General features: G+C 35.5%; 5 protein-coding genes and 2 long non-coding RNA genes across 8 annotated transcripts in view; 4 read left to right on the top strand and 3 right to left on the bottom strand.

Annotated features, from left to right (window-relative positions):
- Positions 1-2724, top strand: part of LOC145793900 (uncharacterized) — a 2726-nt gene extending 2 nt beyond the window's left edge. Inside the window, exons 1-5 of the mRNA XM_082876792.1 lie at positions 1-918; positions 1010-1282; positions 1368-1467; positions 1566-2436; positions 2562-2724. The exon at positions 1-918 is cut by the window's left edge and continues 2 nt beyond it. Of these exons, the coding sequence (XP_082732918.1) occupies positions 1-918; positions 1010-1282; positions 1368-1467; positions 1566-2390 (2116 nt within the window). The 3' untranslated portion in view covers positions 2391-2436; positions 2562-2724. The remainder of the gene's footprint in view (positions 919-1009; positions 1283-1367; positions 1468-1565; positions 2437-2561) is intronic.
- LOC114256261 (uncharacterized) lies at positions 2562-5745 on the top strand. Its single transcript, XM_082876791.1, has 10 exons — positions 2562-2723; positions 2839-2988; positions 3145-3367; positions 3498-3757; positions 3849-4052; positions 4378-4482; positions 4565-4918; positions 5015-5117; positions 5454-5605; positions 5713-5745. The coding sequence occupies exons 1-10, from the start codon at positions 2562-2564 to the stop codon at positions 5743-5745; spliced, it is 1746 nt and encodes a 581-aa protein (XP_082732917.1).
- Positions 5746-24396: 18651 nt separating this feature from the next.
- LOC114317935 (uncharacterized) lies at positions 24397-27882 on the top strand. The gene is made up of 2 exons (XR_003648818.2): positions 24397-25756; positions 26813-27882. It is a non-coding gene; the product is annotated as an uncharacterized LOC114317935 (long non-coding RNA).
- A 4361-nt stretch (positions 27883-32243) lies between these two features.
- Positions 32244-36395, top strand: LOC114317907 (uncharacterized). Of its 2 annotated transcripts, none has more exons than XM_028264727.2 (5): positions 32244-32541; positions 32682-32741; positions 32815-33012; positions 33170-33337; positions 34411-36395. In XM_028264727.2, exons 2-5 carry the CDS (start codon positions 32699-32701, stop codon positions 36078-36080), a joined length of 2079 nt encoding a protein of 692 aa, XP_028120528.2. In that variant the 5' UTR covers positions 32244-32541; positions 32682-32698; the 3' UTR covers positions 36081-36395. The 2 variants fall into 2 exon arrangements, with proteins under 2 accessions (XP_028120528.2, XP_028120518.2); XM_028264717.2 differs by having other exon boundaries at positions 32252-32541; positions 33128-33337.
- Positions 34007-35350, bottom strand: LOC114317929 (uncharacterized). Its single transcript, XR_003648816.2, has 3 exons — positions 35213-35350; positions 34378-35097; positions 34007-34270 (listed from the first exon to the last, which is right to left on the bottom strand). It is a non-coding gene; the product is annotated as an uncharacterized LOC114317929 (long non-coding RNA).
- Positions 36396-46009: 9614 nt separating the features above from the next.
- LOC145793899 (uncharacterized) lies at positions 46010-46962 on the bottom strand. The gene is made up of 2 exons (XM_082876790.1): positions 46547-46962; positions 46010-46367 (listed from the first exon to the last, which is right to left on the bottom strand). The coding sequence occupies exons 1-2, from the start codon at positions 46960-46962 to the stop codon at positions 46010-46012; spliced, it is 774 nt and encodes a 257-aa protein (XP_082732916.1).
- A 13507-nt stretch (positions 46963-60469) lies between these two features.
- LOC145793898 (uncharacterized) lies at positions 60470-61603 on the bottom strand. Its single transcript, XM_082876789.1, has one exon. The coding sequence runs from the start codon at positions 61601-61603 to the stop codon at positions 60470-60472; it is 1134 nt and encodes a 377-aa protein (XP_082732915.1).
- Positions 61604-72089: the final 10486 nt, after the last annotated feature.

The raw sequence follows: 72089 nt of genomic DNA, 5'->3' as shown, positions 1-72089 counted from the left end.
GGGCCATAGACGGTTCTTAGATGAAGGGCATAAGTTTCGGAAAGATGCAATAGGTTTTGATGGAAGTGTTGAAACAAAGAAAATGCCACCTCAATTATCCGGTGATGATATTTTCAAACAAATAGAATTCATTGAGAACAAATATGGGAAGGGTGATAGAAATGAAAAGACACATGTGTCTAAAAAAAGAAAAATTATTGAGGATGGGAGAGGCATTCATAAAACCTTGAGGGAAGAATATAATTGGAGAAAGAAAACTATTTTTTTCCAATTACCATATTGGAAGGACAATTTAATTCGACACAATCTTGATGTTATGCACATTGAGAAAAATGTGTGTGAAAATATACTTTGGACCCTATTGAATGTTGTGGGAAAAACAAAGGATAGTCTAAAAGCTCGTCGTGACCTTCAAGAGATGGGACTTCGTAAAGCTCTTCACCCTCAACAACGGCCAAATGGTAAAGTTTTTTTACCTGCAGCTTGTTTCACAATGAATAAAGAGCACAAAGAAATATTTTGCAAGGTGCTAAAAAATGTGAAAGTCCCGGATGGATACTCGTCAAGTATTTCACGCCGCGTACAACTCAAAGAGAGAACTATTTCAGGGCTTAAGAGCCATGATTGCCATATTCTAATGCAACAACTGTTGCCTCTAGCTGTGAGAAGGACACTGCCTAAGAATGTTTGTGAAACCTTGATTGAATTAGGTACTTTTTTTAGACAGTTATGTTCAAAAGCAATACATCCAAATGATTGTGGTCATCATGAAGAGAAAATTAGATTGACTCTTTGCCATCTTGAGAAAATTTTTCCACCTTCCTTCTTTGATATCATGGAGCATTTGCCTGTTCATTTAGCAGAAGAGGCAAGACTTGCTAGACCAGTGCGTTACCGATGGATGTATGCTATTGAGAGGTATGCATTAATTTTTCAATTTTAGGTACATATAAATGACATGCGCTAATCAAGCTTATCTTCTAACTAAATAAATTTTATTTTTTCATAGGTATTTGCTTACACTTAAAAAGTACGTGCGTAATCGAAGCCATCCAGAGGGTTCCATTGCAGAAGGGTATTTAGCAGAAGAGTGTTTGACATTTTGTAGTCGATATTTGCATGATGTTGAGACAAAATTAAATCGGCCGATACGAAATTATGAGGGTGAACAAAGGGGACGTTCTTTAGGGAAAGGGAAATTATTCCCACTTGATAAAACTGCATGGGAACAAGCACATAGATATGTGCTAGCCAACTCTAATGTAGTCACTCCATTCCGAGAGTAAGAAATCTACTAAATTAAATATTCAATTTCTAGTCAATTAAATAACATATATAATATCCTATACCTATTCTCAATCATGCAGGAAACACATTCAAGTGCTTAAAGCTGATAGACATCGTTTAAGTGAGCGTGATCTTATGAGAAAGCACAACGAACAATTTCCTCTTTGGTTTAGAGAGCACGTAAGTCATACATGCAAACATTGGATTAAAATAATGGTATATGTATATATAATGGTATCTTTGATATGTGATTTCTAATACATTGGATTAAAATGTAGGTTCAACACTTGAAACAAACTGAAAATGCAAACATCTCAGATGAAGTAAAAATTTTGTCCCTAGCACCAGACAATTGGGCAAGAAGATACAGTGGGTATATTATAAATGGGTTTAGGTTTCACACTAAACAACGTGAGGAGAGTAGAAAAACTCAAAATAGTGGAGTGTCATTGACTGCATATACACAAAGTTATGCAAGTTCAAGAGATAGACGACCAATTAGTGGAGAAGTTACTTTCTATGGGGTTTTGACTGATATAATTGAGTTGAGATATTCTAATGACTTCAAGTTTGTGTTATTCAAATGTAATTGGGTTGATAACAATGTGGGAAAGAGGCAAGATGAGTTCAAGTTCACACATGTGAATTTTAAGCATCTTTTGTATCAACAAAATCGAATGTCAGATGAACCATTCATCTTTGCATCCCAAGCACAACAAGTTTGGTATATACAAGACCCTATTGAGAAAGATTGGCATATAGTTGTGAAGATGACACCCAGGGATTTGTATGATATGCGCGGGAGGGAATCTTTTGAAGATGCAATAACATGTCCGCAAGTTGAGCCATATTCTAGTCAACATCTAGATGATTCAACATACATTCAGGAGGATGATGTTGATTGGGTTCGGTCAAATGTGAATGGAACAACTGTTGATGGTGGTGATGATGCCACTATAGATCATAGTGGTGAAGAGGAGGATTATGACGATGATAGTGATGAAAAAGAAGATGATTATGATGATGAAAGTGATGATGACAGTGATGATATTTATGTTGATGGTGGTGACAGTGATGATGACGACTATGATAATGATTATTAGTTCTTCTTTTGTGCATGATTCTATGTTATCCTAAAAGTTAGCACATGTAAGACAGTGAGACTTATTTAGTTTTTATTTAATTTGTGTTCATTAGTTAGTGTTCATATATTCATTAGTATCTAACTAATAAGTATTCAAATGTGTTTTTTTTTTTTTTTCTTTTTTTTTTAGATGACTACGAAACGAAAGCAGCCTTGTTGGACAGCTGGCTCCATGGCTAATGTTTCACAACCAGCACCTACTACTAATCAGTCACAACATCAACCACAGCCTCAGTCTCAGCCACAACCGGCGCAGCTGCAACCACAGCCACAATCACAGCCGCAACAGCAGGCACTACAACCTTGCATCCTTGCATTAAGTTTGCATATATAATTTCATAGTTATTTGCACATCCTTTCATCTAACTAATAAGCATTCAAATGTGTTTTTTTTTTTTTCTTTTTAGATGACTACAAAACGAAAGAAGCCATGTTGGACAGCTGGCTCCATGGCTAATGTTTCACAACCAGCACCTACTACTAATCAGTCACAACATCAGCCACTGCCTCAGTCGCAGCCACAACCGGCACAGCAGCAATCACAGCCACAACCGCAGGCACTACAACCTTGCATCCTTGCATAAGTTTGCATATATAATTTCATACTTAAGTTTGTAACACATAAGTTTGCATACATAATTTCATGCTTATTTGTACATCCTTGCATCCAAGTAACAAGTGTTCAAATACATTTTTGTTTTGTTTTTTTTCAGATGACTATGAAACCAAAGCAACCCCGTTGGACAGCTGGCTCCATGGCTGATGTTTCACAACCAGCATCTACTACTAATCAGTCACATCCTCAGCCCCAGCCTCTACCACAGCCGCAGTCAGAATCACAGTCGCAACCACCACAACCTCTTGGCAACAATATGACTCCAACTGTGAGCTCTTCCCAACAAAGTAATCATGAATTGCAGTCATCAAGTGGAGCAGGTAATTTAATTTGAATAGCCATCAAATATAGAGCAATTACCATTACATGCTACGCTATGAATTGGAACCTTGAGCTGAAATTCACATGTTTACTTAATTTTTGCTATCTTTTATGCCTATTTTATAAAAGTTTCAATAGCTACCAGCACGGGTCAATCAACAATTAGACAGACAAGAGGGCCTGGTCGTCCTTTTACCAGATGGGGCACGGGACAAAAGTTAAAGGTTACATTAAATGAAGAGAATCAACCTATTGGCGATGAAGCTGCAAAATTACAAAGTCAGTTAGGCATTCTAGCCCGGAATGGGAATTTTGCACCATTAACTTTCAATGATTGGAGAGCTCCACAGTTAAACCCCTATAAAGAAAGTATATGGCAGGAAGTTAAGGTATGAAAATGCAAGTACTATATAAATCTTATTCTCGTACTCATACTTTAATTAACAAATATATTTGTTTGATATCTCGTTATATATATAGGACAACACTGATGCACCAGATATTTTCAAACATTATTGCTTGATGTCAATTGGAAAGAAATGGAAAGACTGGAAAGACCAACTGAAAAGAAAGCACTTCAACAAGTACAAAACTAATGAAGAACGCTTAGCAAATTGTCCCGATAGGGTGGATCCTAGTCAGTGGAAGATTCTCGTTGAATTTTGGAATAGTCTAGAGGCACAGGTATTAATTGTTGCACTCTATAATTTTTTTACCTTAGAATTCTATTTTTTATGACCTGATAATGACTTATTGTGGTTGTTATTCCGGTTATGGTCAATAAAGTCTTTGGCTATGCTTGTACCAAATCTCGATATCTATTTATTGTGACAGGAACGCAGTACAATCAACAGTGACAATCGAAAAAAATTGACAATGTCCCATACATGTGGGAGAAAGGCCCATTGTCGGGTAAAGGATGAGGTAAATGATAGGTTAACAATTTTTTCTCAATATGCATTGTATTTGGTAAAGTTGTAATATGTATTTATTGTTCATAATAATGAAGATGTATAAAAGAGATAAGGTGCAACCCGATCGGATAATGGTCTACATAGAGACACACACAAAGAAGAATGGAGATCCAGTTGATGAGGCATCAGATGTAGCCATTGTATGTGTAATAATGTGATCAATGTTTACGATTAATTATTTACCTATTCATGTTCTAATAAATTTTTTTTCTTATATTTTAGTCTCGTTTGAAAGAGGGATTGTCTCAAGTGCCCGAGTCCTTACAAACTGAAAAATTTCGAGAGGAACTATTCACTGAGGTCTTCGGAGTAGATGGGCATGGTCGTGTACGTACCTATGGATTGGGACCTTGCCCATCTCAGGTGTTTGGGACAAGATATTCTGGACCTCGACAACGTATAAACATGGATAAATTGCGCACAGAGGTACGAGAAAAGGTGCGACAGGAATTATTAGCTGAGTGGGGTGAAAGGTTTACTCAGTTAGAGCGCAAGTGTGACAAAATGCAAGCTCATGTGGAAACTATGGGATATCCAATGCCTCAATCACCATCAATGCCTTCACATATTGGAGGGGTAATGTGTATTTAATCCTAGTTTAATTTAAGTATGTTTTACTATAATAAATTGGATATTGTAAAGTTAGATAATTATATGGTTATGTTTAAACAGAATGGTTCCAGACCATCATTCAATATGCAACAGGTTCCAGATGCCTCTAGTTCTCACCAGTTGAATGAAGAGCCAATGGTCCCATCAGATGAAGTAAGACAATGTATTTAAACATAGTTATTAAATTTTTTCATAAACATTATTATTAGTTCTATTTCTTCAAGGAATACTAGTTAAATTTTTGGGCTAGTTAAAAAACACATTATTACCTCCCTATAGTTTAAAAATATACACATCTCTGGTATGGAGTAAAATGCAAACGTTATTTTCTTTTGTTTTTGAGCTAAACTAGAAGGGGGTAAAGTGTATTTAATCCTAAATACTTTAATGTGATTGCTTTCATACACAACATTTACACATTAATTTTTTTTGAAGGTTGGACAAGAAGTAGAATTACTTACTTCTAAATTACCAAAACAAGTTGTGGCAATTGGCATAGTTATTTCTAAGGACCCATCCAAAGTAGTAGGTGGACAACGATTGGGGCCAGAATTTTGGGAAGTTCGTATTACGAAAGCGATAAAGCCTCGTCAAAATTTGGTGAAAGCTCTTGAAGGTGTCAAAACAATTGGAGATGCACTTCACAAATGTGTAGCTTGGCCTTCGGTTGATGCAATGCATATGCACTAATACTATATTTATTATATTTTTTTAAATCTTAGTGGTAGCTAAATTTATATCTTTTTATACATGTGCAGATTGAGGATCCATTTGCAGACTTTGCAAATTGAGGGAAATTAGATAGACCATGTAGATAAAGGACATACTTTTTGGAACTTTTATTTTGGCACTTGTGTTTTGAGACATATTTTGCAACTAAGTGCTACATTTGCAGGTTTGAAAGGAGCTAGATAGAACATGTAGATGATGTACATGCTTTTTGGGACTTTTTATTTTGGCACTTGTGTTTTGAGACAATATTTTGGAATTAGTTGCAGCATTTTGCAGATTAGGGGAGTTAGGTGGACCATGTAAATGCAAATGTCTTTTGGGACTTTTATTTTGACACTATATATTTTGAGACAAATATTTGGAAGTAATTGTTACAAGTGACATGTATTTTGGAACTAATTGCTACAAGTGACATGTATTTGGAACTTTGCTACATGTGACATGTATTTTGAAATAGATTTTGTTAATTGAATATGGTGTATGGATTTGTATGGTTATAAATTGTATTGTGGCAGCTTATATATTGTTATATTGAATGTATGGAAGCTTTATTAGGTTATATACTTCTATTGAATGATTTTCATTGAGTACACTAGCAGGTATTGAATATAAATGTATAAACAAAGTTAGCTTAACAAATGGTTTATAATTTTCGGCGGTTTAATTTTGTCGCTAAAAGAAAATCATATTTATTTTGAAATATATTTAACAGCGGTAAATAAATGCCGCTAATTATTGTAATCTTTTGCGGCAGTAAAAAACTGCCATTTTTTATTCTAAAAATACTGTCGTAACAAATGGTTCACAATTAACGGCGGTTTAATTTTGTCGCTAAAAGAAAATTATATTTAATTTTGAAAATTATTTAACGGCGGTAAATAACTGCCGTTAATGTTTGTAGTCTTTTGCAGCAGTAAATAACTGCCATTTTTTACTGTAAAATACCGTCGTTAAAGGCATGTCATTTACGACGGTTCTACAAACCGCCTCCAATTTTCAAAATCGTCGATTTTTTATGTGGCGGTTAACAACCGCCGTAAATACCGCCGTTATTAATAATGGCGGTAAAATAACCGCCGTTAAATTATTTCCGACACTTGTATAGACGACGGTTACACTTTTTGTCATCTTACCGCCGTTAAAAGTTTTTGTGACGGTTGCATGGTTATTAACGACGGTTACAAACCGCCGTTAAAGGCAAAATTTGGCGTAGTGTGACTAATCTCGAGATTCACTCAAAGCGTCCTGCCACATGAATCAAGTAAATCTCGAGCAAAACTCATTAACATAACCCCAAAGAGTTGATATATCTTCTTCAATGCCTCCACACTTGTGATTTAGATAGTCCGGATCTTTGTTTCTGAATGTGTACACTAGCAGATGTGGTTTGGCCGCCAGTGATTCAATATAACATATTGTATCAACAATAAACAACATGTTGCTAACACCAATGACAAGGGATTTCCGGGACCACATTGTTTTAAATCTTTTTCAGGGGGGTTTGTTGGGTTATTCTGTGTGCTATTACTTGGTGTAGACGGGAAATTAAATTAATTTTTTTAAGAAATATGAGCGAAGATGACAAAGTTTGATTATATAAAGAAATTTCCCCTTAAAAAAAAAAGAAAAAGAAATGGGTGAAAACAATCTTCGATTTCTCCGATGCTCGAATTTATTTTTTATTTTTTATTTTTGAAATCGTCATCAGTCCAAGGAAATGGATCATGATGATTTAAAAAATAAATAAATTATATTACAGACTGTGCCCTATTTTGACATTTGCTATTTTGACATTCCTAGTTCTAGAAGTGTTCGCGGTTCGGTTGTGTCTGAAGAATCTTTAATCCATCATCCGTTCGTCAGATTGGTGGATTGAAAAAAATCAATCCGTATTCGTCCGCTGGATTATCAGATGCGGATTGACAAATGGATTCGAATCGACTTGACAATTTAAACTTTTATCAATTTTGAACATAATACAACAATTTGTCAACATCTTTTTTGGATAACAATCAAACTCAACATAATCAAAAGATCATCAAGTAAATTGTCAAATACTAATAATAAATATATATTAAAAAATCATACATTATCAAAACTATTTCATTACTTTTTTTTATTAAAAAATTATTTAATTTGATTTTTTTTTAAATATCAAAAATTAAGCCTTATGTTTTCTACATAAAAATACCAAATATCTACACTTACCATTTGATAAAAGGATTTTCAAATTGAAAACAAATTAAAAACACAACAAAATATCTAAATTCTTTTTCAATTAAAAACACAAACAGAATATCTAAACAAATTGAAAACATAAAATCTTATAAATTACTAGGGGTGCTCGCAGTTTGGCTATTCGATTACGGTCAAAAGAACGTCAAATCCGCTATCTGTCCAAAACTAGGTAGATTGGAAAAAATCAATCCGCAACCGTCAATTCGTCATCACGCATCCGTCTAAAATGCAACGAATCGGTTCAATTCGATTGATTTAAATGGATCAAAATATCCGTTGAGCACCCCTACCTAGCCCACTCATTTCAAGCAACTCAAGTTCATATCACTACAAAAAATTAAGATTTTAGAGACTAAAATTTAGGGACAAAATTATTTTTTAGGAACTAAATATTTTTGTTGCGAAAAGTGTTATTATATTTTTAGCAACGAAAATTGAACATTGATGATGAATTATTATTCTTTTGGGATCAAATTTTTTGTCTTAAAAAATAAATTATTTTGAGATCAAATTATTTTGTCTCTAAAAGTCTATTTATTAGTAACATTTTCCAAATTTTGTCACTAAAAGTCTTATCTTTGACTTTTTGAGACAATCTTTTAGCGACTATCCTCACAACGATAAAAATTGATCCCTAAATGTCTTTTATAACAAAATTTTTATTTTTAAAAACTAAAAAAATTTAATTTCTAAGATTCTTATGTGTTGTAATGTATCAAATAACCCATAATCCATTTTCCCTTGTTGGGCAGGTTTGATAAGGAATACATTGGTCAACTCCGTTATTCAAATCTAATAAGCCCCACTTGTGAAAAATATGTATATGGACACTTAATTAAAATAAAAGGGTAAACTATACAAAAGAATCTTATTTACTCATCGAGCTGACAAATTTAATCCGAAATTGTGAATTCGTCCAATTACATCTATTTAAAACTTGTTTAAATGAGTCTAAATCTATAAGTAAAGTTAAATATATTAGATCCAATAAATTTATATTTAATTACAATTAAATTTAAAAAAAATAAATGTGAATTTACACAGGATACCACCTCCTCCCATCAAGATACCACCTCCTCCCATCACACCACTATCACCATCACTATTATCATCGTAACCACCGCAATTCAAACACCTCCACCTGACCACTCCTCCATCTTGTTTGTGTTTGTATGTTTGTGCGTGGTTGCATTGAGAGATTATAAAAATATTTTTTTATATATTTTTGTGGTTGTATTAATAGTGGTCAACGTCAACAACTTGCACATTTTGACCTCTGATTTGTTTTTGCAAGTCCAACTGTGGTTGAATCAACAACAATTTTTGTGCATGTGCCCTATTAAATTTGGAAAGTACTATGATCATATTTTGGGAAGAGTAGTATCATTTTGCATCCTTTTAAATTAACTTCAGTGGTAAATACAAACACAAAAATTAATTGGTTTTCCACGAAAATCACCTTAATTTTTGCATCCAATTTTACTCATTACTAATTATTATTATTATTATTATTAGGACAAATTACACAAAAGAGTCCTGCTGGGACCCTCAATGGGGGTGACCCCAGCACCCCATCTCCACGTGGGGGGCAACAAGTGAAAAAAAAAAAGTATGGACCAATGAAAAAATAGTGAGGGTGGTGAGGGTCACCCCCATTGGGGGTCTGAGGCAATTTTCAACACAAAATTGAGCCTCACTTTCACAATTCTTTGCCCTATATATAACACACAACATTTTCTAGAAGCTTTTCCCATATTAAGCCAATTTACTATCTTAATTCTCAAACTAGGCCTAGTTTGGACGAAATTCTCAAACTAGGCTAAAACGCTATAACAAATCACGCTTTCACTGTCTGGAGCAGAAAATTTGATAAATAGTGAAAGCGCTATTGCAAACCACGTTTTAATTAAGAAAGCGTGGTTACAAACCACGCTTTTAACATAAATTTGTTTTCTAAAGAAAACGTGGTTTCAAACCACGCTTTCACTGTGCATATTGTTTGAATTTTTTTTTCTGAAGAAAACGTGGTTCTAAACCACGCTTTCACTGTGCATATTCTTTTCTTAAGAAAACATAATTTGCAATCACGCTTTCACTGTTCACTACAATAAGCGTGGATTGAAACCACGCTTTCACTGTTCACTACAATAAGCGTGGATTGAAACCACGCTTTTACTGTTCATTTAAATTTTATTTTATTTTATTTTTTTATTTTTTTTTTCTATTGTCATTGTTTTGGTGATAATGTAATTCATAAATTTGTTTTGGCTTTTCTAAAGTCGTTCTCATGTTAATTTTTTTTTTTTTTTCTTTTGTCTTTGTTTTGGGTTAAAAGGTGTAGGTGATAATGTAATTCAGGAATTTTTTTTGGCTTTACTAAAGCTGTTTTCATGTAAATTTTTCTTTGTTTTCTTTTGTCTTTGTTTTGAGTTAAAAGGTGATAATGTAATTCAGAAATTTTTTTTGGTTTTACTAAAGCCGTTTTCATGTAAAATTTTCTTTTTTTTCTTTTGTCTTTGTTTTGGGTTAGAAGGTGTTATTCAGAAATTTATTTTGGCTTTACTAAAGTCGTTTTCTTTGAAATATATTTTTTTTTTCTTTTGTCTTTGTTTTGGGTTAAAAGGTGATAATGTAATTCAGAAAACCAGTTTAGTAAAACCGTTTTCTAGCCGTTTTCATTAAAAAAAAAAAAAAAAAAAAAAATTTCTTTCGTCTTTGTTTTAGGTTAGAAGGTGATATATATGTTCTACAGTCCGAAGCACACCCAAACACTGGGCAGTTCGACGAACAACGACGAAGGATGAGACGCGAAGAGCTCCGCGGAGTAGGCCAAGAAGACGAAGGCCACCGCGAGAGCTGCAACAAGAAGGAAGAAGAGAAAGACCTCAAATTTTGGTGATATATTTTTTACATACGAATGGTACTTTTTTCGTTTTTTGCTATGTAATGTAACTTCTATGTAATATGAATTCCGATTACGAAGAGGAACTTATGTAATATAAATATTGGGTTGGAGTTGATGTTATTGTGATTCAATTGGTTTCGCTTATTTCATAAGTCTGATGTTGTGCAATGAATGAATAAATGGAAAGATTATTTGTTTTATTCAATTGGTAGTGTATTTTTTGTAAGAATGAGAACGTTATTTGTTATATTCAATGAATAATGGTTACATTTTTGGGTTGTCACGATTGAGAAGATGAACAAGTTAAGAGAATGTGTATTTCTCCTAAAATAAATTTTGTCAACATTTTTGTAATAAAACTTAATACATAATATCCGAAGTCACTAATTTACTAAATACTCATACAGGTATGAAAACAACATAACTGAAGTTGCAAATGTAACAGTTTCCAGTTACATAGGTAGTACAGACATAAGTCTCCCAACAAAATACATTCTGGACACCATGAACTGAACACACAATACATACATCCTGAACACTCTGAACTGAACACACAATACATAAACATAACAGTTAGACAGACAACTATTAGGTAGACAATCTGACAAACTCATTGCGGAAGCACTTAGTCTAACACAGACATTACATATTAATGCATGACCTAATATTGCCGAAGTGTAGATATTAACACCTAATTCGCGCTTAAATCGGCAATCTCAGAGCCTGAATAATCCGAAAGCTCAGCGTCAGAGACAAGTTCAGGATCCTCCATGATACCCTTGATAGCCGCAACATTTAGTTATGTTCTATTCTTCTGGGCATCCTTCTTAACTATGTATAGTTGCATATCGCGGGCTAACCTATGGCGCATTTGAGAAATCTCACGTTGGAGTCTTTCACATAGTCGATCAATATTATCAGGATCTTCCTTTTGGATCTCAACAGAACGTGCTTTTGGCACCTTAAGTTGATTTTCCCGACTTAAAGTTTTCAGCTGTACCTGCTCTATAAATAGTGCGGGCACTTGAGACGAGTAGCTTCAGATAAACCATATCCTGTTTGATTGTCAGATGGGTCCATACATGAACCTCCTTGAACTCGATAATACTTGGGCATCAAAATGTCGCTACCCAAACCTATCACGATAACCACAAGCATAATCTAAAACAAGTATTGTTGTTTCGTCTTCAGCATCGCCACGTCCACTTCCCCCTCCTCGTCGTGAACTGTCACCCCTTTGCAAGTTCCTACCACCTCTGCGATTCCCACTCTCTCCCATGAATCGTGTAGCCATGCTAATTTTTTTAAACAAATAAATGATAATTTCATAGGGCGAAATGAGTTGTAAGGTTGTGTCTTCACCTTTAGTCATTTAAATAGTTGGTTATGAACGGCTTTAGAAAGATGCCTCTGCATCATAATCCCACATATACGAACAAGGTATGAGTTGTCACTAAAATGACAAAACAGAGAAAAGCAAATATTGTGTACCAAGTCACGTGACTTGACAATCCATCTGCATATACCGACAAAATAAGGGCATGTTCACTGTAAGGTAAATCAATGAATTCACTGCTGCCATGTGACTTTCTGAATTGACAATCCAACATACATCAATAAAAGGTGAGTTGTCACTGTAATCATAAAACAAAGAAAAGCAATGCATGTGCACCAAGTCACATGACTTGGCAATCTATCTGCATATACAGACAACGTAAGGGCATGCTCACTGTAAGCTAAATCAGTGAATTCACTGTTGCCATGTGACTTTCTGAATTGAGAATCCCACATATATCAATAAGAGATGAGTTGTCACTGTAATAAAAAAATCGAGAAAACCAAAGCCTGTGCGCCAAATCAAATAGTGATCCTCTATGTAAAGAATTTTTACAGTTGATTAATTACATATTCAACTGCATATCAGAATTTTCTCATAATTTTTGGGAGTCAAAATCTATATTAACTGGTGCATTCAAATATGTCCAGAAAATTGGTGTTAAACAGTAATTTCGGAAGTGTTGTTCTCTTTGGGTATAAATTCGAAAAATCTCAAATCAACAACATTAGAACTGCTTAGAAGTCTAGTTTCTTACATTTTTGGCCTTGCATTGATTGCTATTCTATTAAGAGAATCGTCAATTTCTTTAAAGAGGTGCATAACACAATCTGTTTCGATATAATTGATCGTAAATAGATATTTTGACAAGCAAATCAAGTAAAACCAATTGGGTTTTAAACTTAGTCCCCCAATTGGACCAACCACTTGGCTTTGACCTTGTTTGTCCAGCCCCCAAGTTTAGTTTTCTGTCAACCCCCTATTCCTTACTAGGGTCATCATGTTGACTGGACTTCCAGGAATTGGAAAACGATTCTTTCTTCTTTCCTGATGGAGATTGAAATTCTTTACCTAAAGGATCACTATTTGACAAGCCTCAGTTAGGGAAAGCTTTTCACCGAGCTACCTGTTCTGTTTTATGTGTTGTTGAAAGCGGTAGTTCGTTTGTCTGAACTTTATTAGTCCCCCAACTGGACCAACCACTTGGTTTTGAGCTTGTTTGTCCAGCCTCCAAGTTTAGTTTTCTGTCAACCCCCCATTCCTTACTAGAGTCATCATTTTGACTGGACTTCCAAGAATTGGAAGGTGACACTTTCTTCTTTCCTAATGGAGATTGAAATTCTTTACATAGAGGATCATTATTTGACGAGCCCCAGTTAAGGGAAGCTTTTCACCGAGTTACTCCCATTCTGTTTATGTGTTATTGAAGGCGGTAGTTCATTTGTCTGAACTTTATTAGTCCCCCAACTGGACCAACCACTTGGCTTTAAGCTTGTTTGTCTAGCCCCCAAGTTTAGTTTTCTGTCTACCCCACATTCCTTACCAGAGTCATCATTTTGACTGGACATCCAAGAATTGGAAGGCAACTCTTTCTTCTTTCCTGATGGAGATTGAAATTCTTTACCTAGAGGATCACTATTTGACGAGCCCCAGTAAAGGGAAGCTTTTCACCGAGCTACTCCCAATCTGTTTTATGTGTTATTGAAGGCGGTAGTTCGTTTGTCTGAACTTTATTAGTCCCCTAACTGGACCAACCACTTGTCTGTGAGCTTGTTTGTCCAGCCCCCAAGTTTAGTTTTCTGTCAACCCTACATTCCTTACCAGAGTCATCATTTTGACTGGACTTCCAAGAATTGGAAGGCGACTCTTTCTTCTTTCCTGATGGAGATTGAAATTCTTTACCTAGAGGATCACTATTTGACGAGCCCCAGTAAAGGGAAGCTTTTCACCGAGCTACTCCCAATCTGTTTTATGTGTAGTTGAAGGTAGTAGTTCGTTTGTCTGAATTTTATTAGTCCCCCAACTGGACCAACCACTTGTCTCTGAGCTTGTTTGTCCAGCCCCCAAGTTTAGTTTTCTATTAACCCCACATTCCTTACCATAGTCATCATTTTGACTGGACTTCCAAAAATTGGAAGGCGACTCTTTCTTCTTTCCTGATGGAGATTGAAATTCTTTACCTAGAGGATCACTATTTGACGAGCCCCAGTAAAAGGAAACTTTTCACCGAGTTACTCTCAACCTATTTTATGTGTTGTTGAAGGCGGTAGTTCATTTGTCTGAACTTTATTAGTCCCCCAACTGGACCAACCACTTGGCATTGAGCTTGTTTGTTCAACCCCCGAGTTTAGTTTTCTATCAACCCTTCATTCCTTACCAGAGTCATCATTTTGACTGGACTTCCAAGAATTGGAAGGCGACTATTTCTTCTTTCCTGATGGAGATTGAAATTCTTTACCTGGAGGATCACTATTTGACAAGCCCCAGTAAGGGGAAGCTTTTCTCCGAGCTACTCCCAATCTATTTTATGTGTTCTTAAAGGCGGTAGTTCGTTTGTCTGAACTTTATTAGTCCCCCAACTGGACCAACCACTTGGCTTTGAGCTTGTTTGTCCAGCCCCCAAGTTTAGTTTTCTGGCAACCCTCCATTCCTTTACCAGAGTCATCATTTTGACTGGACTTCCAAGAATTGGAAGGCGACTCTTTCTTCTTTCCTGATGGAGATTGAAATTCTTTACTTAGAGGATCACTATTTGACGGGCCCCAATTAAGGGAAGCTTTTGACTGAGCTACCTGTTTTGTTTTCTGTGCTGTTGAATGCTGCAGTTCGTCTGTCGTAACTTTATTAGTCCCCTAATTAGACCAACCACTTGGCTTTGAGACTGTTTCTCCAGCTAACAAATTCTGTCTCTCTCTCTCCCGAGTTGGGTTTCATAAAATACTCTCATAAAAATCATAAAAATAATTATTACCACAAATTTTTAAAATAAGTTTAAGTTTTTTTAAATGTCTTCATAAACATCTCACATGTAAATATTTGTTTAAAATACTTCAAAATTTTTTAAATATGTCAAGAAGATGATTGGTTGATAATTAAATATTATCTGATTATCAACCAATCATCTTTTTCACACATCACTGAATCTATAAAGTGGGTACAAAAAATGGAGTTGTATATCATGTTTGAAAAAAAATAAAATAAAAAAAATGACCTTAAGTATTCACATAATTCAACATACATTAATCCATTCATTAATCCAGCACATTCATTAACTCATTGCAATTCAATAAAAAAAGTCATGAACTAATAAAGAAAATACTTATAAATCTAGTTATTTCATAAACTTCAGGTTCATATAACAAATACTTGAAATACATCCGTAAGTTAGATGAACAACAATATTGTCTTACACTCCAGTAACGAAGATACGACACAACATACAAACATATATGAAAGATAAAAGTGTTTGATTTCTCATTCCTCATCTGACATGTAGTAGTTAGAGAGATATTTTTCATTGTTTAAGACATTATTTCGCTCAATCACTGTCAAATCTCTGTTGCTTACTTCTACCATTTCGGTGGCTAGCTGAAGCATGAAATGTTGACATCTCCACATCAACATCCTGTTGTTCTCCTTCTTAATTCTACTAACGGCTTTTTCATAGTCACTCAGATTTCGTCTAACCATGGTCAATGAACGATGATGAGGTACCGGTGCCCCAAAGTTACGTAGATTATTAAACAATCCTTCTTGCTCCGTTACCCTGAACGCCCATTCTGCTCGGATACCAGCATAATAATCCTTCGGACTCGAGTACTTTTCGCTCTTGTAGTCATAAGTAAATGGAGGTAACAGGCACACTTTCGGATTTCTTTGCTGACGTGAACTTCCTGCACCTCTTGAAGACATTGTTCATAAAATAAAAAAATTAATAACAATAGTAATTATAGATATATTACTATTGTTATGACTGGAACAAATATCGTACTGGGGGTAGCTCTATTTATAGACATCATACTGGGGGTTAACTACAGATGATCTGGTGACGATAATTGAGTTGGGACACTATGGAAGAAGTGATACCCGTGATATTATTTGATCTTATTCATTTCATGCAATCCTGAGTACCCGTGACTTTGTGTACCTAAATTGATGTTGTCACGAACGTGGTTGTCAGATAAAACCATAATTGTAGGCCGTCCTTTTCACAATGCAATCCTTTCATATTCGAGTAGTGAATTGTCAAATTAATCAGTAATGCAGTAAGTTGTCACATCGCCACATGAAACTATTTTTTCACGCTTATGTTTTTTAATACAGTAAGTAGTCATTTCGAATTGATGATTTCAGTACAAATTGGGGTTTTCAAAAATTTATAAATAAAATCATAAAATGAAACAACGGCTTTAATTTTCTTTGTTTTAAAGTAATATTGTTCATCAACAACTATGAAACAGAGTGCAAGTAAATACACAACCATCCAACTCACTTCGACCTACAAAACTATCGTTGATTTTTTCAGCAAAATAATAAAATGGTCACCTGATAAAAAGTAACAAGATTGGCACTGCAGCCTATATTTTATCTTATTTTCACTTAATGAACTTCACAGTCATCCCCTTTTCTTCTCTTTGCATTTTCTGCTTCTTTTTATATTCGGTAAATTACACTTAACTCCTTCAGTCCTTTACATAATTGTTTGTCAACATTATTGCCATGTGGTCGTATTAATGTGACTTACATGAATTCAGAAATGTGAGGAAAAAACAAAGCATCTAAGTTGCCCTGTACAAAGTCACATGCATCACGTAATGTGAGGAAAAAATTCACAAAGTATACGAGCATACCAAAGTCAGAAAGTCACATGCATCACTGCATAAAGTGACATGCATCACAGCATCACTGCACAAAGTCACATGCATCACTGTATCACTGCACAAAGTCACATGCATCACATGCATCACTGCACAAAGTCACATAGCATCTGAGGAAAAAACAAAGCATACAAATTATTACGTCTATTCAAGTCATTGGCGAGCATCACTGAGAAATGTTGGATGTATCACAGCGCCGAGCTACAATTTATTACCGTACCATACCTACTGTGCCCATGTGAATTATGCAATTCATAAAATTTTTGAGGGGGTGCCAAAACAAAATAACAAAACAATTAAACCCTTTGTGTTTAAAAAGTCACCCTATGCAGCCCCAAATAGATTCATAAACGTTGAAGATAAAATATTATACTGTTAGAATGTATTGAAGATTAATTTGTAGTAGAGTTAAAATGAATGGGTCTTTCGTCATTTCGTAACTTGAAAGTGTTACAGATAAAACCTAGCCTAGTATGTAGACAAGAACAACACCGACTTAAATCAACACATAATTAACGAAGTTTTAAATTGGTCCAATTTCTCCAACTAAATTAAATGAAATATGTAAGGTAAAAAATAAAATTAAATATGTTGTCAAGGCAACATAAATTGAATTATATTTGTAAGCGGAAAAATTAAATTAAATTTCCAAGCGGATTTGAACTTTGCTTAAAACCTTCGGATATGCACTGAGTAGTAAATAAAAGTCGAAGTGACAACTCCTATCAAGTTGATGCATAGTTGTTCAGGTCATAAAAGTTGACGTGACAACTCTGATGCATAGTTATTTACAATAATTTCATACATACAGCTACCATGTGTATATGTGGTATAAATATCGCATCATACCACAACAAAAGTTTTATAGCTATTTCAAGCAATATCATCATGAGATATACGATGGTTGATCTATATTCAGCAATGGGTCGCTATTGGGTTGCAGATGGAGATGAATTTCAATACCCATTAAATCCAAATTTGCGTTACTCACATGCCACCGTCAATACCATGAGAGCTGAGTGGAAATTTCTCATAACTCAAGCAAACGTTCTCATTGAGCTATGTCGTAAAGTTAATATTAAATTTCGTCGCCGGTTAGCCATGCGTATGCCAACTGACACTCCACAGTTGTTGCAAAGGGCATTGTATCGTATCCGCGACGAAGTTAATCGCATGACCCAACGTTTGCAAAGGTCCTCACTAATGAAGACCGCAAATGAGCGTGCCGAAGATGGGTTAATGGATGATGCACACCAGTACTTCGCCTAAAGCATGGATGTTATGTATGAATCTGATATTGAGATGTCAGATAATGATGATAATGAATGAAATTGTTTGGATGAATGACCAAACCATTTATCTTGTAATGGATTTGTATTGCTTATCCACGACTTATCAATGAAGGGAGATATTTCAATTGTTTTTGAAGAGTTTTTGTAATTCTACAAATAACAAATACCTTTGCTTTCTCTCCGTTATTGTTATTTTGAAGAACACTTTCAATACCATCCACTCCATGCACTCACTCTACGCACTCACTCTTCTCTTCTCTCTCTCTCTCTCTCTCTCTCTCTCTCTGTGACACACAAACACTCATCCCACACACACACACCAAACCAATATAATTTTAGGCCTGAACAAACATATTTTTTTTTTTTATGTTTTTAAAATTTTTTAAACATTTTGTTCAAACCAAACGCGTTTGTAATTTATGTTTTTCTAAAAATAAACAAAAATCAGTTTATAAAATTTTGGTAAACATAAACCAAAAACGTAAACGTTAACAAATGCTACCTTAGTATTTACGGATAAAATTTATTTTTTTTATTTTAGGGTTTAGGGTTTAATTTTTAAAATTTATTTATTTTTATTTTAGGGTTTAGGATTTATAGTTTAATTCTTAAAATTTATTTTAACTTCAATTTTATAAAAAAATAAATCCTAAACCCTAAAAAATAAATTTTATAAATTTTTTTTTTTCCAGAAAACGTGATTAGGAACCGCTTTTTTAATGAAATCATAAAAACGTGTTTTGAAAACACGTTTTCACTGTTGCACTCACTCTTCATTTTCATTGTCACACTGACACTCACACACACTCTCTCTCTCTCTCTCTCTCTCTCTGACACGTACACACACCCACCACACTCACATTTTTTTAATATATATAAATTTTATTTTATAAATTTGGGACCATTATTAAATATATATAATAATAATTTATAATAGCAAATAACAATCAACTATATAATTTTTATAATTTTTGTAAATAAAAATCATTTTTATATAATTTTTTTTTTCGAGTGGTTAGAAATATTTTTTTACAAATTAAATTGAAACAACCATACGTATATATATAACATGCCCAAAAGTTAAAATGATAATTATTTTTTACCCTTAAATTATAATGATTTTTTATTTTTTATTTCTTAACCAAATTAATTTTTAATTCTTTGAAAAAAATTCTAAAAATCAAACCATGTATAGTCTAAAAATCTTTTGATAAGTCATTTCTTACGTTGGTAACTTATTTAATTATTTGTTAATTTGAAGACATTTTTACCAAATTTTAAAAACTATCATGAAAACTTGTTTGATAATTTTTTTGGTTTATAAATGGTTGTCTCAATTTGTAAATTTGAGGCAAAAATGTAAATTACTATAAATAATGTAGAGACTACGGAGAATGAGAGAGAGATAGAGATGTGAAAGAGATTTGTGTAATTCATCAAAATAAGTAAGAATAAAAAATTGTGAAATTATATTTTCGAATAAATAAGTATGACACATTTACATCATCTGTACAAGTTTGATTTACAAAAACTATAACAATTACTACAAATAAAAAAAACTATACACTCCATATCACACCCACTAATGCCCTAACCTGCCCCCAGTCCCACAACCCCGACCGTGAACCTCCCTCCTCGGTCTCCTGCGGTAGACTCTCTGAATATCTGGCATTCCCTTCCTTGCATGTGGCCATCCATTGACTGCCTGTTGAGCCTGTGAGTGTGACCCCCCATCTCCTGCATGTGCTGCCCCTGATCCTGTCTCTGGCTGAAGATCGGATACTGCTGTGAGCTGTGAAACTCCCTCATTTGGTGCAACTGTATCACGATCTGCAGCTGAACCTCCACCTCTGCTTCTGCCCGCACCCCGACCTCGGCCGCGACGTTCGCCACGACCATAACCTTGGCCTCTCCCTCGTGCTCTGGAGGGGGGCTCAATATGGGCCTCATCCTCAACGTGGGAGATGTCAGTGAGAACTACATCATGTGTACTCATGGTCGCGGTCAAACTAGTCCCCAGAAAAGCATGTGGTAACTGGGTAGGTGGGGTAACAACGTCATGCATGTATCGGGGCGGTGTCCAATCAGGGTCAGCATGCTGGGTAGGATGTACGTGTGGGGAATCTGGAGAAATGTATGGGGTACCATGCGGTGGGGAATCTGGAATCTGGAATCTGGAGAAATGAATGGGGTACCAGAGTCATCATTTTCAAAATATTTATGATTGATGGGGAGGGTGGGGCTTACAATTTTGTATTAGGGTATAAGGTATAATGCTTAGTGATTAGTGGATAACATTGTCATGTGGTTTACTTATAACACCTAATAATTTTCTACTAACACTCAAGGAATTGACACAATTCCTCCCTCTTTTAATAAAGGTAAAACAGCTTTATATAAATAAATATTTTCAAAATAAGATTTTATGGGTTAACAAAAAAGAAAGAGAACTTAATGGAACATGAACATTACCAATAGGATTTTTAAGTAATTAACCCAATTATTAAGACTTCTTTCTTAAAATTTAAGAAAGACAAAAAAGAAAATTTGATATTTAAGATTAAATTTTTTTAAAAAAAATTAAGAGAGCAACGATATATACTGACAAAATTTGTATAAATTTTTTGCGTTTGATGCGGATCTTTCCCCTAAAAAAAATGTAGATGATTTTCATTTGTAATAAAAGGCAAATTGAATCCCTAGCCGTGCAATTTGATTCTTGAAGCTCTAATTGCATCAACTTTTATCCTTTAATTTTACACAATGCATGAATTAAATGCAACGGATAATATTTATTAAGAGATTAGAGTAAAATCAAATGCAAAATAATTCATTCAAAAGGGAATAGATACTCACACTAATCCCTTAATTACTTTGAGAATAATAAATTGAGTATTTTAGTCTTGATTTTAATCCAATTTCTAAACACTGAATAAAGGTGAAATACTGAATAAAGGTGCATATATATCTAGTACTATTATAAAGAGAAGTCTTCTCTGGGTGTTTATGTCTCATATTTTGGGTTTTTCAAAAATACCCCTATATCAGTTATATGGGCAGTTATGCACTAAATTCATTTTTTTTTTCAAATCTCTCAACTTTTGAATTTTTCAGATTCATTTCAATTTTCAGATTTTGAATTCAATCATACAGTTTACAGTCTTATTTTCTAAAACAAAATGATCATATATATGTAAGCATGTGGACCTCGAATTGAAATTGCCAGCCCACCTTAATTCTCAATTCATGAATTTCATAATATGAATTTCAATTCTCAATTCTCAATTATATGAATTTCATAATATGACATTAGCAATTGTCAATTATATGAATTTCAATTCGCATAATTTTATTCTTAATTAAAAAAAATTCATTTTATTAATTTGCATAATTTTATTCTTAATTAAAAAAAATTCATTTTTTTAACAAGCAAAAAATAAAATTTCCAATTCAACAAATATAGGTTGGTTTATTCACAATTCATAAATTCCAAACCCTAATTTCAAAATATATAGACAGGATTCACAATTCACAATGCAAAAAATATAGACACGATTCAAAATTCAAAACCCTAATTTCTGAAGCCACGAGCATAATTTCTAATTTCACAATTCAAAACCCTAACATTTTATGATTTCATAATTTCATAACCACACATTTAAAGCCCTAACACATTTAACCACACATTTAACCACATATTTCATAATTGAAAACCCTAACACATTTATTATTTATGATTTCATAATTCAAAACCCTAATTTCTAATTTCAAAACCCTAACACATTCTAATTCAAAACACATTCTATGATTTCATAATTGAAAACACATTCTATCCTAATTTCCAATTTCTAATTCAAAACACATTCTATGATTTCATAATTCAAAACCCTAACACATTTCATAATTCAAAACCCTAATTTCTAATTTCATAATTTATGATTTCACATTCAATTGAAAACCCTACAGAATTTTCACAATTCAAAACCACAGCATTTTTTACCAATTCAAAACCACACATTCACATTTTCACAAACACAATAAACACATAAAATTCAAATGAGACGGAGAGAGATAGATGCCATACCACGGACAGAGAGAGAGCAGAGACAGAGAGTGAAAGCAGAAAGAGAGTCTGAGAGCAGAGGGAGAGGGAGAGCGAGAGCAAGAGTCTGAGAGCAGAGCAGGGGAAGAGCGAGAGCGAGAGTCTAAGAGGGAGAGTCGAAAAAAACATAAGTGTAAAAACGTGATTGCAGATGAGGGGGCTTGGGTGTTTTATATAAGTTATAAAAGCGTGGTTTCAATCCGCGCTTTCATTTATCAACAGTGAAAGCGTGTTTGTGAATCACGTTTTCTTAACAAAACAAATATATGCACAGTGAAAGCGTTATTACGAATCACGTTTTCTCAAGAAAACAATATGAACAGTGAAAGCGTGGTTTGGAACCACGTTTTGATATATTGTGATATTAGTTATGATTCAAGAATTGTTTAGTTATACATTATGTGATATTTAAGCCAAGTTTGGCATATCGCAAAAAAAGTCAAAAAGTCAAAAAGTTACTCAAAAAATTAAAAAATTACTCAAAAAGTTAAAAAGTTAATACTATTCACCAAAAGTCAACAATTACGGCTGCACAACTCCCAATCCTATTTTTTTCCTACAAATCAATTTTTACAATTTTTTATTATACATTTTTCCATAAAAAGTCAAAAAATTAACCCAAACATCCATATTTTCTTCCTCAATTTTTTAGTCCAAAAAGATAAAAAGTGCACTTATTTAGGATACCCCAAACAACCCCTTAGCTATACTCAATTTTTTTTAATCATGACTCTCATAATATTAAATTATATCATTTATAATAATTAAATTCATAAATAATATAGCTTGCATAATACTTATCCTTTTGACGATTGTGTACATCAACCCTGCAGCCCTACTAGGGTTCCCTTCCCAGGAAAATAAAGAAACTTAGGCACACGTGTTTCACATGCCTAAAAAAAATGCAGTCTTACAATTGTTCATTACATGTACTTGGTCATAGGTCACGTTCTGGTGATCATTCAGTTCGTCACTACTTAGGACCACTTATTTCATTATTATTTAATTACTATGTGAAAAGAATCCATACCGTGTTTACTTTGCCTGCGAACTTAATCCTTATAATCAAACTACCCAACCCATAAAATTAGGCAGACTTAGTCTTTACCCACCTTTTTTTTTTGGTTTTTTTGAACAAAGTCATACCCACCCTTGAACTTATAAATTTAACTCGTCTTTTATTTTCAAATATAAAAATATTATTTATCACTATATTTATTTCAGTCACCTATTTCACATTTTATCTATAATCAATAGTAGAAACCACCATGTTATACAAAGTGAGAAATTTTAATAAAATTTAGGTGATATATAGTAAGGAATCATGATAAATATTTCATGAGAATGGTCCTGAAAGAATATCCATTCTTATATTACACATTATAATTTATAACATATGTAATTTAAGAGTAAAAAATATTTCATGAAATATTTTTCATGATAACTAACATTACTATAATGTTAAGTGAGACTCACACTAAGGCGTAGAATTCATGTGCAGGCATTGAGTCTTATTTGATATGTTTATTGTTGCATTCTTCGTATTATAAAATAGAAAAATGTTTGAAACATTTAATTTATCACCTTTAAAAATCATCTCTAATGATGTGTCTGACAAGTATTACATTTTGATTTGTCAAACATTCTATCATATGAGGTTTAATCTCAATGTCATATTATTATGGGTGATTTAGGGATGATAAATTAAGAGAATATAACATTATTGATAAAATAAACACTTGAAAAGTAACAGAACAAGCCATTATGAAATAAAATATGTATACCAAATTTATTTTGAATGTAATTTATATTATATTAAATTTAAATTTACTATATTTAAGCACTTTTATAAGTGGTTAAAAAGAATTTTATAAGTACTTTTTGTACCACTTTTTAATATTTTGCACTGCTAGGCGGCGAGGAATCAGCTATAAATGAACTCGCAAATGCCTTATGATCTATCTCAATTCAGTGTCGTAACATTGTAAAGTTACATTCGCTTCTGTACCATGTTATCTTGCTTTTTCACACCCACAGACGCATCTTCATTTTTTGTGCTTCTGAAAGCTTTGCTTATTACTTGGTAACCAGGACATGAGTACTAGTCTCTCTAGCAAAGTTTGGAGCTTGACTCATGCTCATTAATCTCGGGCTACAAACTCCTTATCATTATGTTATTGGTGTGATTCAAGCCCGTTTTGAGACAGCACCTGTTGGATTCCTCACGTGTAGTACCCTCACGTTCGGCTCTCCAGCGAGTAGAGGCTCTTTTGGTCACCTCCAAGAAGGGTTGCTACATGTTGTTCGCCCTCTCTTACCCTTTTTCTCAAGCGAAGTCTAACCAAGTTATCCAAAGTCTGCAACAACATCTGTGAGAAATGGCAGGGAAGAAATTTCACCTTTCGATTTTGTTGTGGGAGATGTTGTTTGCTTGAAGATTGGTGACCAAGTTCCAGCTGACGGATTGTTCATAGACGGGCACTCGCTACAAGTTGATGAATCAAGCATGACACGGAAAAGAGATCGTGTAGAAGTTAATCTAAGCCAAAATCCATTCTTGTTCTCTAGCGCCAAGGTGATTGATGGCTTTAATCGAATGCCTGTCACCTCTGTTGGCACGAATACAACAGGGGTGAGTTGATGAGCACAATCAATCACGACGCCTTTGCAAGCTCAGCTCAGCTCAACACGCTAATCTCATCAATTGGGAAGGTTGGTTTGACAGTTACCTTTCCTAGTCCATATGGTAGAAAAGGGAATTTTTTTGGGTTGTTCTGGAGCTAAACATTTCTGTGTCGAAGCCTTCAATTCAACAAAGAAAGGAGCTGAGAATATGATCAATGTGTATTGGAAAGGCGCTCCAGAGATGATACTAGCAATGTGCTCATATTAATATTATGTCTCTCTGGAAACGTTAAAGCCCTGGATGATGTTGAAAGGAAGAAATTTGATCAAATAATTCAAGGTATGGAAGCCAAAAATCTCCGATGCATCGCTTTTGCACACAAGCAACTTCCAGCAGAGGCGAACAAAGATGGAAAAACACACCAAAAGATAAAAGAAAACTGCTTGATCTTTTTGGGTATGACAGGCCTCAAGGATCTTTGTCGACCAGGTGTGAAGAAAGTTGTGAAAGCATGTCAGTATGCTGGAGTGAAACTCAAAATGATCACTGGCGACAATGTTTTCACTGCTAGAGAGCAATATCCACTGTTTGTGGCCTAACGAGGGCATGAATAGTGAAAAATGCAGCAACAACAAACAACAGCCAGACAAGAGGAATATGCAGAGAATGAGGACAAAAGAGGGGGCAAAAAAAGGTAAGATATGACACATTTTTAGGCTTTTATTTTTTCTTAATGGCAATGATGTTTTTTCTATCCATCTCTGATGAGGGCAAATTCGACTGCAGAGTCGTCTCCCCTATATAGTTTGCTTTTAATTTCTTCATGGAGTGGGGCTAATTAAAGTCGGTTCTTCTTTCTATTGATGAACTGGTTTGGGACCCATTATCCCGTTTGTCGGTTTTTTTTTTAGGGGGATTTACCCGCCCGTGATAGATAGAAAATTTATTTACAAAAAATAATAAATATTAATAATTATAATTATAATTATTTTCTTAATATGTAATAATTTTTTAGCACCTCCCTTCATTTTCCCTTTTGGTTATTGTATTTTTGTTCTTAATTTTTTAAAATACTTTTGTTTCTAGTAATTTTTTTTTAAAAAATCGAATATTTCATTTTTAGGTCTTTTAGACTAGTCTCTAAAAATTCTTAAGAATCAAATTTTGAATCAAATTTGAAAAAGTGGACCAAACAAAAATATCTATTTTATTGGCTAATTATTTAGTAATATTGGAATATAAATGCGTATTATTTTATAGTATTATAATTAATGAAAAAAGTGAATAGATGAGATATTATTATATTGAGTGGTTAAGGAATGTAAAAAATATAATTAATTATAATTAATTGAAAACACGAACATATGTTACTCCGACGATACTATATAATTTTCATATTGGAGTCTCGAATCCCATGACTTTTAAAGTCATAGGTTCATTTCCGACTGCTACAATTACGCAATTGGTGACGTGTGGAATTGTGTGCCTTGTCTTTATTAATTTTTTATTAGATAGGACCCTGTCTCTTTTAATTATTACAAGGAAGAAACTAATACCAAAAAAAGAAAAGAAAAAGTATTGTTCTTTATTTGTTATGCCAACACTTTCATATACAAGAATTGGATAAAAATTATGAGAAAACTAACCTATGATATGACATATCGCACATTCAATACCAAACTGATCACAATTACATGCATTTTCAATTTCTCCAATTCAGATGACTGAAAAATGATTTCTTTTGGAACAGAAATGAACTCAATAAGCCAACCAATTGGCCAAAGACATGGAGGCAATTCTGATACAGACCACTTGTTCCTGTGTATGCCACACCTTCTACCATAGCTCCACCATTCATGTCCTGGTTAAACCCAAATAACCCACATTAAGTGGCAATAGCTCTAGCAGTGAAAACATTGTCTCCAGTGATCATTTTGATGTTCACTCCAGCATACTGACAGGCTTCCACAACTTTCTTCACACCAGGTCGACATAGATCCTCAAGGCCTACCAACCCCAAAAGTATCAAACAGTTGTCTTTTACCTTTTGGTGTTGTTATTCCATCTTCATTCTCTTCTTCTCGAACTTGCTTGTGTGCAAAAGTGATGCATCGGAGGCCACTAGTTACCATACCTTGAATTATTTGATCAAATTTCTTCCTTTCAACGTCATCCAGGGTTTTGATGTTTCTAGAGATATCATAGTAATACGAGCACATTGCCAGTACCATCTATGCAGCCCATTTCCAATGTGCATTGATCTTATTGACAGCTTTCTTCCTATGTATCCATGTTTAGTTCCAAAATGGTCCAAGAAAGAAAGCTATGATGGGGTTAGATTGTTGAGTCCGACTTGCAAAGGCGTTTGCTCGTTGGGAACACAACTAATTGTGCTCATCAACTCGCCCTATGTTGTGTCCATGGTAACAGAGGTGACAAGCATTTGAGCAGAGACATGGACACCTTAGTGCCAGAGAACAAGAATGGATTTTGGGGGTAGATTAAATTGTACGTGATCACTTTCCCCTGTCATGCTTGATTCATCAACTTGTAGCAAGTGCCCGTCTATGAACAACCCGTTAGCTGGAACCTGGTCACCAATCTTCAAGCAAATGACATCTCCAACAACAATTTCGAAAATTGGGATTTGTTGGCTCCTACCATTTCATTTCATAAAGTCATAAACCATATCATTTTAAGTTGTAAAACGTAGTCTTCTTCTTTTTTTCTTTTTTTTTTTTGTATCTTTTACAATCGTTAGTTGTAAAATAGAAATTTTCATTCTATTCATGAAATGAAGAGTATGTAGATATGAGTTCGGATCCTCTTGAGTACAATAAGAAATAGAACCCACCTCAAAAAATCTAATGTTTAAAAGCCAATAAGAAACAGAACCCAATTGAAGTCTTGTGCAATAAAGCCTAAAAAACAAAAACATGAGCTCCAATAAGAAACAGATATAATCAAAGCAAAGTTTCCAGATACCCATTAATCCAAACAAAAAGAGTCTTTGAAACAGAACAAAATCCAAAGAAAAATCAGCATATAAATAAGAAAACAAACAGCAAGAGTCATCCACCAACATTGCCAAAAAGTAAAATAGGCACAATTAGAATTAGCAATCAAAAATACCCAAATCCCTCTTCTTCTTCTTTTTCAATTGAAATCCCCAAATCAAAACCTTTTGTCCTTCTCGCTGGCTTTTCTCGTTCATCTGGTCTTGTCCTTTTTCCTTTTTGTTTGTTTTTTTCAACTTACACAAATCGACGTCGTTTTATTCTAAGAGTATCAACAATCTATATCCAGATCCAGCATGCATCATCCATTTGAACAATCGTAACAGGGTTAACTAAATGGGGCCTAGCACAGGCGGGCTGCTGGTTGTTGGCAGGAGTGTAACTTGGACGGGTTTAACCCGAGTAATTTGAATTTAGTTTGAATTTTTTAAAATTTGGACAAAATTTTTCTAAATTCGGTACGAGTTTGAATAAAAATTCAGAAGTGTGAATTAAATTTAGGCAGCTTGGACAAATATATCAAATAACTTGAGCAACTCGAAACCAGAATTATACATATATATATATATATATAAATATTAAATATACATATAAATTATTAATCATTACATGATATTAAAGTAATTTAGATTATTAAATCATATTGAATATATATTATATATATAAATAACGTAAAATCTTTTTTTTTTTTTCACTCATAAATAGTGAAAACTACTATAGTGGCGTCTCTCTTACATTATATAAATTATTTGTTTTGATAGTATTAATGATTTTCTATAATTAAAAAAAATATAAATAGAGTTAAATTTTAATAATTTAATAATGTGGATGTAAAAAAAAAAAAAAAAAACTAAAATTCATTTAAAATTCGGACAATTTAGGTTTAACTCAAGTCGAGCTTGGGCAGGCAATCTCGGATTATAATTCTGGCCTGACCTGGACTTGGACATGGACAACTTCCAAACCCGACCAAATCCGCCCGAGTTCCACCCTAGTTGTTGGTAATTGATCTACATTGGGCCTAACCCATTCCTTTGTAGTTGGTACTTGAGCCCACTTGCATTTCACTGCCAAATTGCCCATGCAAATTCATAAATATGAGGGTGGCTTGACGAGTTCAGCCCCTCTCCCTGTCCATCCTCTGTTTCATGTTCTCTCCAGTCCCATGCTAAAAGAAATTTTAAAAAAATGTTTCAAAATTTCTAGATATATAATAATTTTATCAGATTTATTTTGAAAAAAATGAATCGCACAGTTTAAAATCATATAGTATAAAATTAAGTGGCACATAGTGATATGAGGTATAGATGAGGTTTAGATCTCAACATTTGATATTATTTGTACAAAATTAATTGTCCTCACAGTCAAATTCACATCTTCAAAACTGAGAGGTCGAGTTTTTTCCAATAACCTCGGAACCGTGACAACCTTATTTTGGGAACAAATGATGGTAAAAAAAATTTAGGTTGAATTACATTAACGGTGCTTATATAGTTTGAATATTGTGTCAATTTAGTTCATGACTTTTTAATTGTGACATATTTGATTGTAAATTTTTAATCTTATTTCAAATAAGGATAATTGAAGATACAATTACTCAATTTTAATGGCAAAGTCGTCAATTTAATAAAATATAAACTAATTTAACAAAAATAAATCTCAAAAAAATATTTTTGAATTTTTAAAAATTATTTATCCACTAAAGATAAAATTATGTAAAATTGACAATCTTTTAGGCATTTATTTATTTATTTTTACCAAATTAATTATTATTATGTATTTGGATAATGATCGTGTAATGGATGATTGCTTTTATTTTCATTAAATTAGTTTCTATTTTTTCAAAGTCAAATATAACGATAATTTTGATATCATTATTAAATCAATCCATTAAATCAAAAAATTTAAAACTAAAAACATTTCATATATTAAATATATCGATTATACATTAAAATCCCAACAACCACTCATTACATGATCATCATCCAAACACATAATAAAAATTAATTTGGTAAAATTAATAAATAAATAAATGTCTAAAAGATTTATCAATTTCACATAATTTTATCTTTGGTATGTATAAATAATTTTTAAAAATTTAAAATATTTTTTTGACATTTATTTTTGTCAAATTGGTTTATATTTTATCAAATTGACGACTTTGCCTTTGAAATTGAACAATGGTATCTTCAATTGTCTTTATTTGGAACAAGATTCAAGATTCAAAATTCAAGGTTAAATGTGTTATAATTGAAAAGTTATGAACCAAATAACACCAATCGCAAATTAAAAAAACTATTGGTATAATTCGTTCAAAAATTTACATGTGCAAAAGCACAACCTACCCCAACTTTCACAGTGATGCCCCCATTTTTTCAGATAGCTCCTCTGGTTTGTACTTCCTAACTACAACATAGCATACCATGAAGGCATTCAATTTCCATGGCCCATCAATTTTTTCTTCTTATACTTTACTAATCTGGACTTTGATTAGAAAGAATTGGCAAAGAAAATTCGCAGATGGATGCAATTTGATGTAATCATTTGAAGGGCTAAAAATTAAATTAAAAGTTGGGTATAGTGGAGTTCCACCAACTCTTCTTTGTTTTCCTTTTATTGATACAAAAAAGAAGTGGAAGAAGGGTCCTCTTATTAACAGGCCGAAAGGTGGAGAGTTCCAAAGAAAATGCAAATCTGTGATGATGTTATCACTAAAAAACATCTCTCTCTAAGCCACCTTTCATCCAGAATAAACTTTAACACCAAGTAATCTTAAAGAATAGACCCACCTGTTCACAAGATCTTATCAAAACCATTATTCAATGCCCATAAAATAAGTAAGGTTTTAAATAAATTGATATAGGTCATGTTGTAGCGATATCAGGAATATCAAGCAATACATATCGAGAATTGAGTGATGTTGATCACTTATTTTTTTAAATATATGCATTAGTTATGAATTAAGTCAAGAATCAACAATGAAACGATATGTATCATGAACCAGCCGATATACAAGTATGCAATTTTTATTATCACAATATATACTAAGGTGTATCAGTATCAAGAGGTCAAAAAATTGACACTCATTGACCAATATGGTATTAGCCCATTTTTAAAATCAAGGGCAAAACACAAAACATTAGGACCTACCACTCCAAAACAGCTGTTTGGTCACCTTAATTATACGGTGCAAATACATGCAATCTTATATTGTGTTTGTGTCTTGGATTCCTCCCCTAGCACATTAGCCCACAACTAATTAGGTGAGGTTTGGTCGCCATGTAGGTCCTTCCTACTTTTTCTCTTTCAAGTGGACCTTTGGATCCTATAATGGAGGGCATTTCTAATAGACGAACCTTTTATGTGATATTCACACAAAGCTCTCAAAGCCCTATAAGCTTTTATTATTGGAATTGAACTCATTTGAGCTATGCAAAAGATGAAACTGATCCAACATGTTTCATGTTCAAAAGAATTGTCATGAAAAAAAATAATAACAATTTACAAAGAAAGTTTTTATAGAAATTTTGTTTATATAGAATCTTCTATCTCATCTATCATGTCTGTCTCCAACGTCTATGATAAAGAGATGATTTGATACAAATACAGGAGAAATGGAACAAATATCCAATAATCTGATGAACAAATATTAACCCACTGTCCAAACGCAGCCTTATGTTCTGCGCCGCACATACAAAATAGCTGCCCTAGAAAGGGCATGTTTAATCTAAATATTATTCCTTAAAACAAATGTCTAGACTTCGGGATAACAGTGATTAAGAGTTCTGCAAAGCATAATCATACAAGCAGGTCACTGATAGGCTATGGGAGGTGTGTTGTGTCACCGACAGTGAGTTTAATTTACTTATAACAAAGTTGTCATCAAATGCTATAAAATTCATGATCACATAATGTCCATGTTAGAAAGAAAGACACAAAGGCAAAAACTTCCACTACATACCTTTATCAAAACTTTATTAAAAGTGCAAAATGGATTTCTGATCATATTTTTTTTAATAGGGGAAGTACAAAAAATGAAATAAAAAATTATTTATGTATAGCATTACTTTTAATAAAATACACATTGAACTCGTATTGTGATAAAAAAAAAAAAAATAGGTAAGAAATTTGTTTATGTATAACATTTTTCTAATTAAGAAAGGTGATTCCGTAAGCTCTCTCATTAAAGCGGAATTTGAAAGGGTAAGATATACGCAACCATGTCTCCGAATAAGTTATTTCTCTTACTCGAACTCATGCCACTAGAGACTCTAACTACTTGTAACCTTTATTGGTCCATCTATTTGGCTGACTTATGTCCCAGATGAGGCTTATGCTTAAAGCAACAACAGTGTAGTAGCTTTGTACTAATCAAGTACTATTAACACTCTGGCACAGTCAGAGTTCAAGCTGTCCTCTGAAGTTCATAGCTAATTGGCATGTGCACATCATTATCATCATGGTATGACGTTTTTTTTGACTTGTTGATTTTGAGTTTTGAGTGCCCTATAATTCATACTTACGGTACAAACATTTGCTGAAGAGCAGTGTAATTGAGAGTCTTTCAAGTGTCTGTTACGAACTTCTTGTTGATTATTGCAGGATTTGAGTAGCTGAACATGGGAAATGAGATGGGCAACAGCAACACTTCAGGGCAAAAAGGTATGCTTAGCAAAAGATATTCTTTGACCATGATTTGTACAGTTCTACATGTTGCTATATTGTGCTGATGCAGAAGAAGAGAACACAGCAGTTGAGTCTGCAGAAAACTCTGCCCAAGAAACGAATCCTGTAGACGATCTGAAAGGAGAGAATCAGATAGCTCCAGCAGGTGAAGGAAAAGATTTTCATGAAAAAGTTGAAGGTTTGTCATCTGATGACCCATTGGGAGCTGGAGATCCTCGTATAGACATGCAGACATCGGATGAAAATGGTTAGGCCCCGTCTGTAACATTTATGTTTACAATTTCCTATTTAGTAACTTTTTGATTTCAAAGATTTTCTTTTGATGTTATCGGTCATTAATTCACTAATTCAATCAATTACAGAGCAAGATGACACTGAGCTTAAATCTTCTTTCCAATCCACAGAAGTTCCTATAGAATCTGATGATGCAGCTAATCAAGACAGTGAAAGCCAAGCAGTGTCTTCACCCAAAGACATGAACCGTCTTGAAAAGGTAACAAAACCAAATTTGGAGGAGAATCTGTTGGCAGCAAGTGATCATCAAATCAAGAAACAGACATCCACCGGAAGAGGTTAGTTTGATATATATATATATATATATATTTTTTTTGGTTTCTAAAGTGCCTGTTCTAGCTTATCTTGGAACCAGTATGTAACATTGCTTTTAAAATATATGTTTTAAGACAACTACAAGCAATATAATTATGACCAGGAATCCTCTGTTCAAAAATTCTCTGTCCATCTGTTGCACGATGTGGCGAGAATCTTGAAATACACAAAATCTTGAGGCATGACCATGCGCCTGGGAGTGCATTGGGACATGGGTATAAAAAAATAATTCGGAACAGAAGATCCAGGGCCATATGATCACACTACATAATAATTAGGGCTACAAACGAGCCGAGCCGAGTCGAGTTATGCTGAACTCGAGTTCGGCTCGATAAAATTTGATCATGTTCAGGCTTGGCTCGAGCTTGAGTCGAGCTATAAAAGTTGAGCTCAAGCTCAACTCGACTTAGCTCGTTTACAAACGAACGAGCTCGAGCTTGATCTTGATCACACAAACAAATTAAGCTGTGAACGGAGCAAAAAAACAATCTGCCAATCTTGAAAATCAAATAAAACATCTTAATGCAACAACAAATCAATGACATAAACAATACAATTAATATCAACATATTATGAAGACCTGCAAATGGACCTATTCAAACTCTTTAGCTAAAATCCAATCATCAAGAACATAGGAAAATCAATTGCTATAACTATTCTAGCAGTCTGCAAACAGGACAACTTTAAAACTAATCTAATCAAAACATAAAACTCCCATATCCCAACTTCAAAATATAAAATTACTTCACTTAAAAAAAGAACAAAAGTCTTTTAAGTCTCTCTTAGTAAGCAAGAAGATCAATGAAACTCTCTGATAATGTCTTCACTTGATACAGCTCCAAAAGTTTCCTTCGATTTTGTTGGGTAATCTGTATTGCACTGCACTTCTCAAAAGTCTGTTTCATTTGATAAAGATTAGTGTTAGTGTAAAACCAAAAAATAATTACCATGAACAACTCTTTCATTTAATGAAAAAAATTAAAAACATTATACTTCACTTAACACATTCAATTTGATTTTCTGAAAACTGCAACAGAGGAGGTAGAGACAAGTTACTCAACTTGTGACACAAAATTTGTGTTACCCACCACAGAGCTTCTAGAATTTGTAGCATCACAGTCCAATCAACGAGAACTTGGTGAAGTTCATGCTGAGCCATTGGCCGAAGGACATAACGGGTCACCCTCATGTCAAGCCGAAGAGAAAGGGAAATTGTTAGAAACTGAAGCGACACAGAATCTGGCTGAAACTGTTGTTTCAGATGCTAAAATAGTTGAAGAAACAGCATTCCAAGAGAATGCATTTGACACGAGCATTCAAGATGATAAATGTGAAAATGGAACTAAAGAAGAATTGGAAAATGTTTTGAGCAACATGACATCAAGTTTTCAGAGTGGTGTTGACAAATTGAATGAAGTTGTTACCGAGATAAATTTAAGTAGGAATGGTTCATCAAAATCACCGAAAGAAGCCATTGCTCAGAGAAATTCATCAAACACCTATGAAGAAGTTCCCCAATCACCAGACAAATGCATGCTTCTCACTGAAGATATGAAAGTGATTGATGAGAGTGTAGCAGAAAATGAGAAGCCAATACAGTTTCATAAGGAAGCGGTGAATGAAATAAAGACTGATGAGGTCAACACTTCTGAGCCTGAATTGATGATGGTTGGTTCTGATACTGGTAATGAAAAGGAAAGCATAGTTGATGATTCTTGTGATTCTGCAATTGACGACAACAGTCAAAGCAAGGAAGTGAAGGTGATTGAGAATGGCTACCAACTTGATATTTCCAATGAAAATCCACTAGAAAAAATAAAGGATTCAGAAGAATTAACTGAAATGGCTTCTGCTATTGAAACAGTTCCAACAGAATTAACTGTCACAGAATACAACCGTGAAGAAGAACAACTGACAGAAAAGGTCATCGAAAATGCAGAAAATTTGAAGGGAGAGACAACAGAACAGACTATGCCTCAATCTGACAAGGTTGATTACGCAAGTAGTTTATTTTCAGCATGTTCTTCTCCTCTTGTAAATTTGCAGGATCAAAAACAGGACACTGTAATTGGATCAGAAACTGTCAAAAGCAATGCTGTGTTGTCAACAGAGTCAAAAAAAGATAGTTGCAGTGAGTTCTTAGTCATTAAAGCTTCAATTGTTGATTCCAACGATTCAACCAAGCAAACTTTGGTCTCAACAGTTGAACAGTCGATGACAGTTGGAGAAACTGAAACGTTGGCATTATTTAAAAGTGCTGGTAATGAAGCAGAAGAAAGTGCACCAAGGCTCAGTACAGAATCAATTCCAGAGAACCCAAGTGTTTATTCTGATCGTAGAAAATCACCAAGCTTTGATTTTGATCTCTCACTTGGAACAAGATCTGAAGAATCTGATCAAACGCCATTACTGCATCGCGATAAACCTACAATCAGAAGCCTGTCAAGCCGAGACGGAAAATATCAGTCAATTTCAGTGGTAGAGAAGACCATTGAAGTGGAAAGAAGTGATTCAGACAAGTCAAGAGGTCCATTTCTGAACTTCTTGAAAGAAAATGAAAAGGCAAATGTTGTGGTTAAAGCAGAGAAACAAGATTGTTGTGTCGATGAAAAGAAAACAGTTGCGCTGACAAAGGGGAGTGGGAAGCGAAAGCCCCGGGTTTCACTCTTCAGCACTTGTATCTGTTGTGCAGCAGCAATCAACTAAAACCCCGAATTCAAAATACTACCAATTTTCTTCAGTTTCATTTTCATTGATGATTCATCTTTTTTCTTTTCTTTTCATTTTTTTTTTTTTTTTTTTTTTTTTGTGTTGATTCTTCTCTCAAGCTTAAGCTATCTGAAATGGAGTTTTGATCACAAAAGAGAGTGTTGTTGGATGGTTAGTAAGTACATTGGTATTCTTTTTTCCTCGCTCAATGTAATTCTTTTTGTGTCCATTGTTTGTTTGTTTGAAGGGATTGTGAAGGGAAATTGAAGTGAAATTGTATTTTAGGTAGCTTTGCTGCCTCTATTTGTGATATTTGTTTGCTTATACTTTTCGTGGTGTAATGGGTTTAGGAATCTATTGTCCAAGAACAGAATCCTCTTCTGTGTCCTCCTCTCCTTTCTTTTATATTGTTTCCCTAGCGACCCTCCAAGGGCCCGCTGCTTCCTCTTGGGCTTTGACCTCATTCATGGACCCTCTATATAGCCCATGGGATAATCGGCTCTGACGGCCCTTTAAGCCTGGTTTTACTCGGCTTTGGCCCTCTACTGGACCTGATATGGCCGACTTGTCTATGACCATGGATTCGGCATGTTCCGCCGACTCGTACTATGCCAGCCCAGGACTCAATTTCATTTATTTGGCCAACACAATTGCCCCCTGAACATCCAATTAACATCTGTTATTTGGCATGGTCGGCTTCCTTGAATATTTCGACTAAAGATCTTGGAAGTCGGAAATACGGCGCACGCGCGCCTTTTGGTATTGATGCGTTAGATCAGACGCAATTTGGGGTCATCATTGCTTCCCATCCCTTCGTAATTTGACGTTCATTTGATGCATTTTAAAAATCGTACATATTGAATTTTGGTTCCTTCGCATTCTTCATACTGTTCTTCTTCCCTCACAAGACTCCTGTGTTTTCGACTTTGCTTCATATCGCTCCTTCGCTTTACTTCCTCGTTCTGACCTGTAAGTCCTTCCCTCTCTTCATCTTTTGTTCATATTCCAGTCCCTTTGTGCATTTTTATTTGTCTATCTTCTATTTCGTCTAGAATGGCGACTCATTTGACAGCTCTCCTTTCTGAGGAGCGAGTCGCCGCCTTCCATCATCACTTTTTGATCCCCGAAGACATCCACCTATTCCTTGTGACAGACAATGTGGTTGATATGGAGAGGGTTGATGCAAACACCATAATCTTCTCTCTCCTATCAATTGCTAAGGGTGAGGTTCGTTTCCCCTTACACCTTTTCCTTAGGACTATTCTGCGCTATTGGGGTTTCATTCCCTCTTAACCCAATGTGAATTTTACCGTATAATCATGGGTTTAGTGGAACTGAACTGTCGACTAGGGCTCAACCTGGGAATTTCAGCGATTCGACATTGCTATGTCCTAGCGAAATCAACTGGTCATCAAGGCCGTTATTTTCTTAGAGCTAAGGACATAGATCACCACTTGGTGACTATGCTTGCTAGCTCCGGAAAAAGAGTCAACGACATCATGGTCACCGTTTGAGGCAACTGGGAATTCGGCGAAGGAGAAGATCGCCAAGACCCTGTGCCGAGACGGAAAGGCGAGCTAGGTAGCTAAAAAAAATTCTTAGCTAGCCATTCTATTCGGCTCTAAAAGATTACTGACCAGTTTTGTTTCCAGGTAACGACTTAAAGAGAATCCTTTCGTTGGCAGACAAAGCTGTTCTTAACCAGGTGAAGACGACCCTTAGGTACAAAGGGCGGGCCAATCTACAAGGACAAGGACGTGCGGCACATATTCTGTTAAGATACGACCCAACCTACGTAACCTTTTCGGCGGCAAATCATATCCCCGTGCCGAGAGAAGAGAAGTATCTCACAGCACTCATATTCCCCAGCTTTAAGAGCTTAAGGGACATCGGTTTTGAGGGTTCGGACACCGATGAGGCTGGACCGGAGGGCCGTTTAGAAGAAAAGACTTCAGACGCAGAAGACGCTGGACAGGGGATCTATTTGGAAGAACAAGACCTGAAGAGAGAAGTTGAGTTGACCTTTGAGCAACTTAACCAAGGGGGCAGCGGCCAACCCTCTACTTCGGGCCGAGTGGAGATTACTTCTCCACAGGACATTTTTTCCGAATTAGGAGACTTGCTTGGGGCCGACTTTGAGGAAATGGGCAGAGAGTCGCTTGCTCAGTTCGCCAGGAGAAGAAATGCCGAGAAGATGGAGGCATGAAGGAGAGCCAGTGGTAGTGGAGGGAACCTAGAAACACCTCCTCCGGCAATAACAACTCAAGAATTGATTGTGGCTGACAAAGTCCCTAACCGTCAGCCGATGGAGACCTCGGGTTCCAATCAAATTGATCAAATGGGAGAAAAGCGCCCCGCTGAATTCATTGCTGAATCACCAGAAGAATCGGTTGATAAATGGCAAAGGCTGGAGGCGTTTTCTCCGATTCAGCCGAGCCATTCGTCATCCAGCTAAGGATGAAAAATTCATCGGTTCTGTCCAGTGGGTCGGCCAATAAAGATCCCGTTGTGGCTTTGAGTGTAGCATCGACGCTTTCACTTCTGTCAGATAAAGCCGTAATCCGTGTTGAGCCGGATGTCGTCTATATTGCCTTGGCGGCGCAGTTGGCTATACTGGTAAGTAGTATATACTGGGATGAATCTGTTTATTTATTCACTAATGTCGTTGTTATTATACTTGTTAGGCGGCAGGCACGATAACGGAGATTGGCCGTCGTCACTATGACGCCATAAAGAGACTCGGCGTGATCAAAGTCCAACTTGAAGATGAAAGAAACAAGGCTACGGCTGCAATGGCTGATTTGAAAACGGCAACAGATAAGGCGGAGGCTAAAGCTAAGAGGACAGAAGAGGAGCGAGCAAAAGCTGCTGCTGAAGAAGTGAAAGCAAGGCACGCCGAGGAGAGGGCTGCCAGTATGGACAGCAAGTTGAAGTTAGCCAAGGAAGAGAATGTCAAATTAATGGTCGAGTTGGAGGAGGCAAATAAGGCCCAAAAGCGTGCGGAGGCGGATGCAGCCAAGGCATTTGATGCCGACGAGCTTCAAGCCAAAGGATTATGTGCCGATGATGCATTGAAGTTTGAAAACCGAGGCTTCAAGCATGGCTGGCTTAAAGCTTTGGTGGCTGCCAAAGTGACTCTTGATTTTCCAATTCCATACGAGCAACTAGAGGTTGAACCTCTAGAATCAGACCCAGAGGATTTTGAAGATGTTTGACAATAGTTTGCTTATTTTTGCTGTTTATTTGTAGTTGTTTTAGTGTTAATATAGTATTACTAATGTTTTGTATTTAGGGCGGTTTTCATTAATAAAATGATACTTTGTTCGTATACAATTTATGAATGAAAAATGCAAGTTCTAAGAAATGATGTGTGTATACAAATGAAATTATAGTAATGGTTTATTTGTGTTTGAAATTGTTGTAATGCTCAAAGCAAAAAATGAAATTATAGTAATGCTTAAAGCAAAAATTGAAATTATAGTAATACTCTTAGCAAAAAATGAACTGCGGCGAATGGTTAAGTGGGGCAGCTGAATAATTCGGCCATATATGGATGAGCCGAATAGATGAGCTTATCTGCCCATGGCCCATTTGAGCATAAGGTTTCCGCCGATTACATAACATGGCCTCCATGATCAGATGGGGCAACTGAATAATTCGGCCACATATGGATGAGCCGAAAATATGAAATATTTGTCCTTGCCCCAATTGAGCATGAGGTTTCCACCGATTACATAACATGGCCTCCATGATTAGGTGGGGCAACTGAATAATTCGGCCACATATGGATGAGCCGAATATATGAAATATCTGCCCTTGCCCAAATTGAGCATGAGATTTCCGCCTATTGCATAACATGGCCTCCATGATCAAGTAGGGTAGATGAATGATTCGGCCACACATGGATGAGCCGAATAGACAAAATATCAGTCCTTGCCCCAATTGAGCATGATATTTCCACCGATTACAAAACATGGCCTCCATGATCAAGTGGGGCAGCTGAATAATTTAGCCACATATGGATGAGCCGAATAGATGAAATATCTGCCCTTGCCCTAATTGAGCATGAGATTTCTGACGATTGCATAACATGGCCTCCATGATCAAGTGGAGCAGCTGAATAATTTGGCCACATATGGATAAACCGAATAGATGAGATTATCTACACTTAATTCGGCCGATTATCGGTGGCGACCACGAACGCATCGTTATTGGTGCACGTTGTAATTAATGAAGGGGGCGTCATTAAATAGCCCTTGCGTAGCCCACAAAAGGGGTATCCGACCACAATGAGCAGCGAGTCAAGTGGAAGAGGCGAAAACATCTGCGCAGTTACTAAGTGTGAGCGTATGTCTAGCAGATTATTTTTCAACAGTAAAGGTGAGGGAAAAAGTTTAGCAGAGCTAGACGCAGAAATGGATCGTAGAGCAGCTTCCCGAGCGAATACTATGGTGTCGGAGGAATGAGGGAGACGACATTTACCTCGTTGATGAAGCAAGTCTCCAAGGAAGAGCAAAGTAAAGAAATCGCCCAGAGGCAGGGCACAACAAAAAGGCAACGACAGGGCGGCAAGTGCACGGGCGTCCGTTCGACAGGAGTCGAGCAGATTGCCACGCCCTCTAAGTTTCGCTATGTTTATTGGCAATAAGCCCATGACTAAAGCATACTCGATCATTCATGATCTCAATGTGGCGATGGAATTTACTTGTCAAATATTTCCGCCTGAGGTACAGCAATCTATGATCGAGCGGCGTGACTATGAAGTGTTTAGAGACAGCGTCCATGGGTCAATCAAGGGACTTGATTGTGTATACGAGACTGGCATGTGGTTGCGAGCAGCTCAAAAAGAAATTGTTCAAAAAGATGGGCGGATTTGAGATTTAAAACGTCGCACTGAGAAGGTGGAGAGCAAAATAAGCAAAGTCAGGGCTGCCAAGAAGCTGCTCGCGGGGTCGGCGAATATGGCCATCACCGATAGAGTAAACCAGCGGTTGATAGACCATGCTATAGCCGATCAGGACACAACCGCCATGTTTTCCAAAGAGGCCATATGATCCCGCGCATATAAGGAAGGCTTCTTTGAAGGTTGAAAAGTCGGTATCGAAAAAACCAAGGAAAAACTAGCTGATGATGTTTGTCACTGTGAGAATCATGGTTTCAAACACGGATGGCTTAAGGCTCTTCGGGCCGCGAGTATTGACTCGCCATCGCCCCTGTACCAAAGTTACAAATTTTCATTTGAAGTATATGATGCCGAGAAGACTAACGATGAAGAGGAGGCGAACGATGGGGATGCAATAATTTAGTATTGTGTTTCTGTTGTAATTTTGTGCCTGTTGCCGTTTGTTCTAATAAAACTCGAATTACTTTAATACTTAGTGTTTGTTTCTTTTGTACAATACGATGTCGCTTGCATATCTTTTATACTTAATTCAGAAAAATCCAATCCTGACCATGACATGGCATTCCACCGGTTACGAGGCGCCAATTGTGCATTCAACTTGGCTCATGGTTGGGGCTTGTTCGGCTGATCGTGGCTTGCATGAAAGGTGCTTCAAATTTAGAGTCTTTTATAATGGCTAATTGTGCTAAGCACAAAAGGCGCTCCGAATTTTGAGGCTTATTCGGCCGATCATGATTTACACGAGGGGCGCTCCGAATTCAGAGGTTTATTCTGCCTATCATGACTTGCACGATGGGTGCTCCGAATTCAAAGTTTTTTGTAATGGCCAATTGTGCCAAGCATAAAGGGCACTCCGAATTTGGAGGCTTATTCGGCCGATCGTGACTTGCATGAGGGGCGCTCTGAATTCCGAGTCTTTTGTAATGGCCAATTATGGCAAGCACAAAGGGCGTTCCGAATTCGGAGACTTATTCAGCCGATCGACTTGCACGAGGAGCGCTCCGAATTCAGAGTCTTTTGTAATGGCCAATTGTGCCAAGCATAAAGGGCACTCCGAATTCGGAGGCTTATTCGGTTGATCGTGACTTGCACGAAGGGCGCTCCGAATTCGGAGTCTTTGTAATGGCCAATTGTGGCAGGCATAAAGAGCGCTCCGAATTCGGAGACTTATTCGGCCGATCGTGACTTGCACAAGGGGCGCTCTGAATTCGGAGGCTTATTCGGTCAATCATTAGAATAAACCAAGCTAATATGAGCCATGAAGATTCATTGATGAACTGTAAAGACACATTTGAGAAAAAGAAACTGAGTCATTACATCATAACAAAAAGCTGGTTTCGATGCCGTTTAATGGTAGAATTTGCGCAAGTGAGTCACGTTCTATGGTTGGGAAAGCTTATTGCCCGCCATATCCGAGAGCCGATATTCTCCTGCCCCAGCAATTGAGTCAACTTGGTAAGGACCATTCTAGTTGGAGCCTAGTTTGTCGTCTGCTGGATTTTTTGTGGCAGGAAACACCTTCTTAAGAACCAATTCCCCTAGGGTGTACGGGCGTTGTTGCACACGTTGGTTGTACGATTTAACAAGCTGCTGCTGGTATCGTGCTATGTGCACAAGAGGATCACGACGCTCTTCAATCAGATTGAGGTCTAAGGCCAATATCATATTATTTTGCCCCATGTCACATGCCTTTGATCTTAAAGTAAGCAAGCCAATTTTAAGAGGAATAATGCCTTCTGTACCGAAACACAAAGCGAATGGAGTTTCGCCAATAGGTCGCCTTGGCGTAGTGCGATGAGTCCACAATACACTGGGCAGTTCTTCAATCCACTTCCCTTTGGCCTTTTCTAGGCTCTTCTTGAGTCCATCCAGAATCACTCTATTAGTGGCCTCAGCCTGGCCATTGCTCTGCGGGTAAGTTGGTGAGGAAAAGTACGACCATATATCATATGTGCGCACAATTTGCGACAGACACCGTAGTCAAATTGGGTGTCATTGTCGAAAATAAGTGCTCGCGGTATGCCGAATCGTGTTATAATGTTCCTCCACACGAAGCGTTTTACGTCTATATCTCGGATATGTGTCAATGGTTCTGCTTCGACCTATTTCGTGAAGTAATCTGTTGTAACAATTAAGAACCGTTTACTCCCTGGTGCTCTTGGAAGTGGTCCAACAATGATCAATCCCTATTGGGCAAAAGGCGAAAGGCTAGTGGCGGTATTCAATTCTTCTGCGAGCAAATGAGTCAAATGGGAGAATTTCTGGCATTGTTCACACTTCTTTACGTAATTCTCTACATCAATTCACATAGTGGGCCAATAATACCCCTGGTTTACGGCTCAGTGGGCTAGTGAACGTCCTCCGGAATAGGCGCCGCAACTGTCCTCATGTATGTCGGCTAAAAAATCCTCCACTAGGTCTGGATGCACACACTCCAAATACAGCCCTGAGAGAGACTTCTTGCAGAGCTTCCCATTAGGATCCAAATAGCAGCATAAGGCTTTGTTTCATAACTTATAGGCCTCTTTCTTATCTGTTGGAAGGCAATCCGAGGATAAAAATGCAGCGATGGGGTCTATCCAACTCGGCCCCAAATTAATGACATTGACACTGGTGGGTTCAGGGTGGCTGATACTCGGCTCGGGAATGAATCACATCTCAATGGTTCGTTTGATTTCTGAATTTATGGTGGAAGCCAAGTAGGCGAGAGCATCTGCATGGGTATTTTGATTCAGCTCGTGAAAATTGAACTGTATGAGTAGTGAATTTGTCATCTTTACGTAAGCTGTCATTCGGTCGTCCCTAGATGCATACTCCCCCTTTAATTGATTGATGACCAGCTTTGAATCACAGAAGACTTGTAATCACTTGGCGCCCAGATGAAGAGCGTTACGGAGGCCGACTAGCAAAGCCTCGTACACGGCCTCATTATTTGATGCATCAGAACAAAGTTTCACCGCTTGCTCGATTATTGCGGCCTCAGGAGTCATAATCACAACTCTCGCCCCACTACCACGTTGGTTAGATGAACCATCGCAATACATCTGCCAAATATCTCCAACATTCATTCGTCACTCCTGTTGGGGTTGGAAGGGTGGCTGCATCGGTTCAAAGTCGGCATGACAACTAGTGAACTCAGCAACGAAGTCGGCCAAAATCTGATCTTTGATAGCCGTCCTGGGAGAGAATTGGATGTCGTATTGGCCAAGTTCTAAAGTCTATTTCGAAACGCACCCTGTTTATTCTACGCTACGAAGTACTGTTCGGAGAGAGTAGTCCATCAACACAGTTATGGTATAGGCTTGGAAATAGTGCATTAACTTCCTAGCGGCTACCACAAGGGCTAGAATCAACTTTTCCAATAGTAAGTACCGTGTTTTGGCGGCCACCATTGCCTTGCTAACATAGAAAATAAACCTTTGCTCACATAGCTCTTCTTTCAGCAATACGATACTAACCGCCTGATCCGATACCACAAGGTACAAAATGAGTAGGTCATCTGGCGATGGAGTTGTTAAAAGCAGTGTCGAACGGAGATAAGCTTTCAATCCGTTGAGGGCAGATTGGCATTCGGGGTTCCACTGAAATGCCTTTCCTTGCCTGAGGGTGTGAAAAAATGGCTTACACCGATCTGAAGAATAGCTAATGAATTTGTTGAGGGATGCGGCCATTCCCATTAACTTCAGCACTTCTTTGGCCGATTGAGGTGAGTCAAGTTCCATGATTGCCGTAATTTGCTTCGGGCTGGCCTCTATTCCACGATGGTTCACAATATAGCCAAGGAATGCGCCAGAGCTAATGCCGAATGCACACTTTGAGGCGTTAAGTTTCATCCTATATTTTCAGAGAATATCGAAGGTTGTGGACAAGTTGGCCAAGTGGGTATGCTTTGCTTTGGACTTTACTACCATGTCGTCGATATACACTTCCATGGTATGGCCGAGTTGCTCTTTAAACATGGTAGTGACAAGCCTCTGCTAAGTTACCTCGGCATTCTTCAGGCCGAAGGGAATGACTTTATAACAATAAGTGCCCCTCGGGGTGAAGAATGCCATTTTTTTCCTGGTCTTCTGTATGCGTGGCAATTTGGTGATAACCCCTATATGCATCCAGGAAGCTCATACATTAATGATGGGCAGTTACGTCAACTAGTTAGTCAATTCTAGAGAGGGGGAAATCCTTAGGGCACGCTTTATTAAGGTCCATGAAATCCACGCAGATACGCCAAGATCTGTTTTTCTTCTTAATGACAACTGTGTTGGATAGCCAGGTGGGGTAATTCACTTCACGGATTGCACCGGCCTCCAGAAGTTCGTCGACTTCGGCAACAACGGCTAAAGGATGTTCGGCTACGGATCAACGACTTTTCTAGACGATAGGCTTAGCAGTTAGGTCTACGTTCAAATGGTATTGTGCCACGCTGGGTCTACACCCGGCATCTCGTAAGGCGTCCAGGCAAATACAATAATATTGCTGAGTAGGAATGAAATCAACTCTTGGCGGTCATTGGCGTTGAGACGTGTGCCGATCAGGAAGAACTTATCTGGTTCATTTGCAAGTCCAATTTGATCAAGATCCTCAGTCACCTTATCGGCAAGAGGTTTCCTGACATCCTTGTGGCTTTCTCGATCCGAAATTTCGATTGAATTTACTTCCATCTCCTTTGGCTTTTTGACTGAAGCTGTAATGTAGCACTCCTTTGCCAACTTTTGAGAGCCGAGAATCTGCTTAATGCCGTGTTGCGTTAGGAAGTGAAGTAACTGATGGTAAGTACTTGGCATGGCCTATATTACGTGCAACCAAGTTCTCCCTATGAACAAGTTGTGTGGAGATGGAAGTTTTACGACCAGAAACTCCACATCGAGTGTCTTAGTGCCCTTACGCACTGCGACCCTGACCTTGCCCAAAGGATATTTGGGATTCGCGTTAAAACTGAATAGGGGTATTCTGCCGGCAGGAGGTTTGATGCTATGAAGCCAAGTTTAAGAAACGTCTTGTAGTACATTATCTCTGATGTCCGCCTCTAATCTATCAGAATGCGTTCAACAACAAATTTGTTGACGCGTAACTTGATGACGAGAAGGTCGTCATAGGGAAGGACCATTCCTTCAAGATTTGTGTCATCGAAGCTAATCTTGCCAGTTGAATGAGGCTGTTTGGCTGGTGTGAACGGCTTGGATGGGCAAGGTTGAAACTGCTGAGACTGAATCGCATGGACGCTATTTGGTGATGGAAGACTATAAATCATATGAATTACTCCCGGTGGTGGTGACTCTGAACGCAAGGCTACTGCGTTGGATGCATTGACCTTACGTGGGAGGTATTGAACCAGTCGGCCATCCTGCACCAACTCTTCGAGATGATCTTTCAAGGAATAGAACCTGTCGGTTTCGTGCCCATGGTCTTTGTGGTAGTCACATCGCCGATCCCTTCATCTTGCATCGAGGGGCCCAATCATTCTGGTAAGTCATTTAAAGAAGGGTAGGTGTTGAACTTTGGAGAGTATTTTGCTAATCGGCTCAGTCAACTCGGTATATTTCTTGTCAGACCGCCTGGGCACCTGCTCTCCACCTGATATTGCCCGCTTGATCGGCATGAACACTGGTACCTCAATCGACGACTGTCTTGGCAACTTTCTCGTTTTGGCATGCTTCGTGGCTCAGGGCTCCCTTGTGGCAGGACTACACTTATCGGCTGCACCAGGGTGAGTGTCGTCGTTTCCATGACCTTCTGACCTGCTTTGATGCGAAGGGCATCATTCTCCACTTTGCAATACTCCTCAACCTTCTTTATTAAGGCCCACATAATTTTAGGAGGTCGCCTTGTCAATGAGCTCCAAAGCGGACTGTCAAGGTATAAACCCATCTTGAAGGCAGTGATGGCTATGGAATCATTGTAGGCGTCGTCAACCAGGTTGAAACATTTCCAATAACGTGCTAAATACTGACGGAGGGTTTCTTCCGGATTGATTTGCATCGCCCAGAGTGAGGCGGCTTGCTTTAGCTGAATCTCGTTGGTGATAAATCTTACCTGGAAGGATTTTTGGAGCTAATGAAAACTTTTGACTGAGGCCGGTTCGAGTTTATAATACCACCGGACCGCCAACGGACCCAGGCTGCTTGGGAACATGCGACACATAAGCGCCTCATCGTCTGCGAGTAACGTCATTGCCTACTTCTAATGGCGAATGTGATCCGTATGATCTGATTTGCCGTCATACAACGAAATGTCGGTGCCTTGAATTTTTTAGGCAGGACGGCCCTTGTAATTCGTCGTGCGAAAGGATTATGTCTATCTTCCCCATCTAAATCGTCACATTTTCTTTATCTGTGCCGTACATATGGACTCCCTTCAGATGAGCTAGAAGCGCCAATACACTCTTTTTTTTTGGGTTCTTGAGTTAATGAGTCAGAGGCGGTGCTACTATCATGCCTCCGGTGTCGACGTCGTGGATTATCTTTCTTCTGTTCCGGCAACCGACCTCGTTCAAGATGCAGTATGGTCTGCTAAGATTTGGCTAATTCCAGAGCCAGTTCTTTATGTAATCGTTCGTTGTCAGCCGCCATCTCTTCCAGTCATTGTTCGTTTCGTTTTGCCTGGTCCATCATCGTTTGCATGGTTTCCTACATCAAGGTCAAAGGTAAAGACTGAGTTACTGGGTCGAAATTCAAATCTCTTTGTGCGGTGATGTTCTCCAGACCAAGCATGGTTCTTGGTGTAACATCCTTTGCCACCAATGGAGGATCATCTGTTACGTCTATCATGAATGAGCTCGAGTATTTCCACAGACGGCACCAATTGTGGTGTAATGGGTTTAGGAATACTCTATTGTCCAAGAACATAATCCTCTTCTCTGTCCTCCTCTCATTTCTTTTATATTGTTTCCCTAGCGACCCTCCAAGGGCCCACTGCTTCCTCTTGGGCTTTGACCTCATTCATGAACCCTCTATATAGCCCATGGGATAATCGGCTCTAATGGCCCATTAAGCCTAGTTTTACTCGGCTTTGGCCCTCTACTGGACCTAATATGGCCGACTTGTCTATGACCATTGATTTGACGTGTCCCGCCGACTCGTACTATGACAACCCAAGACTCAGTTTCATTTATTCGGCCACCACACTTTTTATATAGGATGATGATATTAATTTTTTGTTTGATTTCCCTACCAAAAAATGTTGTTGCCAAAGTTAATCTGATGTATAAGTGCCTTGTTTCTTTTAATTAGAACCATAAACAAGTTGAACATAGCAGTAGTAGATTCATGGATAAGCTTGATTTGAAATTTTAACAAGCTTTAAAAATATATTTAATTTTTTTTTTTTAATAATCTATTGGCTATGTTAATGCATATATGGTATATATTCCTACATATATTAGGTATTGATTTCCTAGATATATTAGATATTGCCATAGTTAAATTTCTTATAAGATACTCTTTATCATAATTAGATTTATAATAGGATACTCTTTCTATTGTATAGGACAATACATTTAATACAATTTATTAAATACAATACATATTATTTTCTCTCTCTCTACTATTCTAACATGGTATCAAAGCTATAGGTTAAGCTCTTGGTGTTCTTCGCCTTACCGGCAGGCAGTAGCCCTACATTGGCTGCCCGCCAGACCTCAACCCGTTCCGCTGTCATGTTTTCCTTTCAATATCACTTCGTGGTGATCTCTTCCTCTATCCGCTGGTTTATTCCTATCCCAAATATCTCTATCATATTTTTATTTTTATTTTTTACTCGTAATACATTTTTTTTTCTTCCACTCTATCTTTTCCTCTGCTTCAACCTCAAATTGGTTTCTATCTTTAAACCTATTTGAGTTTGAGAGGGGGTATTATACCTATATCATGGTGAATATGGTTATACACCATGCAAACCATCTAGCCGTCTCCTTGGCACACAATCCAAAACGCACTCTCTGGCGCACAACCCAAGCCGCCCCTCTCTGGCGCACAATCCAAGCCGCTTCCTCTGGCACACCACCAAACTTGCCCCCTGGCGCACCATCCAAGCTACCTCTTGGCGCACTCAGCCATCTGTTGTTACCATTGTTCAGCACTATGTCATAAGTTATATGTATGTTACACTTGCTGGCTCAACATCCAGTCTCTACAACGGTCCAGCATGACCCTGTAAACTGTTTCGACATTGATTCTGGTTAGCTCCTACAACGGTCTAGCATGACCCCTTTAAACTATCCCGACATTGATTTCGGTTAGCTCCTAAAACTGTCCGGCATGACCATAAACTGTCTCCCGGCATTAGTTTCAGCCTCTGATTTCAGCATTAGTTCCAGCTAGTTTCTATATCAATCTGGCACGACCTTAAACTATCCTGGCATTAGTTTCAGCCAGTTCCTACAATTGTCCGACACGACCATAAACTATCTCCTAGCATTAGTTCTGACTTTTGATCTATTTCAAACGCCCTAACGCTCTCGTTCGGATTTTGCAATCTATTTGCCTTTTATTTTATTTAGTTTTACTTCATGTTTTTACTTTCTCTCTCCAAACTCAAGATGTTTATCTTCCTTGAGTTTGAGGGAGGATATTAATGTATACATAGTATATATTCCTACATATATTAGGTATTGATTTCCTAGATATATTAGGTATTGTCATAGTTAAGTTTCTTATAGAATACTCTTTCTCATAATTAGATTTATAGTTGGATACTCTTTCTTGGCCTATATATATAGGCCTTCTATTGTATAGGACAATACATTCAATACAATTCATTAAATACAATATATATTATTTTATCTCTCTCTCTCTACTATTCTAACAAGCTCAAACGAGTTTTAATCTAACCGAGCTCAACTAACATGTTTTCTTATAATGTGACTAAGCTAGTCTTAAAAAAATAATGTTTAAGTTTGACTTGACTTGGTTATATAACGAGCTGAAATGATGTTTGGATGCTCTGAAATGACTTGATTAAATGAACAATTTTCAAAATTGGAATAATAAATAGTTGGTTTTCAATGGAGTAAGTAACAATTAGTTTTCAAAATGATTGATTTCGAAGTAATGGAATGTTTTTCTCTTTCTGTTCATATGATTCTTTAACTAATTATATATAATAAATGTACTCTCGCTTCTGTTCATATGATTTCGAAGTACTTTTATGAAAGAATTTTTTAATAATCTCTATCTGATTTGTCAAGAAACTAATACGTAATTTCTTTTTATTTATATGATAAGGAGGAAACTATAAAATTAAAAAACTGAATAGAAAAATACCCAAATATAATAGGCCTCGTTTGCTAGTTGTCACACAAAGACGGTGGCGGTTTCGGTTGCTGTCGCCGGTGGGTCTTCCTCCTCAGTCGTCTCCTCTCTCTTTCCCTCTCTCTGTTCGGCAACACTCGCATGCGTTTTGTGTTTTTTTTTTTTAGAAACGACACGTCTTTTGTAGAAAAAAGAATAAAATAGTGGATAAATTACAAACACACTCTTAAGGTTTACTTAAATTATAAATTATCTCTTGTGGTTTTAAAAATTATATTATGTATCCTAACGTTTTTAATTTCTTAACAAGTAGGTCATTTTATTAATAGATCATCAAACTAATTAAAAAAATTTAATAATGTTAAAATTTTATTTCAATTAATAATTTTGATAATTTTATTATTATATAGGTGAACAGTTAGAAATTTAATTTTTATAATTAATTTTGTTAAATAAAAAATTCTAATATGAAGGTATTTGTAATTTTTTAAACTATAAGAAACAATTCAAATTTTAAGTAAACCTTGTATTTGTAATTTACCGTAAAATAATTTTTCATTTTTTTGGGTGAATAAAAAATAGATCTTCAATTAATGTTTGGGATATCCCAAATAAACCCCCTTTTATGAATTTTTTTTTTTTGATGACTTTTTTTTTTTTTTTTTTTTAAATTTATGTCAACAAATTTTACTTTTTCAATCCATTTTATGTTGATAAATTTAAAAGGGTTTTTTTTTTTTTTTGAAAATTCCAAAAGAAAATTTGAAAAGCTAAGTAAAAAAAATCTTCTATTTTTTTGTCTTTTCTAAACTTTTTTAGAATTTTTAAAAAAAATTTATGTTTTTGGTTTGTCTCATCAAATAGAATCTAAAAGTCTAAAAGTTTTTTAATTTTATTTTTTTTGTAAAGTTTACTAAAGTTGAAAATAAGCTAACAAAAAAAACCCACTAAAAAAGCAAACCTCAATCACACTTCCCTTCCCCCAAACAAGAAAAAGAAAATATCATAATAAAGCAATAATAAGGTGTGTTAGGTTTTTATTCTTGGCAATTCCGTTTGAAAACTTCTTTCAGTTGTAATTTTATTCGGTCTTTTATTTCAGTGAAACTTTGGTGGATTCTAGAGTGGCTCATCGTCGTGGATTCGACATCGGCGTTGTGAATTCAATATTAGGCAAGACAATTCTGAGGTAAAGACTGTGGTGGAAGGTGCATATAGGGGTCAGTTCAATTTGAGGCGTGGATTCGCTAGGTAATTATGAATACACTTGTGTAATTTCTTTTGTCTTCTTAGTGGATTATTTTGTGGCTTTTGCCCGTGATTTTTTTATCACAATTGGATGCGCTCCAATTATGGTTTTTTCACGTTAAAATCATTGTGTCAATTTGTCTTGATTGTTTAATTGCGATTGTTATTTACTGGTTAAAATTGATACATAATCACAAATCAATATTTAGGAAATTTCTAGATTTCTCAATTGGTTTCAGAGCAGGTCGCTCTATTTTTTTTTTAAAAAAAAAAATCTTTTAGAGCGAGATCTTGCTTGATTTGTGATAATGGATTCAATTCGTGAGGGAAATTCCATGGTTCGGCCACTCCTACTTGACGGATCCAATTATTCTTTTTGGAAAGCTCGGATGAGATTGTTTTTAAAATCTATTGATTAAAAAGTTTGGCAATCTGTCATGTATGGGTGGACCGAACCGACGATTACCGTTAATGGAGTAACCTTCCCCAAACCAATTGATAAGTGGGACACAATCGATTACCAAAATAGTAGCTGGAACAGTAAAGCTATCAATTCTCTCTTTTGCGCCGTTACACCTGAAGAGTTTAGTCGTATTTGTAATTGTGAAGTCGCAAAAGAGACTTGGGATATCTTACAAACTATTTATGAGGGCTCTCCTTTAATTAAATGCTCAAAATTTCAAAGGCTCGTGTCTAGTTTCAAAAACCTTTCAATGAAAATAGTGAGACCTTTGATGAATTTTATGCAAAATTGAGTGACATTGTAAATTTCAGTTTCAATTTAGGTGAAAAAATAGCAAAATCCAAGATTGTAGGAAAAATTTTGAGGTCCTAGCCCGATCGCTTCCAACCAAAAGTTACGGCTATTGAGGAGACTCAAGATGTTGATAACCTCAAGTTGGATCATTTGGTTGGAAATTTCCAAACATATGAGGCACATAAAAATTTCAAAAAAAAATAAAAAGATGATATTGCTTTAAGTAGTGCTCATAGAGTTGGAAAGGATTCTGATGAGGATTGTCAGATTGATTCCAAGATTACAGATGCATTCGTAAAACAGTTTAAAAAAAATTTTCTGAAAAAGAATTCTAATCTTTTGGAATCAACTCATAAATCCAAAGGCAAAGATAAACTCAAAATTAATTCTATAACCAAGATGGAGAAAGGAAAGATACAAGGGAACTCTGAAAGAGTCCATTGTTATGAATGCCAAGGATTTGGCCACTTTGCTCAAGAATGCCCTAATCATTTAAGGAAGAAGAAAGCCTTCGCTATCACTTGGGATGATGAATCCGAGTTCGATAAAGATGAAAGTGACAACGAAGCACAAGGTGAAAAGGGGCATGAACAATTCCTTACTTTCATGACAACTTCCGAAACTGAAGGACAAATAGAGTATCCGAAGAGGCCGGTTGAGAATGTCGCTGATAATGAATTCTCGAGGAGTGATAATGAAGAGCTTGAGCACACTTATGAAAAGTTGTATAAGGAATCTCTTAACTTATCCAAATTGAATGACAAACTTACTACAAAACTCAAAGCATATAAAAGTGAGAATGTCAAATTAAAGAAAGAGATTTCTGAGGCTATGAATGATGCCATTAAGATTTCTAGTGATCGATAAGCTCTTTGTGCGAAACTCTTGACTTGTGAGACAATGAGGCTATGAGTTTTAGATGCTAATCCAACCCGAATTGTGCCTATGCAGAGGAGTTTGTGATCTTAATCCCGTCATGTTTGCCACTTTGCTGACTATGTCGGGGATCTGTTTTCTACTCGAGCGGAGATCACGACCTTTCAGAAGTTTCACTCGCCTGCAAAAATATTGGGAGTTATTTTTTTTCGTTCGAGCGGCCATTCTTACACTCGAGCGGAGATCGCGGATCTGTTTTCTATAAATGTGTTTCGGTCCGATTTTAGGGTACGACTTCTAGATCTTGTTTTTGGGTATTAGGGTTTTTATCTAGAGCTTCTTTGCTTGTTTTCTTTTGATATTTGTGAGAGATTAATCATGAATTGAATTAATCATATCAAAGGGTTTGTTTGTTTTATTTATTCAATATAAAAAAGAGAGTTATTCTTTGGTGGATTCTGTGAAATTTGGGCTTGAAGCTTTGGTAGATTCTGGAGTGGTTCATCATCGTGGATTCGACATCGGCGTTGTGGATTCAACGTTGGACAAAACAATTCTGAGGTGAAGACCGTGGTGGAAGAGACATATAGGGGTCAATTCAGTCAGGCATAGATTCGCTAAGTAATTGAGAGTACACTTGTGTAATTTTTTTTGTCTTCTTAATGGATTGTTTTGTGGCTTTTGCCCGTGATTTTTTTTTATCACAATTGGAGGTGCTCCAATTATGGTTTTTCCACGTCAACATCATTGTGTCAATTTGTCTTGACTGTTTGATTGAAATTATTATTTACTAGTTAAAATTGATACATAATCACAAATCAATATCTAGGAGATTTCTAAATTTTTCAAAGTCGATGAGTCTTTTTTTTATTTAAATAAAAAGGATAACGGGCGATCAGCGTATAGCGTATGACAATCCACTATAACAAAAAACACATTTGGCGACCCAAAAATTGGTCGCCAAAAGTACAAATTTCGTCACCAAAAGAATCGGCGACAAGTATACAATTGGTCGCCAAAGGCCTGTCACTAAAAGTATTGGCGACGAAATCAGAAATTGTCATCGTATGTAGACATTTAGTGAAAAGCAAAATTGGTCGCCAAAAATATATATTTTGTCGCTATAAAATTACAGTTTGTCGCTAAAAGGTTAAAATTTGGATAGGCTCTGTAGCTTTAGCGACAAATAAATGCGTCGCCAAAAGTACTATTTAATGACAAAATTAATTTGGTCGCTAAAAATCACGTTTTTAGCGACAAGTAAGTTTTAGTTGCTAAAAGTTCTTGGAATAACCACTAACTTTTAGGGACAAAAATAATATGTTGTCGTCAAATATATTAACAGCGACCAAAATACCACCTGTCACTAAAAATTCAATACACAAATTTTGATTTCAATAATTTTCCTGTTCAAAATAATCCAAAACACCTATTTTCCTGTGCACAATATATATACAAATGTAATGTAAATAATAATACAACTGTGCAAGACATTCATAATAATTCAATATTAATAGCTATGAAAAATCCTAATAAACATAATTACAATTATTTGACAATCTAAAACATGCAGACCAAAGTACTTACAAACTATTAACATCAAACCCATAAATACATTACCAAATCCTATGTCAAAATATTTTCAAAAACACAACCAAATATTTTGATGCTAAACATCTAACCAACAAGTCATTTACTAAAATCTTATATAAAAATATTTGTAAAAACACAACACCAAATATTTTGATGCTAAACATTTAATCCATAAATTATTTACCAAAATCCTATGTCAAAGTATTTCCAAAAACACAAAATCAAATCTTCTGATGCAGCCCAAACTATTTTCCACCATTGCCAATCTGTCACATGAAAAAAGAAAAAACAATATTAGATTGACAAAAAAAAAAAAAAAAAAAAATCTCGATATGAATTTCACAATTTTGATTTTAATTTTGTAACGGAAGTCCAATCGGGTGTTGTTTGCTTATACAAGTCTATTTAGGCTTGAATAAGCTGCCTGTGCCAAGTTTCGGTGGTTTTAGTGGTCATTTTGCAATTTCGGTCTCCGAACAGGACTTTTAAGTCTTGTGTTTTACATTTTTTCTTGTAATTTTCAAACCGGAAATCCAATCGAGGTCCCGTTTGTTCTTACAAGTCTATTTAGGTTTGAACAAGCTGTATGTGCCAAGTTTTGGTGATTTCGATTGTCATTTCGCAATTTTGGCTCCTGAACGAGCCTTTTAAGTCTTGTGTATTACAATTTTCCTTCTAATTCTCTCACCGGAGATCCAATAGAGGTCCCGTTTGTTTCTAAAAATCTATTTAGGCTTGAAAAGGCTGTCTGTGCCAAGTTTCGGTGGTTTCAATAGTTATTTTGAAATTTCGGTCCCTGAACGGGCCTTTTAAGTCTTGTGTTTTACATTTTTCCTTCTAATTTTTTAACAGGAAATCCAATCGAGGTCCCGTTTGTTCCTACAAGTCTATTTAGGCTTGAACAAGCTGTCTGTGCCAAGTTTTGGTGATTTCGGTGGTCATTTCGCAATTTCAGCCCCCCGAACGGGCCTTTTAAGCCTTGTGTTTTACAACTGTCCTTCTAATTTTCTAACCGGAGATCCAATTGAGGTCCCGTTTGTTCCTACAAGTCTACTTAGGCTTGAAAAGGCTGTCTGTGCTAAGTTTCGGTGGTTTCGGTGGTCATTTCAAAATTTTGGCCCCCGAACGGGCCTTTTAAGTCTTGTGTTTTATATTTTTCCTTCTAATTTTTTGACCGGAAATCCAATCGAGGTCCCGTTTGTTCCTACAAGTCTATTTAGGCTTGAACAAGCTGTCCGTGTCAAGTTTCAGTGGTTTCAGTGGTCATTTCGCAATTTCAGCCCTCGAACGGGCTTTTTAAGTTTTATGTTTTACAATTTTCCTTCTAATTTTCTAACCGGAGATCCAATTGAGGTCCCGTTTATTCCTACAAGTCTATTTAGGCTTGAAAAGGTTGTCCGTGCCAACTTTTGGTTGTTTCAGTGGCCATTTCAAAATTTCGGCCCCCGAACGGGTCTTTTAAGTCTTGTGTTTTACATTTTTCCTTCTAATTTTTTAACCGAAAATCCAATCGAGGTCCCGTTTATTCCTACAAGTATATTTAGGCTTGAACAAGCTGTCCATGCCAAGTTTCGGTGGTTTCGGTGGTCATTTCGCAATTTCGGCCCCCGAATGGGCCTTTTAAGTCCTGTGATTTACAATTTTTCTTCTAATTTTCTAACCGGAGATCCAATCGAGGTCCCGTTTGTTCCTACAAGTCTATTTAGGCTTGAACAAGCTGTCCGTGGCAAGTTTCAATGGTTTCAGTGGTCATTTCACAATTTCGACCCCCGAACGGGCCTTTTAAGTCTTGTGTTTTTCAATTTTCCTTCTAATTTTCTAACTGGACATCCAATCGAGGTCCCGTTTGTTCAACACAACCAGACATATTAAATGAAATGCTTGTAGTGATTTGAAAAGTAAATTATGAAAAATATACTTACAAAAGTGTTTGTCAATAAGATTCCTCTGATAGATAATCATTTTCATCAACCTGCATGCCTGCCCGATCCTTGGTCATCCGCATAAACTTCTCAATCTCTTCAAATCTTTTGTTTTGCATTTTAATCATTTTAGCTTGCTCTTGTGCTACCAAGTTCTGGGCTGCAATTTGTTCTTGCTGGACCTCGGACAAATTCTTCAATGACTCTAGTTCTTTTTGTAGGCTCGAAACCACCTCAGTATGTGCTTGTGCAGTAACAGAAGATCTAGATGATGATGGTTTTGGACCAACTCCAAAGACTTTTAAGTACCCGATTTCTTTCCAAGAATCTCGATTGACAGCTGCTCCTGAGTTAAAGGTATTGCCCCAGGCCCTAAAGACTCTTCATGTTGCTTTTTTAAAGCTTCCTATCAATTTGTAAACAACTTTAACAAATACCACCATTTACATAAATATGTAACTCTATTAATTAGCATACTTACATGTAATTGACCACATATTGGGGCTACCCAATCCGACTTTCTCTTGCTCCAATGGGAATCTTTGTAGAAGTCTACAAAGTCAGTCTTCTCGGTACCCTAATTCCATTTAAAAGTAAGCATACACAATTAATTTTCACACTTTTAAATATAATAAATGCATCACTTGTATATACATTGCAGCTTAAAATGACTTGGAGCCCATTGTATGATTATGTGGTAACCTCGCTCGACTATCCCTTGCTTTTTTAGCCAAGTTCTGCAAAATTAATTGATTAGTAAAATTAAATTGAAATTACAACATGATTCTTTAAATTAGGAAATTTTACCTAATAATCTCCATCAAGCCATACATGATCGATCATGTATACCCAAGTCTCAGAATCGACCTCTTTGTATGGTTTACTATAAGGGTCAACACCAGCGTCTACCAACTTCGAGTAATGAGTCGTCATCTTGTTACGCCAACTTCTGTAAAGAGTTTTACACTTTTTATTAATTCCTTTCCGAACCTCTTCATTCTCATCATAATCAACAATCTCAAATTTATCCTACAAATATAATGAATGCTTTTATTAATATCAAAATGCAAATAATGGTGATAATCTAATTATCTGAAAAGTAGCAAATACATGTACCCGAACTGCTTGAATGATTAGGGCTTTATGAATCTCATCAATCTTGTCCCACTTTTTTATACCAATGATTGGAGTAGCCATCCTTATATGTAAGCCAAGTTCATTTGCAAATGGAGTGGCATAAGGCCCTACTGGCACCTTTGCATCTGCAGGGATCCAAACAGGAAGTTTTTTACCACCATTGTTAGCTATGAGACGTGCTATGCTCTTCCCTCGAGTTTGACCCCTGACTTGTCTAGAACGAGTACGCAAACTAGTGGTAGATGGTACATCATGGGTAGTGGTTGCATTTTAGATGGTGCAGCCTGAGTAGTAGCTACATTTGTAGATGGTGCAGCCTGGGTTGTAGTTGCATTTGTAAATGGTGCAACCTGGGTAGTAGTTGCATTTGTCGGTGGTGCGGGCTAGATATTTAGAGCATTTGTAGATGATACACTCTGAGTAGATGGGGTTAAATTAGATGGTGCATGCTGAGTAGGGGCAGCAATTCTAGCTACAGCTTGTTAGGAAGGTAGAGGAACTTTGGATGATGTTGCACGTCGAACTTTACGAGGGCCTGCCATCTAGCACAACAACTCAATAATTACATGTGTGAAGCATATGTAAAATAAGCAATTACATTAATATCAATGGCTATATAATAGAATCAATATCAGAACATAAGTGATAACTAAACAATAACATAACATAAGAAACAAAAAAAAAAAAAAAAATAGACAAAGAGAGAGACAGATAAGGACACACACAAACACATATATACAAAACAAAACAAAAAAAGAAAAAAAAAATCTTTTTGAATTGTCATTGTACTCAAACTCAAAGGCACTTAAACAACAATGTCATAAAAACATAAAAATGACACAACAATTAAAGTTCTATGTCAAAATCTATATTACAATCAAAATGATTATGTAGCTCATCTTCTCGGATAATCAATGCTCGTAGTAATCATCTTCATTATCGCACCCCTCTTCCTCATATATTTCAATCATTATGTTAGTATTCATATAAGTGTAGCTGAATAAAGTTTGGAATTATATCTTACATGTTCTTTAAACCACTTGGGGAATTCCTTTTTCTGTCTATTTGTGATGTCACGTACACCTTTATTTTCTAAAAGATTCTTGTGTTGCCTACTTACAAACATATGATTCATAAGTAACATATTATATTGAAAACATAATTCTACAAAAAAAACAATATTAAGAACGTACTCTAGATAATGGTCCAGCTCAAGGCTATTATTCAAGACAAACCAATGAGCCATTTCACGTTCTTTTTTAGACACGTTAGAAACCCTTGTAATTAGCCCAAAGGAACGAACATTTTACGTGAAGACCTCTAACCCCGACTCATGCACACTAACATCGACATTCCGTTCCTCTCGATGAAATACAGTTTCAATCCCACCCAGATACATTGAGCAAAATGTGAGAGACTCCTTGACAACATAAGCTTCTGTGATCAAACCTTCTAGACGAGCTCAATTTGCAACATATCCTTTTAAAGTTCCAAGTAGCCTATGAAACAAACAATAGAATAATCTTATTACACACACACTCACATTTTTATAAATATATATACAGGTTGTGCTACAATTTAAGTATTCTAGTGTTTTAATAAGTTAGTAAGTACCTTTCAATGGAGTACATCCACCGATATTGCACAGGCCCACCAAGAATGGCTTCACGCGGCAAATGAATTGCCAAATGGACCATCACATCAAAAAACGCTGGTGGAAAAATTGTTTCTAACATGCATAGTATGAATATTATGCGATATTCTAATATTTCCAAATTCTTCATCTTCAATGTCTTCGAGCAAAGCTCTTGGAAGAAATTTCCTAACTCAAATAATGCGACACAAATATCATTGTGAAGATATCCACGCATTCCAATGGAAAGAAGTCGCTGTATGAGGACATGACAATCATGACTTTTTAGGCCTATTAACTTATCACCTTTTGTATTCGCACACCTTGAGATGTTTGCTGCATAACCATCAAGATACTTAATTGACTTTAAAAACTCACAAAAACCATATTTTTCATCTGAGGACAAAGTGTACAATGCTGGGGGCTTTTCAAAAGACCATCGGCACGCCTTTTTAAGTGCAACTCCTTCCTTATTTTCATATCTTCGAAATCCATGCGTGCTTTTTCTATGTCTTTGTTCTTCCCATCTATACTCAGTAATGTTCCAAGCAAACTATCACATATATTCTTCTCTATGTACATAACATCGAGGTTGTGTCGGAGTTTAAGTGTTTTCCAATATGGCAACTCAAAGAAGATGCTTTTTTTTTGTCCAGTTCAATACTGGATTTTCCCTTTTTCTTTTCTTATTGGTTGGATGCTTTCCAAATGGTTTGAATGTCCCTGAATCCAATTGTTCTAAGATTTGTTCCCCTGATAACTCTAAAGGTCTTGACAGGAACTCAGTCTTACCATTATAAAGTCGACTCCTCCGCCAAGGGTGGTCATCAGGCAAGTAACGACGAGCACCTGTGTATCCTATCTTACCTCTCAACCGTTGTGAGGAAGCATTTTTGTTACAGGTGGGACAAGCCAAATAACCTTTCGTACTCCATCCTAACAAGTTGCCATATGCAGGAAAGTCATTAATTGTCCACATAACAACTGCATGCATTTGAAAACTTAATTTAGTTGAGGCATCATAAATAAGCACACCATCTTCCCACAACTTCTTCAACTCATCAATTAATGGTCACATGTAAACATCGATATCTCTCCCTGGTGCTTGTGGTCCAGGGATAAGCAATGACAGCATACTAAATGATTGTTTCATACATTTCCAAGGAGGCAAGTTGTAAGGCATAATAATCACAGGCCACATACTGCACGAGTTGCTCATGTTTCCAAAAGGATTGAAACCATCAGTGGCCAACCCTAACCTCACATTTCGAATCTCTTGGGAAAACAAAGGATGTTGCCTATCAAAATCCTTCCATGCCTCACCATCAGCCGGGTGTCTCAATATCCTATCATCTACTCGTTTCTCTTTATGCCATCTCATATCTATTGCTGTTTTTCTCGACATATATAATCTCTGCAACCTTGATGTCAACAGGAAGTATCTTAAGGTCTTGTGAGGAATTTTTTTACCTTTTCCATAATTCGACTTGTATCTAGACTCTTGACAAATCGGACAATTCTCTAAATTTGCATTCTCTTTCCAGAAAAGTGCACAATCATACTTGCATGCATGAATCGACACATATCCTAAGCCTAAGTCACGTAAGAATTTTTTGGCTTTATAAAGGGTCCATGGAATCACTTGATCACTTACCGGTAGAAGGTCCTTTAATATCCCCAACAACATGTTGAAAGACTTATTGCTCCACTTGTTCAACACCTTCACATGAAGCATCTTAACAACAAATGATAAAAGAGAAAACTTACGACACCGAGGGTACAACTCTCTTTGAGCATCATTCAACAATTTGTTAAAGTTGGGAACGTCCTCTTTTTCAACACTATTAGCCACATCATCGTCATTGTCATTGCCATTGTCACCGTCCTCCTCATCCTCTTCATTTTCATCATCATTTATGGTAGTCCCCATGTAAACATCTTCTAACAAATTTAGGATTTCATCTTGATCTTCGCATGTCTCTGCTTCCATTCTATCCCCAACACTTCCAAAGTCATTGTGGTTGTCATCATTCAATGCATGAGATTGATTCATGGGAACAGATTCCCTGTGATGCACCCAAGTTTTATAAGAATGGGACATCCCTTTCACAACTAAATGATACTCCACAATTTTACAAGTATGTCGTTCACAATTCAAACAGTCCATACAAGGGCAACGAATCTTATCATTTGGCCCTACATTCATCATTGCAAATTGAACAAAAGCCTTCACCCCATCTCGATACTAGGAACTCATCCTATTCTTAAGTAACATCCAACTCTTGTCCATATTTGGTCACCTACAAAGCCATGGTTATGTGAAATTCCTTTGAATTAGAGAATTTACAAGATTATGGTTCCACATCCCTTTCATGACCAAATGATGCATCACAATAGTAAGTGATAAACAAGAATTACTATTCAAGTAAAATATGCAATTTAGAGTAAAGGGTGAAAAAAAAAATCATATAGTAAGTGATGAAATTGATATATAGATTTTAATTGCTATATAAATTGTGGTCTTGAAATTGTTACATATTAGTTTACTTATTCTTGGAAAAGCATATTCATCTATTTTAGCTATTTGACGTATTTCTTTGTTGAGTTAGACATATAATTGAGATTTTGAAACCAAATATAGCAGCCATCCCTAATCATCTCATGTGGTCTTCTAGTGTTTACATGTCTGTTAGTATTCCTTGAGTCATCTAAGTGTTTGTCATATCATGAATGCTCAAAACATTAGGTAAAAAATGTGAAGCTTCTAATAGTCACAAATTTAATAAAAAAAAAAGTGCCAAAATTCTCTAAATAAATTAAAAATGCCCTAAAATATAGTCAAAGCTTACTTGATGTAGTAATTGCCCCCAACGAATGATTGCAGCTTTTTTATCTCTTTGCATTAGCCAATAACCTATAGCATTTTAATTGTAAATCAAAGTTTAAATTAAAATCGCACTATACATGAAATTAATGGAGAGTGGACATGAAATGAATGTTATATGCCTCTACTAATGGCCCCGTTTTTAGCAGGATATGACAAGTATGGAGTATATTCAACAGTAATAAATCATGTGCAGCTTGTCAAAGATTTGAGAAATTCAAATTCAACTCAATTACCTAAACAAGCTGAGGTTAAAGATCTGAGAAATTCAAATTTAACTCAATTACCTAAAGGTGCTGAGGTCAAGGACAAACTAGAGCTTTGAAAAACAATTAAACTTGAATTAATATGCACTTTCACAGAGAGAGAGAGAGAGAAGATTACAAGCATAGTATTAAAAAATGTTGATATTATTAACAATTTTCATATATCAAGTAGAGAGAGACAGAGAGAGTTGTTACCAATTGCTACAGTGACAAAATAAGTTAATTCGGCTTAATACATGGATCCTAATATATCCTAGCTCACAAATTTATCAGCAAGTAAATAAATGACATTAGACCAAACTCCAAGAAAGAAGAGGAAAAGCCAGTGCATGTTCAATAGATCTCTAAAATTCAAATTGAAACATGGACGTGCCATGTATGGAATTAGTACAATAAATGAAGAAAGTGTTATTATTAATAATAATATTTTTGCTTACATTTCTATTTTATTTTGTAAAAAATGTGTAATTAAATTTACTATGGATCCAATTCCACTCTCAAAACCAACAATCACATAGTCTTACTGCCCCAATTCAAAAAGAAAAAAAAGAAAAACACAGCCTTATTACCATTAGTAGTTTTGTGAATTTAGTAGTTTGGTTAGGTAATGTGTCATGATGATGTAGCAATTTTGTGAATTTAGCATCAAACGGCCTGTTTTCAATCTTCAACTCAATATAAATTTCATAGCCTTACAAAATAATGATGCAATAAACAGATCATATTTCAAAGAATTCACCAACCAAAAAACACTTGTCAATAGTGAATCATTCTGTCATGTTGTGTTTATAGTCAAATAACTTCAATTTTTTTAAGCTGTACAAATTTCAAAAAATAAATAAATAAACAAAAGTTCCATGAAGACCCTACATGGACATTATGCATCAATCACTACAATGAATTTAACATTGCTGTCCAGGTTCCACATGTATTATATTTTGAACTAAAGAAATTAGCTTCTTCATAAAAGTGCCAAAACCACAGCATCAATAAAGCACGTTGAACACTTAATCCAAGTTTACTATGAAAAGCAAATATAGCATGCCTGATGAGAGAAAGAAATTACTCAAATACCACATTCATAACAAATTTTTGATTAGTGAATATTATTTTAGGACAATAAATCTATGAAGAAAAAAAAATAATTTTGAACCCAAATCAGTCCCAAAATCAAAATGAACAACGAAGTGTTGTTTATGAGCCTTTGATAATGAACAACAACAACAAACAAACAATGAAGTGTTGTCCTGTGTTCCAAAATCAGTCCAAAAATCAAAATATCAACCCCAAAATCAGTCCCAAAATTATAATATCAGTCCCCAAAAAATACAAAATCAGAATATCAAACTCCCAATCCAAAAATCAGTTCCAAAATCAGTCCGAAATTCAGAATATACCAGTCCCGAAAATCAATTCCAAAATCAATCCAAAAATTAGAATATATCAGTCCCGAAAATCACAATATCAATCCAAAAATCACAATATCAGTCCAAAAAATCACAATATCAGTCCGAAAAATTAGATTGATGACAAAGAAGAAAAAGAGGAAGATGAGAGAGTGTGAGAGAGTGTGGGAAAAATCAGTCCCAATATCAATGTTGTGTTGTGTTCTGCCATGCCGAACAAGAGAAAGAAATTGATGATAAAGAAGAAAGAGAGGAAGATGAGACAGTGTGAGAGAGTAAGAGGAAGAAGGAGAGGGAGAGGGAAAGAGAGACGAAGAAGAGGGAGAGAAGACATACCTTTTTGTCTTCTGTTGTGCCGCTTCAGGTTGTGGAGGTTGTGGAATGAGATGAATATTATTAGGTCAATCTTGTTTATTCACCTAAAGGTCATTAAAAAAAAAAGAGAAAAAAAAAAAAGATAAATTCAAAACGACGTCGTTTTGACAAAATATTTATTGGCGACAAAAATCATTATGTTGCCATAAATATCATTCACCTTTCAGCGACTCTTTTAATTCCGTCACCAAAAAGTCACAATTGGCGACAAACGGTTTCGTCGCCATATATTAATTTGGTCGCCAAAACTTTTTTAGCGCTCTTGAGCAAAAAATTAAATTGGCGCCAACCATTTTTAGCGACTAATTGAGATATTTGTTGCTAATAGTGTATTTTTTGGCGACCAACACGTATATTGTCGCCAAAAACATACAATTGGCAACTAAATTCAATTTGGTTGCTAAAAAACGTCACCAAAAATGCTTTTTGTTATAGTGATCCTCTCTAAGCATGTCAACTTAAACGTATTAGGAAGTTATAATTGTGTAGGAAATATCATAGAAGAAGAGCATGAAAGGAGAAATAATCGATAAGTATGCGTCAAAGTCATAGATCTAAGAACAATGGCCCAAATCGTAAGTTCAAATGATAAGGTATCGTTTGGAAACATACTATTTTAATAACTTTCTTATATTTTACAAAAAGATGTACAGAAAAGTAAAAAAAATGATGCGACAACTTATAGTGATTTTCTGACTAAAATGTATAGTTGACAAATTAGGCCTAAGTCAGATTAAAATTTCATTCATGATGTTACATTGCATTTCTAGCAATCCACATTTTTCTTATATGAGTAAGGTTGGTGATGAGAAAGTTGAGCTAGACTTTCAATTTCTTGCATGAGTGAAATTCTTTGATAATGAACGTGCAACCAGAGAAAGAAACAACATTAACTCCTAGATTATAGAAAACTAAGAGAAAATCTCAAAACAAATAGCTCAATCAGTATATCATGTATTTCTATTTATATAAATCATTTTGTACAGTGTTGACTGATTTGTAGTTGAGCATGAGCTTGAAAATATGGTGTCATGGCTATTGTCAGAAAATTTTACACATAAGAATATCTATGGGCCTAATCTAACTAGGCTAACATAATTGGCCTAAACTAACCAAGTTGGCTGTTAAGTAATCTAAGGTTTGTGCAATTTCAAAGACAGGACATCTACTACGGCAGACCACTCTTTAAAAGAAATGTATGCCTTAATTCTGTTTATACTTATTTTCTTAGTTTTAGATCTTTGTCTCTCCGAAGTATCATTGATGACTGAATAATCAAAGTGCTCTCTAGCGCGCAATCACCAGTTGGATTGTACTAACAATGCCTTATTTTGTGAATTCGCAACGCATTACTCATTTCTTCAATGAATTCAGTACCTTTTTTTTTTTTAGATTTTTCACTATCATTGTCCCTCATTTCTTGTGCCAAGTCATTTATTTTCAACTCAATTATAGTCTCTATCTCCGATCGTGTGGTTAAAAAGAGATTTATAACATGAAACTGTTTGAATAATTTTCTGTGTAAAATAAATAAGTTGAAACCAAATCAAACAAATAAATACAAAATTTATTTACCGAACCGAATTAATATTTAAAAGATCAAGTCAAATGCGTGACACTCTATCCTTAAGACATATTTGCCCTGCTTCAGTGCTTACGGATAAATGGCACTTATCTCCCAGGATATAATGATCTTCACAAATTGTAGTAGCACTCCAAACAATTTGTACTGGCGAACTAGAACCTGTGTTCTACACTCTCAAAAATTTTCCTGAAACTGAATATGAAGAATATCAATGCAAGAGAGCACAAAGGAATGCAAGAAGAAAAATTTCAGATTGCTAAATCTACTAGAAAGATTCTGCTTATATAGGACTGAACATGTACAAAATTCAAACCTAAAAAGGTTTGAATTCAAATGGAACAGGTGCGAAACAGTTTGAACAGATGCAAAAGTCAAACTGTTAAACTGTTTGAATCTGTCTGGTACATACTGAATCTGTCTAGAGCAACAGATTGAAAAACTGTTTGAACCTACTGAAATAGGACTAGAAGGGCACTGCTATGGACAAAAAATTTGAATTCAAATTTGGTGCAAATTTTGAATTTATTTTGTTTAGAAAAAATAATTTTTTCCCGCAAGAATTTTTAGAAAAAATTCAAAAAAAATTTGCCCAAAAAATTAATGTTAGAACTGACCCGACCCACAACCGCGCCCGGTTGAATGACGACACACGTGTAGTGGTTTGAGCCAAGGTTCAATTTATCCATAACTCCTCTCTTCTACAAACTTAGGATGCCCCTTGGGGCCCAATCCAAGTTTGTACACCTAGAGTTTATATACACACAAAAACTCACTTAAAGTTTTAATATGGGACAAGCCTTACAAGGAAACCTACATTTTATTCTCTAATTGTCCATTCCACAAAGCCGAAAACGACGTCAAGTTCTCATTCACTTACAAATGGTTTTGACGAACCATCTTCACTATATGACTTGTCATGCAGTAAGAAACACATCATTTCTTTAGACCCACCTCAAAAGATGTATGGGAGCCACTCAAATTTAGGCTGAAAATTAACAGGAACAAAAGATCATCCGCAGGAAGTGAATAGAAAGATTCATTAATTCATGATCCAGAAACATTGGTTGGTGGCTTACACTCTAAACGTACCACGTGGTTCTTGGACTAGTTCAAACTTTGACCTTAATTGTGAAATCCCCATATTTTAATTGAAGGACATATTGTCATTGCACACATGAGCCTGAAAGGGACTCTCAAATTTTAGCTTATTTTTAGGGTTTGTTTTACTTTACAAGGCAAAAAAGCACATAAAGAGTAGATCCATTCAAATATATAAAAACAACAAAAACAAAACAAAACAAAAAAAAGTGTGAAAAAGAACACCATGAAAGCTGGTTTCTCTTTTCAATAGAAAGACGGCATTTTTTCATTAAATTTCCATTCAAAGTCTTCACTACCATTCCAAAGCCCCAACCATTGATCTTTGTCAAAGTCAAAAGTAACAATCAGAAAGCTTGAAATTTCAAAGTAACGTACCTTAGCTAGCTAGGCTGTATTTTTGGACATGAAATAAACTTCTACTTTTTGAAAAAATGCATAGTACGTGGCAAATGATGGCACGACAGTTTAAAATTAAAAAAAAAAATTATAAATCAATGAAAAGGTTTATACATTTTAATTATTAAAATATTATATTTTTTAAATAATTTTTTTCGCTGCTACCACTGTGCTTATTCCCTTTAAAAGAATCACCAGGTGATAAATAAATAGTCTTTGATTTATGGTTGGTATGGTATATTTCAAAAAAGTTAAAAAATCAAAAAATTACTAAAAAAATTAAAAAGTTATTACTATTTATCAAAAAAAATATTAAAAAATTAATTTTATAAAAAAAAAAGTGCAACTCACATGTCACGTAAATTGTACTTTAGCTGCCCACCGTTTGTACAAAGGGAACAGGTGGATAAGCAAACAAGACGGTGTTGTTCGGCCTGTGGGGGCCATCACGGGTCTCGTTTTGATAGTCTAAACCGTTCAATATGTAGAATTCGTCAAGTAATATATGCTTGTAAAAAATTACGTTGATCGGATATCACTAACTACGTGATCAAATCAGTTTTGTTTAAAAAATATATGGTGTTATAGTTAACGGTTGACAAAAAACTAATCCGATTAAATAGCTATCGATATTCGATTAACGTAATTTTTTACAAGTATATAGTACTCAACGAATTCTACACATTGAATGGTTCCGATTAGCAAATGGGACCCATGTTGGACCCCTACGGGTCGAACAACACCGTGCAATTCATTGTCCGAAAAGGAGGCAAGCTTCTCCTATACACTATTCTGTCCACTGTACTGCCTACTATGCCCAAGCTTCTCCTATATACTAATTTATATAAGAATAATGTTTGAGAGCCACAAAAATTGTGGCTCAAATGGCTCAAAACTGCCAAAACGACGTCGTTTTGACATGTTTTGTGCTCAAAACGACGTCGTTTTGACAGTTTTGAGCCATTTGAGCCACAAAAATTGTGGCCCTCTACCATTGTCCTTTATATAATTTTTTAATACACATTTTTTCGTAAAAAGTCAAAAAGTTATCCCAAACAATCATCTTTTTTTCTCAATTTTTTAGTCTAAAAAGTCAAAAAGTGTACTTATTTAAAACACCCAAAACAACCAAGTAAAAATAAAATGATTATTTTTATCAAAATGTTTATTCTCATGTTTAGTTTGCTAAAATAATAATAATAATAATAATAATATATTATAAATTGAATCATTATTGATAAAAAAGAAAAAATATTATTTCATTAAATTTCATATTTTTAGTGAAACAACCCCAAATAGAGTTGTAAAAGTTTGTAGATGGATGTAAGCATTCAACATAGGCCTGGATTCTTAGTCAATGGTCAAATGTATAAGGAGGCCATGTGATGGAGAGAAATTTCAAAGGACCATAATCTTCACAAAGTTGTTGGTTTGAAGAACCGATCTTCACAAATTAATTTTTTTTTTTTAAATATAAGAAACCAAAAAAAATGATACAAGGGAAAAAAAAAAATTCAATTGTTATCTTTTTGGTAATATAAAGAGTTATGGTAAATCTAACGAAAAGGTTCAAATCCCATGACTACCAAGAAAGATGTCAAAAAATTCACACCTCCAACATTTTACATTCTCTAATGTAAGGTTATCTCAACAACATTCATTTCAATGTATTTTTTGGGCATTGGTTCTAATCCTCGAATCCTTGATTTTGCAGTGTTAAAATTCCTCCAAAAATTAGAATTCAGATACTCTAAAATTATGTAATATTTTATAAGTTATGTTATTAATTTACCTAACTATTTTTACAATAATCTATATAATATGGCACAAGTGTTTTTTAAAATGTCTCAAAATATGTTAGAGATACATTTGATTTCAATAGTTCATATTATACTTATCAAGTAATCTAAGGGTCAAGGCGAAATCTTTGTTTTTACTTCTCCTGCTGAAATATATGACTTTTCACTACTCTCTCTCTTTTTCCCATGTTGGACATACATTCATCTCTCTCTGCTTACATACTCCAACAACCCTTCTTCACTTCCATTTTCCTCCTCCTCCTCTCAAGTTTCAGTTCTGCAATATTAACAGATGACACTCCTATGATCTTCAACTACGATGGTTCTCTCTTTCGCTCTCTCTAATCTCTGTTATTTGTCAATCTTATTTGTTCATTGCGAGGCCATTAATAGTTTCAATCCTCTCTTCAAACTATAAAATATGATGCCCCTATTTGTCTCTAACTATTTCAGAAAATTATTGAGTAAATGGGTGATTGAAAATGCCCTCTCTCTCTCTCTCTCTTCAAATGGGTTTCTCTCTCTAACTTATGAAATGAGAATTTATTTTGGTTTTGTTCATTTACCCTATCTCTCTCTAAAAATTTGTGAGTTTCATCAACGTTTTGATTTGGGTTTTATCTTTTTACATTGATTGAAAATGCCCTCTCTCTCTTCAAATGAGTTTTTCACTCCAACCAACGAAAATGCCCATATACTCAATAATTTTCTTTTGATTTCTCTCTCTAACCCAATGCCCTCTTCATCCTTTTACATTGATGATTGAAAATGTCCTCTTCAAATGGGTTTCTTTCTAACCCAATTGGAAAATGCCCTCTCCCTCTCTCTCTCTCTCTCTCTCTTCAAATGGGTTTCCCTCTCTTCAAACTATAAAATATGATTTGGATTTCATCCTTTTGGTTTTGTCCATCAACTGCCCTATCTTTCTCTAAAAATTTGTGGGTTTTATCAACTTTTTTATTTTAGTTTTATAATTTGGGTTACACCTTTTTATGTTGATAAATTGATCCCATTTTTATGTTGATGAATTGGTTGACATAGTATTGTACCTCATTTTCCTGTCTTGGGCAATAAAATTACACATTTTTGTTTTTTTTTATTATTATTTTTATTTAAAAATGAAAATCAAATTATCTGTAATGTGATCACGCCATTATTGTTTCCAACCACTTTGAATCATGTAAGCGTTGTTTGGATGGCCATCACAAGATTACTAAGTGGTTGTTTGGGATTATTTTTTTAATTAATGCATTTAAAAAATTATTTTTTTAGTGAGTGAAACATGCTAATGTGATTTTTTTTTTTTTTTTTTTTAAACTCATGACAATTGATTCTGTGGCTTTTACGTTTTTGACATTTTAGTCTATTTCCAAACGCATTCTTAATTCTCAATTCACATCATTAGTTTTGTTTTGTTTTTTTTCCCCTTTTTCAAAGCAATGGGTTTTTTGCATTTAATATTTAATCATTTGTATTTTTTTTAAAATCATTTATTTAACGTGATATTATTCATCGATTTTTTTGTGGATAACATAAATTTTGCAACGATAAAGCAAGCTTGAACTGACGGTGCTGTGTGTATTGCTTTAGTTACCTTTATCAAATTTATGTGTGTGTATTCAAATTTATTGCTTCATTGTGATGGTAGTTTGGTGATTTTATTTTATTTTTTTATTGTTTTTGTGCATAAATTTCAATTTCAGTTTGGACTCTCCAGATGATACATGGTGAACTTCATAATTTTTTGTTTCATCTTTTTGTATTGATAAATTACTGGATTTCATTATGTTTTTTTTTAAAAAAAACATAATTATTATTAATGATCATGGCATGTTTAAGAAAAACACAATAGATTTTGCATAAATGGGACTTTTCTTGCTACTAAGGCCTCGTTTGGGAACAGGCTAATTTAGTAACTTTTTGGCTATTTGGCTAAAAAAGTAGGTAAAAAAAACTTGTATGTTTGGGATGACTTTTTCGCTAATTACGAAAAGATGTGCAAAAAGTAGAGAGAAAAGATTATGACTAACACAATAGATAAATATAGTTAATGAAATAAAAATAATTAAAACAAGTGTTCTAACAACTATGTCAGTTAATGATTTTAGCACAGTGAAAATGTGAAATATAGTTACAGCAATTTAAATAAAATAAAGAGATAAGGGAGAGAGAGGCAAACAAATTTATAGTGGTTCGGTTTCAATTCGGCCTACGTCCATTCCTCAAGTTTCACTTGAGATTTTCCACTATGCGCTATCGTCACGGGGGTGCTAACAACCTCTTTACAAATGGAGCAATCCTCTACGGATTTTACAGAGACTTTCTAAGTCAAAAACACTGAATGTACTATACTCTTACAAGGTTGAAAAGAAAGTGTTTTTGATTTCAAAAAAAGGTACAAGAATTATCTCTAAAAGATAGATATAAAAATGAAGCTCTGGTTTTTCTATAAACCTCACACACGAAAGATGGGCTTAACGCTATACGTCTCAGTGTATAATTTCTGAAAGAGGATATAAACAAAAATTGAAGAACACTCCTTAGAGAATTTTTCAGAGAATAGATGTGAGTGATTATAGATCAAAGAATATTTCCTGATTTTTTTTTGTAACTTGTTTACATTAGAGACTTTGATATATATAATGAAACTTATAACCGTTTATAGACGTTGTATTCATTTGAATTTATAGCTGTTGTATTCATTTGATAGCCGTTGTACTCCATCATTACTAATTTAAATATCATTCACTCCATCATTACAAATTTGAATATCTTCCACTTGAACCTTTTGAACTGCTGTTGTGCTAGGCTGTTTGAACCTCTGTTTTGAGCTGTTTGAACTCCTGATTTAATCAAATATTAAATACATTCTAACAACAT

The sequence above is a fragment of the Camellia sinensis genome, chromosome 6, assembly GCF_055761805.1.
Source record: "Camellia sinensis isolate YWXY chromosome 6, ASM5576180v1, whole genome shotgun sequence".
NCBI lineage: Eukaryota > Viridiplantae > Streptophyta > Magnoliopsida > Ericales > Theaceae > Camellia > Camellia sinensis.
The sequence above is the reverse complement of the archived record's forward strand: the minus strand, read 5'-3'. Positions and strand labels throughout refer to the sequence as shown.

Bases quoted from the DNA above. Each gene is read 5' to 3' on its own strand.
- LOC114256261 (XM_082876791.1), top strand. From the start codon at position 2,562: ATGACTACGAAACGAAAGCAGCCTTGTTGGACAGCTGGCTCCATGGCT. The intron at 2,724-2,838 runs GCACTACAACCT...TTTTCTTTTTAG, and splicing joins AATCACAGCCGCAACAGCAG to ATGACTACAAAACGAAAGAA. The intron at 3,368-3,497 runs GTAATTTAATTT...ATTTTATAAAAG, and splicing joins GCAGTCATCAAGTGGAGCAG to TTTCAATAGCTACCAGCACG.
- LOC114317907 (XM_028264717.2), top strand. From the start codon at position 32,699: ATGGGAAATGAGATGGGCAACAGCAACACTTCAGGGCAAAAAG. The intron at 32,742-32,814 runs GTATGCTTAGCA...GTGCTGATGCAG, and splicing joins CAACACTTCAGGGCAAAAAG to AAGAAGAGAACACAGCAGTT. The intron at 33,338-34,410 runs GTTAGTTTGATA...AAACTGCAACAG, and splicing joins ACAGACATCCACCGGAAGAG to AGGAGGTAGAGACAAGTTAC.
- LOC145793899 (XM_082876790.1), bottom strand. From the start codon at position 46,962: ATGCAAATCAATCCGGAAGAAACCCTCCGTCAGTATTTAGCACGTTAT. The intron at 46,368-46,546 runs GTGCCCAGGCGG...CGAAACCGACAG, and splicing joins CAATATCAGGTGGAGAGCAG to GTTCTATTCCTTGAAAGATC.
- LOC145793898 (XM_082876789.1), bottom strand. From the start codon at position 61,603: ATGAATGTAGGGCCAAATGATAAGATTCGTTGCCCTTGTATGGACTGT.